General features: G+C 44.4%; 1 protein-coding gene across 1 annotated transcript in view; it reads left to right on the top strand.

The window, feature by feature from the left end:
* Nucleotides 1-494, top strand: part of ALDH8A1 (aldehyde dehydrogenase 8 family member A1) — a 19,766-nt gene extending 19,272 nt beyond the window's left edge. Inside the window, 2 exon segments of the mRNA XM_037045886.1 lie at nucleotides 1-221; nucleotides 223-494. The exon segment at nucleotides 1-221 is cut by the window's left edge and continues 61 nt beyond it. Of these exon segments, the coding sequence (XP_036901781.1) occupies nucleotides 1-221; nucleotides 223-315 (314 nt within the window). The 3' untranslated portion in view covers nucleotides 316-494.
* Nucleotides 495-72,089: the final 71,595 nt, after the last annotated feature.

The raw sequence follows: 72,089 nt of genomic DNA on the forward strand, positions 1-72,089 counted from the left end.
AGTCATGCTGTATGAAGGAAGAGATATTTGGTCCAGTGACGTGTGTTGTCCCCTTTGAGAGCGAAGAGGAAGTGATTGGCAGAGCCACCAGTGTTAAACGTGGGCTGGCAGTGACGGTGTGGTCAAGCAATGTGGGGCGTGTCCATCGGGTGGCTAAGAAGTTGCAGTCAGGCTTGGTCTGGACCGACTGCCGGCTCATCAGAGAGCTGAACCTTCCCTTCGGGGGGGATGAAGAGTTCTGGAATAGGCAGAGAGGGAGCCAAGGACTCTTACGACTTCTTCACTGAAATCAAAACGGTCGCTGTTAAACACTGACCTTGGCCAGTGGAGAATTGTTATGGTCAATGCCTGGCTACAGACAGTCAGTGGCCCAATGCGGCCAATAGATGTACTGGCATCAATTCCAGCCAGGTCTCGCCCCAGCAGGAGCTTCTCTCTACCTTATCCTTAGTAGTTAGCATTTTTACCTGCTGGTGAAGAGTTGTCTGCTTTCAAGGGGAAGGCAAAGAGAGCCCTTCTGTAGAGGAAGACACGAGAAGGAAGCTGAACAACTGTCAGGCTCCTCCTGTGTTGTATCTTCACGGGGATTTAAAAAATCATTCTGATCCGATTCTTGGAAATTCACAGATAATCAGACTTTTTTCATTTGCACATGGATGGTTAAAAAAAAATCTACAAAGCCAGAGAGAAACAAATCACCATAATTTCCCACCTCTGGGGAGATTGCCAAGGGCCTCTGTCCATCAGCCAGCAGCAAGGCTGCGAATTGACCGTCCTTCATTATGCGATCGGACCATGAATGTCAGTGATGAATGCAGCATGGAGTATGTTAGAGAAGGCATGTGTGGTAGCTCCCAATTAATATACCTATAGAAGCACAAGGGAAAATAACATAACTGTTACTTTGGGAAGAAACTTAGAACAACAGGAAGAATCCGACCCATACCTCTTGTGGAGTCTAATCAGTTCCAAATCTTGGTGTGTACCTAATGAGACCTACAACTTACTAATCATATAGAGAGTGGTAAATGCGAAGCAATTTTAGTAACCAGTATGGCATACCCTCTTTTTGAATTGCTCTTTCTTCTTCCTTCTTTTCCTCATCCTGTTACAAGTATGGACTTATACTAAGTAATAAAGGTATTTTTAGTGCTTTTTTTCTCCAGATGCCCTGGTGATCAGGGGAGACAGAGGTTTATAGAGATTAAATAGCATCCTTGAGATCACACGGAAGGCGGGAGGCAGAGGGAGGCCTGAACCCAGGGCTCTGACTCCAAAGCCCTGATCTCTGGTCATCTCACACCTGCCTTGGATTGTGCTCCAGAGCAGCCAGGTAGGTGTGGGGAACACCTGATGTGGGGGCTCCTCCTGCCGTGCCGGTTCCCTCCTCTCTTCCGCTCTGCTCTGCTGGTCCAAGCAACCCAAGGATACCTCTGGCACAGCCCTCTCCACACTGCCTAAGTGGTCTGTTTGCACATCTGACCCCCGACAGGACTGGAATAACTGAAGCCCAAGGCAGGTGTTCATCCATCCTGAAGTCTCAGTTCATAACACGGTGCCTGACGCGTGAAAGATGCTCAAAACAAGTTTCAGAAGTGGAACCAGGTTTTCCTGGAACTCTGGGGTATTTGTTGCCTAATTTATGGGGGAGGTCAGTAGGGGTGACAGACTGACCTTTATAAGTTTGCATAGGGTTTTGGATATGCTGGCTTGTTCGCAAATGCTGACAAATATAAGCCTCCTTGAAGTCAAGTGACTGTGTTGGATCATATCTGCTTCCTAGCTTCTATTTTCCTTTTCCCCTCCTTTCCTTACCGCCCCTCTTCCCCAGCTGAAGCCCCTTGACCTTGATTAATTAAGCCTAAGACCAACTCTGAGTACCAGCAGGAGGAATTTCAGCAGCTTCAGTCTCTAAGAATCTTCATCTTCATTCTTGTAATTGGTCTGTCTGAAGGTCATCCTTGCTTCTCAGACCTAAAAGCCATATCTTGATTCCAAACTCTGTCAGCCGAACCTCTTTGCTCCCTGTGCCCAGATACGCATCTCCTGCCACTCTCGTTTCCTGCCCCGGAGACTCCCCTCAGGGCTGGCGCCAACCTTGCTCTTGCCACTTCCTGCCCGGGCTCTGGGTCCTGCCTCGGGAAGGGCCTGCTTCCTGATGGCAGGCATTCTGGGTGCCTTTGCCCTACTCCTTGTCTCTTCGGACCTGCAGAAGCTCCCCCTGGGCTCACAGGGCAGTCTGAGTAACGCGCATGTGACCAAATGCCACTCTCCCCATGCCGACACTCTCTCAGTCTTCCCACGGTGAGACCAGTGGCCGTTATGTCCTAGCTGCCCAGGTGGACCCTTCCTCGTTTTTTCTAGCCCACACGAGTGGGGGGATGTAGTTCCAAGACCTTACCTGTCCCAGCCATCCTGGACGTCTCAGGCCCCACATCAGCTAAAGGTGCTGGTGAGGTCTGTACTGTACCAGGGCACAGCCCCTCTGGGGGGCACCCTCACGGCTACGGGGCTGCTGGGGCCTCTTCCTTGCTGTGCTCAGAGCTGAAAGGAAGGCAATCCAGGGAGGGCCACAGGACTTTCAGCGACATTTACAAAGTTTTATTTCTAAGCAGGATGATGGGCACATGGGTGTTTACTGTTTCATAAAGAGGAAACACACAATTTGTTTTTGTCAAAAAACGTGAGGGATCAGTCAAGGATCAGCCAATATTTGGTAAAAGAGAAATGCCCAAATGTGTGAAAGAACTACTAACCATGGGAGATGAGATAAAGGAAAGAAAGAAGGCATTAACAATTGAATTAGTCTCCTAGGAGAGACCAGAGAGGAGAGGTGTTCACACAGAAGAACAGACCACTATGCAAAAGGAGCAAGAAAGGAATGGGAAAGAGCCCCTGAAACACTGAACATTGGTTCCCCAAAGGCATTTTGAAAATTAATAGAATTGAGTCATTGGCATGGCTGAAAACTAAATTGGTAATACGGAAGATGAAGTTGAGAAAATAGTTCAGAATGTAGAGGATGAGAGAAAGGAAAACTACTAGAAAGAAGTTGAACTGGAGAATAGATCTAGAAAGCTATTAATATGTAATCCAAGATGATAGAACAAAGATGAATAATGAAATAAGTAATGAAAGATAATTTTCATGCACTATAAAAAAGATTTTCAGATGGAAAATTTTCACCATGTGCCAAGAACTATTCAGTTGAAAGTAAAAAATTCCTATTGTAGCCCTGACTGGTGTGGCTCAGTGTGTAGGGCATTGTCTTGCAAAGCAAAAAGTTGTTGGTTCAATTCCCAGTCAGGGCACATGCCTGGGTTGCAGGCCAGGTCCCCAGTGGGGGACATAGAGAGGCAACCAATCAGTGTTTCTCTCACAAATCAACATTTCTGTCCTTCTCTTTCTTCTTCCCTTCCCCTCTCTCAAAAAGTAAATAAAATGTTTAAAAAAAAAACTTTGAAAATGCCAAGTGTAAAACTTGCAGAGAGAATTAACAGGATACCTGCAAAAAAAAAAATAAAAAGCATAAAATTGTCATCACACTTTGCATCAATAATATTGAGGCTAGAAGACAGTGGAGCAAGTCTTTAGAATTCTCAGGAAAAAAATAATTTTGAACCTAAATTTTATAGCCAGCAACCTGTCACTCAAGAATTAATGCAAAATAATTCATCTGGTGACTCAGAAATTTCTCCTGTTTCCTCTTCCTGGTGTGACTTGGGACGTGATGGAGGAAAAGTAATCCAGCAAATAGAAGAATTGCCTCAGGAAAAAAATGAAAAGAAATTTCAAGTGGTTAGCTGCAAAACAGGCCAACAAAGCAATTGGCATACATTAAACCAGGGAAGATAGGAGGCAGTGATTAGAGGACCCTGATTTTTAAAAATATGTTCAGTTATCTGAAAGATCTTAGATATGTAAAAAGGAACATATACATCTATTCTATCCATTAGAATAAAGGTGAGTTAAAAGTGTTTAGAAGTCATGAAAAGATGAAGCAAAGTGAAATGTGACATAACTTAGAACAATAGAAGGAGTATAAGTAAAGGTAATCCATTTTTCAATATTTTTTTGGATGCCTGTTTTTGGTAACATCAAATCCCATTTCCAAGTCTATGAGCCTTACTTGATTCTGCAATTACTATCTATATAATCCCAATAATATAAATGTGTCTTATTGGTTTTTAATTTTTTAAGTTGCACCATAGACACAGTTCAGAAAACCAACTTAAAATCACAGAACAGAGTTTGAAGGTTATAAGCCTGAGGATGGTATTTGTTAGCTGACAAGCTGAGAAGGGGAAAGCAAGAGGACCCAGGTTATAGGAAGTGAAGTACTTTCCTCATCTTAAGAACAGGGAGCAGGTCAATAATGTTAGAAACTGAAAAATCAAGAAACAAGGGTTTATTCCTATTAAAGTTACACATGTATCCATTAGACACTTTAAAATTGGAGATCATAAAATGTTCATGTGACCCCTAAGAATAGGAAGGTGAAATGCAGAGAGCTGAGATGTAGGGAAGCATACTAAACCCACACTTCTGACAGTGATAAGGCCAGAAACACAGGCACACGCATGTGGGTCAGTTCCGTCGTGTAGAACACCTACAACCAGGGCTATTTAAAAATTGGTTAATTCTGGGAAGCAGAACTAAGGCTGAGAAAGGGGGTGTTTAACATAAAGACACATTTGAATCACTCAGTATGTTTTGAGTTTATCTTTTGAACACATTGCGAACGGCCTTTTATAAATGATGAGATTTGTATTTAAAACTCTTCTGGTGAAGTTCTCCACACCTGTGGGAATTGGGGAAGACGTGCTGCATGCTGTCCGAGGGCACTCCGGGTCTTCATCACTTGGACCCTGGCTGCCTTACGAGATCTGAGACCACCTGAGATCTTGGGAGACCCAGCCTGCCTGGAGAGAACCTGGGGAACATGCCCCGGGTTGGTCAGAGGAGGAAGGTGTCCTCCTGTGCCCCCAGGGCTGCCAGTCTGCTCAGCAGGAGGTCACCACAGGCAACCCAAGAGGCCCCTAACTCCCACCCCACCTACTCTCTCCTGGATCGGCCTCTCTCTGGTGAGAGGCCGGTCCAGGAAAATTCTCATCAGATTGAACGTTCCCCTCAACCTGAGCTCTGACTTTTAAAAGAAAACTCCAAAGACGTGGTCCTTCTTTGCTTTGGACTGGCTTATCTCCTGGGAATTTCCGGTGTCCTGTTCTTGGAGGTGCCTGCAGCTGCCTTGTGACCCCAGCATATCTCAGAGCCCAGCCTTTCACTTCTGGATTCGCAGAGGAGCATTCCAGGGTTAGTTTGGTGAAGACATCTCGTTCCCAGGTGTCTATAGCAAGCCTTCTGGAATGTGTCCCAGTGCCCATCAGCCTACCAGTGCTGAGCATTCACCTTGTCGGTCTCTGTTACCATGCTCGTCAGCACCCCTCACCCCCGTGGTGACTCACCCAGGGCCCGTGCGAACCATCGACATCATTACTCTGAGGCTTCCACCAAACAGGTGGTAGGCAGGTCTTCAGGGAAGAGTCATGTTTCCATGGCTGCTGACCATTCATCCTGCGTCAGAAATTTGCCTAATCTTGTCAGTTGACCAAGGACATACCATCTCAGCACTGATTACACTTTCCCACTCCACCCACACTGCATTCCTAGTCCACATTCCTCAGTCCAGTCTTGTTTCAGGAAATATGATTATACTCCACCCTCATCTTAAAATTGCCATCCCAGTGTGACTCAGCTGTTCCCAACAAAGCACTGAGAACTACTCCTCGGAGCCACGGAACCCTGACAAGTGAGGGTTGCCGAGGACCCTGAGACCACCCTCTGTAGCTCTCTCCTCACTCCCAGAGGTACAACTGAGGCACAGAGAAGTCAACTGCCTTGTCAAAGATCTTACAGAAAATATCGCCTCTAGGTGGTACAAAAACACGTAGATTAGCATCAAAGAGGTAGAGGTATCATGAGGACAATGAACACTAATTGCAAATTCTGGAGTTTCCTCCTACAGAAAGCAAGCAGCTGTCCTGTATCTTCACTGAAGAGAAGATATTGGCAAAGAGGACAGGTTCTTTTTTTAAAAAAATATTTATGTTTTCAAAGAGAGGGGAATGGAGGGAGAGAGAGGGAGAGAAACGATGCATGAGAGGAGAGAAGCATCAATTGGCTGTTTTTTGTACCCACCCAGACCAGGGACCAAACTTGCAACCCTGGCCTGACTGGGTACCAAACCCAGAGCCTTCTGGTTTGTGGGACAAAGTCCAACCAACTGAGCCACACTGCCCAGTGTGAAACAGGTTCTTAATTACAGTTTGAGTTTGTATGAAAACCTAGATGTACAATACTTATTTATTTCTTATTGCCGTAGCAGTATTTCTTGTGTAAGTGACCCTCCTCCCAGAAACCTTTCACTTTTCAAGCTCAGAGAGAGTTGGATGGTGGAAGAAGGTAATAACCTTTTTTCTGGTGGACTCTGAGCAGGATGGTGCCCCTGCTACGGTGGTTGGGCTGCTGGGTGGTGGGGGCCAGGCTCTGGTTGTGATTTTTGTGTCAGCCTGAGCAGGGGGGCCCCTCTCCACAGGGTGCCCATTGCCTGTGCAGGGACAGACTTCTGTGCCCAAATCAAATGCTCTGGCGTCTCAGCAAGCTGTCCACCAGGTCTGCCCCTGAGAAATGAGCAGCAGAGGCTCGAGGAGTCCTAAATCAGAGAGATCTGATTTTCATGCAACTGCCTTGAGAAATCAAAGCATGTGAGTGAGATGGGTTAAAACTTGAAGATCAGCATATTTATCTCTTCTGAGATATTTCAACTGTTTTTCCCATGTTTCAAGTTCAGCAAAAGACATGCTTCCGGAGTCCTTTTTTCACTCACTTTAGGTATCTCTCGGGAAATGCACGCTTCCACTTGGTAGTAACATCACTAGAAGGCAGTTCTGGGGGCCTATTTATAGCTCCCTGGGATCCATGACCATGGGCTGGGACTTGGGCCGCCGCAGCGGTCTGCACTCAGACTGAGTTCTACCGTCCAGAAGGCGACTGCCCTGTGCGGGTGAAGCATCTGCTCTGTGCTGAGCTGACTGAACGCTCCACCCCAGTCCAGGCCCCTCCTCTGATATCCCAGAGAAAGGGAGAGAGTTCACATCTCCTGGATGGCGTTCGCAGAAACTGTGCTGCGGCAGAAACTGTGCTGTGCCTGTTCCTCAGGATGTATTTAGTGCATCCTAATCTTGAGAAAGGCTAACTCCCTGAACTTTAAGGTTAGAAATGATAAGACAAGAAAATCTCTTTTCCTGATTTCTTGTAACTGTCAAAAATGATAAGTAGCAGAAACATTGCTTCAGATCGGACTCCTCACTCTCCCCACACTCAGAAGCTGTGCACCGCAGTGTGTGTGGAGAGACTGTACCATCCTGGGGTTCGGGGAGACGAGCCCCACCTTTCCGCCTTTTGACTGCTTGGCTCTCATAAGCAGAGGGCCAGGCAACTGCAGAAACCTAACTAGCTGCGATTACTCGGGACTGTTCCACACATTCTCCCTCTCATTCACCTCCCCTTCACTGCAGAAAACACTCCTTTGGTCCTGGCAAACCCATTTTGGAAGAATGATTCCAATCTTGGCAGCAATAGATAGCTTTTTATGCTCTATTTTGCTTGCCTTAGAGGTCAATCATACTGAGAGTGACACTTAATTTTCAAGCTCTAGTGGACCTTAAGGTGGCCCAGTCCTGTTTTTCCTTCTTGGTAACTTATATATTTTGAAACACATATAAGAGTCATCTCTGTGCTTCAGAGGCAGTGCTAGAAAAATGTTCCAGAATGCAAGCTCCTTGAAGTCAGGGAACGGCTTTCATATTAGATGCCTGTCAGCATTTCTTTTATCCCTACAGAATGGAGATCAGTGCCTCTGACCGTGTCAAGACTGAACAAAAGTTTGCTGCGGTGAATTTAAGAAAAATACAAATCACTGTGTGCCTTCCTATGAACTGTCTTGTGTCCTAGAGAAATAACACTCTTGTTTGCAATGAAGCTGAAACCAAGCTGTAATAATTACATTAGTCTTTACCGATTTCTGGGCAGGCCCATTCATCCCTGAAACTGGAATATAGAAGCCCAGTGTCCTGGCTTGTCAGACCATGCAAAACCTGGTGCCAGGTGGTTGATTCTTGGTCAAGAGTTGTGGCCCAAGTGGTGGGGAGTGGAGCCAGGGCCTCAGACCACCACTCAAGCAGGTGCCACCCGGCTGAGCCTGTCAGTCAAGAATACCATGTTCAGAATTCAGGAAATGGGCCTCCGGGTCCCGAGACTTCGCTGAGTGACTGGAAGGCCGTGGCTGCCTCACTACTGCCTTATAGCCCTTGAATGAACATTGGCGTTTCCATAATGCTCTCCAACATGTGTGCCTGGGCTCTGAAGCAGGAAAAAAAATCCTTGAAGTTGAAAACTTAGAGAGAGAGTAAGTACGGGTAAATCAACATAGTATGAAAAAAGTCAGATTAAAAGCATAAACTAACATTTTTGTANCGTGTTCAGAATTCAGGAAATGGGCCTCCGGGTCCCGAGACTTCACTGAGTGACTGGAAGGCCGTGGCTGCCTCACTACTGCCTTATAGCCCTTGAATGAACATTGGCGTTTCCATAATGCTCTCCAACATGTGTGCCTGGGCTCTGAAGCAGGAAAAAAAATCCTTGAAGTTGAAAACTTAGAGAGAGAGTAAGTACGGGTAAATCAACATAGTATGAAAAAAGTCAGATTAAAAGCATAAACTAACATTTTTGTAGGACTTTAAAATCAGGAAAGTACCAACTCCAGTATTTCACATTAAGCTCACTAAAGCAATAAATTTATATGTTATAAAATGAAGCCTTCTAGAGGGATGGTCCGGCCACTTAAAGAGGAGGTGACTTCATGGGCCAGAAAAGTCCCTGGAGCCAGAACATGGACATGACATCCACAGTTTCTACTTTTGGCTCTTAAACCCAGAAGCCATTGTTTCCTATTTTCTTTACTTTATCCCTGTGCTCTGTGATCATGGCAAATGTAAAGTTCTGAATTGAATCCATGCCTGAGGAACAAAAATTAGATAAACATATTTTTCATCTTATTTCTGTAGGAGAAGGAGAACTTTTCCTTTACCTTCTTAGGCTCCGGGCCTAGGACACATTCATTAAGCTGACAAAGAACAGATTAGATAAAAGGCACAAGAGAAAAGGCACAACATTTTTATTTTTAATTTTATTTGCACATGAGCGCCACAGAGAAGAAATGAAAGTTCAAAGAAGCAGTTGGACTTGGGGGACTTACATGCCATTTTAACAAAAGGCAATATATTCTGCAGAAGTGACTAGACCAAAGGATGGTAACTTGTGTTAAGTTAAATACATGGGAAACTAACCGTAGATAAGGCTTGCTTCGCAAGGTTTGTTTCTGCAGAATGACTTACGTGCTGCCTTCTTCCTTGGTGATCAGGGTTCTCCTCTCCGTGGGTGGGAGAAGGCAGGGGACTGCCTCACCAGGAGAGTTTAGGCCCTACTTTTAGTAGGAAAGAAGAGAGCAGAGAGCTCTTTTTGTAGCTGTTTTTCCTCAGTTGTTTCCAGTTTGAAACGATCTTTATGCCAAAATGGTGTATTTTGAGGTACCGTATTCTGATCCCCTTCATTTCTTGTTTCCCACTTCATAGAGAAAAATTATCCAGTAGAGCGTCAGTGAAGAAATATGTGGGTGTTATGCCTGGGTGAGTGTGTTCTGGAAGACAACATGCCTGGATGGGGGGCAAGTGATATGGGTGATTGGAGTTTCTAAACCCAGGAGGGTCCCCGAGACCCTCTGTACTCGGAGAGCAGTGCACAGGCAGGATGAAAAGCAAGTGCTAGAACAAATTCTGCACGTCCGGGTTCCAGACTGATGCTGGGCATGGAGACGAAGACGGTGAGTTCCAGTGAGTTCCATCATGTTAAGTTCTGTGGAAAGGGGGTCAAACTAACCCTCGAGGACTCTACCAAGTCAAACTTTAAATAGTTGGCTGTGAGGAAGTGGACAGGAAGTTTGGTTCCTGAGTGTGGACTGGAGGTGGACAGTTTTCATGTTTTTCCCAATATTTCTGTATATGAAAGAAATCCTTGTAGTAATAATTTTTAATGTGTTATACTTTCAACATTCAAGAGGAATATGTACTTTGAATGCCCATAGTCTTCATAGGCTTGTATAATGGAACACAAAGAAACAGCAGGTTCTGAGCCTATCAATTCACAGAGTTCTCCGCGAGGGCTAATGCAGAAGAGATGGCCAATGAATAGAAGCAAAATTAAGTAATAATGACTCCTAACAATAATAAAATATAAAGCAAGGTGGAGATGATCATAAAGTGGTATTTTCCTCAGGGAAAAATGTCAGGGTTTATTTGACTGCTGGGAAAGGGGCAGACTGATATTCTAGAAAAGGAAATGCATTCGTGAGCGTGGAGACAACACCGCATTATTGTGATTATGTTATCCTTGTCCGGAGGGTGATGCTCTTCTTCAGAAGTTGCTGAATTTCCTGGCACTTGTAAAAGAGGATTGTTTCTTCACAGAAGTATCTTTATCTCCTTGCCCGGCCCGAGGTGACTGTGTGCATCGTGTGGGGCATTTTGTTGATGAAAGCCAAGAGCACTGAGGTAGGAGAACTGGAGGAACGCATTCTGGTCCTGGGCGTCCTGTTGAATCCGGGGACACTCACTGTCTTCTCTGGAGCTGTCTGGCTCCTGGTGGAATTGACAGCTTCATTTCTTTTCCTTTCCTCCAGGAATTTTTTGCTCTTTGTTAACCTTTACTTGGCCTACTAGATATTTATTTTATAATGTGGAGTTTCCCCAATTCAGGTCTTTATTTTTTGACCTGATTTTTCACTGACTGTAGCTTTCCTGGGTTACATAATCACATTCCTGAAAGCATATGTTTTGTAAGGAAAATTTTCTTTCTTTTAACAACTTCTCAAGCCCTTTGTAGCCCATGTTTGCAAATGGTCACATTTCTCTAGCAGGGTTTCCCTTCTGAATGTCAGCACGGGATTTGAAAATGTGAACATTTCCATACCCTCCACCCACCCTTTGAGCTATGAAATGCTGCACCTGTCTGGACTGGCCAGATGCAGGGGCACCCCACGCCTGTGAAATCCCATTTGACCTCATCTCATCACCGCAGACAGACCCTCCTGGCTCTCAACACTCTGTCTGCCTTGGAGTGGATGGAAAATACCAACACTACAGGCTGCCTGGAAGTGCCCTGGGCCGGCTCAGAGGGTGTTCAGTTACCAGCCTCTGGCAGCACTCAAGTGACTGGCAAGCAGCTCTAAGCTAATGGGGAAAAAGAATCTGGAGTTGGACCTGGTCTCCCCAACTCCAGATCCTCCTCAGTGGGAATGGCGTCAATGAACTGCTTCTGGCCACTGCACGGGCACCGGGACTGCAGCTACCAACGAGGAGGAGGTGAATGAAGGTGGAGCACTTAGAAAACTCGGCTTGACCTTCTCCCTAGATCCAGACAGAGGACCTGCAGCACGAGTTGCAATGATGCGTGTGTTTTCTGTAGGGGCTGTGGAGGCCTCTCATTTTTTCTCGTTTTGCATTCCTCTCCCTCCTCCTCTTCCTCCTTTTCCTTCTCCTCCTCTTCCTTTTTACTTTTTATATTTGGGAAGGTTTTACATAGTAATTTTATTACTGTGCTCTTCTCTAGATTCAAAAAATTCTATATCTGCGTCACCAGACATTCCCCACCTACTCTGTCTCCCCCACCCTTCGGTATTTCTCAGATACTGTTAGAACAGCCTGTACTCAAAGCTCCAGTCAGCGGCTCTGGCCATCTGCACATGCATCCCTGTCACTGGGTATTGCTAAGTAAGATGAAGTGTTAAGATTATGGGGATTTGTATTAGGTTACAGACGCTGAGACATCCGGTGAAGTGGCGTGACAACTCCTGTTCCCTGGCCCATTTTCCAAGCTTGGCCTTTCTGCCCACTGTGCAGTTTTCAAGGAAATGGCTCAGTGGTTTTTGTTCTGGGCCAGTGGCAGGCCATGAGGACACAGGAGGAGACACTCATCTTATCTTGTCTTTGAATTGTGTCAAAGAGCATGCACAGAGAAAAGGAAAAGTCCAGCCTGGCTTGTTACCCTTAGCACTGACTCAGCAGATGTGGTAACACACACTGAAACAGCCTCGGGGTACAAGGATTGTAAGGTAGCCGGGAAATAGGGGCTCCTTCTGAGCTGGGTGTTTGCTTACACAGGGTGGCTCAGCATTGCAAAGAGCAGATCGATGCCTTGGGAGCCCCGGGGAGGGAGAGCCCCGGCGTGTGGCGGCAGTGGGACCCTGAGAGCTCAGCAGAGAAGCTGCAGCTCTCTGAAGGTAGCCCTTCCCCACAGGAATCCAGGCTGACCTCAAAGGGGAAGTGCATGGGATCCGGTCAGATCTGTGTGCCCAGATCTAATCATTATGGATCCTGGCCGCTTGGTTTTGGCTCATGCTCTCTGTGAATCTGTTGACAGTATGAGCTTCAATGATAGAAAATAACTTCATTACAGATGTTTCTTTAGCAGCTGAGGGAATAACTTAGTGAGGATGACAGTGTTCCTTAAGTAATGAAAGTAAACTCCCTGTCTAATCACCAATTATTTTTTTATAGTTGAATCAGAGTGCACAGATCCTTGTTAACAGCTAGTTTTATCTACTAGGTATAGGGCTTAGATGGAGGGTGATACGCCCTGGACTAGGAAGTCAGAAGAGATTGCTTGGCTGTAGTCTGGCAGGGGTATGGTCTGGCTAGTTGTAGAAAACTAGAAAGAGCCAGGATCCTGCACTGGATATCCCCAAAACAGTGGGGCAGGTGCCGAAGGGCCCAAAGTCCTGCAGAGCTGAGCTAGGAAGCCAGAGCACAACTGGCAATGACCACTGTGGGAGCGGAGGCCACTGCACACAGCTGGAAGCAGAAGGGCACCTGTCTTACCAGGACAGACATTGCAATGGAAAACACCAAGTAAGAGCAGGTCCCAAACTCTGGCAAGCACAGTGTGGCCTCACGGACCGTGGTTGTAGATAGAAGGGCTTTGCCGGAATTCAGGGTGAGGCTCTGGTTTCCTGAAGGAAGATAGGAAAAAGCAAGGCAGAACCCTAAGGCTAAACAGAGAGATAGGAGCTCCAGGAAGGTCACCCGGAGAGGGAGTTGTCACTACGTTTGTGGGTAAAATAGTCTTATTTTAGCAATGAGGTTATGAGAACTGAGAGACAAGGTCAGCCACCACATTGACCTGAGCCCAGGGCTCCTTTAATCCCTTCTTTCTCAGCCCATGAGATGCTCAGCCCAGGCATGCTGACCTTGTCTATGAGGGTCAAGTGAATGCTGTGTGCATGGAAGCAGGAAGGAGGGGAAATGGGCTGCAGAAGCTGGGGCCCAGCCCAAACCTGATATGCTTGGTCTAACCGGGCAGTTGTGAGTTCCATGTTGGATCAGGTAGATGAGAGCATTTTCCAAAAGAAAATTCATTCTATTAGGTAAAATAAGGATGAAGTTCTAAAATTTTATGAGACAGAGAGGCCAGGCCACCTCCAAACATAGCAGTTTGGCTTACGCTGTCTGTTCTTCTGTGGGTACCCTCCCCCCAGAACTCCCTATTCCACGTAGGTAACTCCTACTTATTCCAATTACCTTTTAAAACTCATTTCGGTCACCTTTTCTACGGGAAGCCTTTTCTGCTTCCCTGATCAGGGGACATCCATCCCACTTCGAAGTTGCTCAGAGCACTTAGCTGAGTGAGAATTCCAGAGTTTTGCCTGATTGATTACCTTTGGTCCCTCCCACTGAAAGGTGAGCTTTACAAGGGCAGAGAGGGTCTCTCTGCTGTTCACGGCTGAGCCCCCAGAGCCTAATCCAGTGGCTGGTGTATTTTAGGTGTTCAGTAATTATTTGTTGAATAATTGGATGTTTTGAGAGAAATGAGGCTTTGTTTTGTTGGTGCAAACCAAAGTATGACTGTTGGGATTTGGTGACTCAGAGCACTCGGAAATAGGGCGCCCTGTAAATACATTTCAATGACCCTCGCAAGGAATTTGGAGCCACCAGATCGGAGAGAATGACATAGCCTCTCAATACTGACAATTAAGTCCTTATACATGAGGCTTAGGCTTAACATAAAATAATCCATGGTGAAGATAACTAGGTTTTTAAAGGAAATTCAAGTTCATCCATAGGATAAATAGTTGGCAACAACTTCTATTTTTTTCCTTCTCCCTGCCCCCTACAGTCTGTACCCTGTCCCCACAAATCCGTGTAGGTAAATAATGTAAAAAGCAGCATTGAATGAGTTCTTTAAGGGGAAAAAATCATGCCCATAGCAGAATGGAGGCTGTGGACATGGGCTAGCCTTCGTTTGGTTTTAATGACCGTTATAGTTTCCTGATTTCCAGCCACAGAACCCACTGCTGGCTGCAGGGTAATCAAAGGGAAAGCTTAAGAACTCATCAGAACTGGAACATCTCTATGTGGCCAAAACTACTGCTCCATCTTGCCTAGTTATAGCTGTGTTTTTCTAAAAGCCTATTCCATTTTTATTCTATTTACCATGTTGCTTGGGTTTCAGATTCTAAGAGAGAACAGCTGCTTGGATTGTTCTCAGCCCCGAGCATCTTAATTAATACTTACAACAGTCTTTATTTATGGGAAGAGGTAATTTCTTTAAGGAAAACTGAAGTGCTGTTTCTCAAAGAAGGAGATAAAAGTTCAGGGTGCCAGTCAACAGATGAATGAATAAACAAAATGCAAACTCTACACATGCAAAGCAATATGATTCAGCCTTAGAAGTGATTACCATTCTGATACATGCTATAATATGGATGAAACTTGAAAATATAATCCTCAGTAAAATAAGCCAGGCACAAAAGGGCAAATAGTGTATGATCCCACCTATAGGAGGCACCTAGAGTCACCTTCATAGGGACAGAAGGTAGAATGGGGGTTGCCAGGGGCTTGGGGTGTGGGAGCGGGAGTCATCATTCAATGGGCACAGAGTTTCCATTTGGAGGGAGATGGTGGTGGAGGTTGCACAGTGTGAGTGTATTCAATATGGCTGAACGCTACACTGGAAATGGTTACAATGGTAAAATTTATGTTAGATATATTTTACTGCATTTGGGGGAAAAAGGGGTGCCAGATAGCTAAAGATAGGGAAAAAGGCAATGGGCAAGAGAGGCCACTGTCACGTGGCGTAGTGGACCAGAAACCTGGATCCCAGTTCCAGCTCTTCTGTGGAGCTTTGAACAAATCACCAAACCTCCCTGAACTTCTTCACATTAGTGGATGGTGACCTCGGTCCTTTTACCTATCTTACAGGAACTGGGTTATCCTGGGAAACTATTTCGTAAACTTCTAAAATTCTAGACAGATGAGGGCCTTATGATCAGAGGAAATGAACAAATAAACCCGTCGTGAATCCGTATTTCAGTGACCCGGATGGCAAGTGGAGACCTCCACTTCCTTAGGTCAGTGTTCTGGGGCGGGTCCCCAGGTGGTGGAAAGGGTTAGAGTAGAAATACGAGGCAGCTGCTCACATACATGCTACAAAAACTGAGTGGGCCCGACTTGCCCCCCGTGCTGCTGCTCCTCCACGAAAACTCTGCAACCCTCAGCGGAAGCTCAGATGCCCCCACAGAGGGAAGCAGCCAGTTTTTCCAGCCGAGTGTCTCTTAATGGGCTGCTACCAACGCAGCTGTTGACTCGCATCCACAGAAACCAGTAAGAGGTGGCTGTTGGATGTACATGACTCTGTCTGCAGGTTTTGGCAAACAGAAGAAGGACTGATTCCAAGCAAAATTCCAGAGATTCGGCTTTAGAAACCAATAGCCTTACTTCTCTGCTAAGTGCTTATTTGTTAACACGAAATCCAACACTGAGAACAAAGCAGGCTTCCCCGTAAGATCCCTTCTGCCATCTGCTGAGATGGAAGCCTCCAAAAAGGGCCCATTAGTGGAGTTACGGTTTCATCAGCATCAAAGGTGATCGGAAGAAATGCCAGCAGCTTTACAACTTCCAGGTGGAATTTTCTGGTCACTCCTCAAGAGCGGCACTTGGCTTTTTCAATCCTGGCTTCATGCAGGGCGTCTAGTTCCAACTACCAGCTGAATGGGAACTTGAAGCTTCTACTCTGGAGGTTCCGTTCTGAGGGAAACGTCTTCCCCCAACACACCTGAGGGCTTCAGTGCCTGCTCCTGGCTGTGTTCTTAAAGGTCTTAGTCTCAAGACTTTCTTTCTTTCGAATTTGGCTGTTACATAGAATACATTCATATGTTTATTAGCACATATTTATATGTTTTTATATTTTATCTAGTAGTTCTACTCATTCTAGATGTTGAGAGTGGAGGGGTATTTCCTATACGTGTTCAATTTACCCTCTCCTCTGAGAATGGAGCTAAGACGCACTGTTAGAAAGTTCTGATGGTCCTGATGCGTAGACACGAAGGAACCAAGGCGGTGCTTCTTTTCCGGAGCTTGGCCCGTCCTTCTCAGGCTGACGATTTCGCGGTGGCCAGCCCTTGGCCACTGGAACCCACTGCAACATTTCTGGAGGAAAGGACAGACCTGTTCATTATGATGAGACTAGTCTTTTTGAGGCAGTGAAATGATTGACTTATGCTGATTTGAAGTGACATTATTTCCATGCTTCCAGTAATAGACCAGGGTTGGGGCTGAGCATAGGGGGGAAAATATGAAAAAGATAGAAAGAGAAGAGGGGAAGAAATAGTAAGAACTAAGACAAAGAAAAGGGAAAGGCAGGAAAAATGGGATGATCCAAAAGAGAGGGGAGGAAAGAAGGTGGGAGCGGGAACCAGGGCCCACTGCCTCCCTTGCCCTGCACTCTCTGGAGGAGGAAGCTGGCAGCTTCCGGCAGCAGTGCAGCCTTGGTCTGTGATCACACCTGGAGTTGGCAGCTGGCTGCACCCACAGTCCTACCCACTCTAGTCCCCTCTCTTCACAGGTGAGACACACCCAAGGACAGCTTGGACCCTGGAGCCTGCTTGTGCTCAGTTTAAAGGAAGCTCATTTTCAGTGAACACACCACCTGAGAAAGTGACAAGCTGCTATTTTTTTACAATGTCACGGCACAGACTGTAGGGCCAGGCTGCCACCACCGGGGCGGCTTTCCCTTTGGAGTGGGGTAGGGCCATGGGGGGGGAGGGGATTTTCAGCCAACCTGATTGCCATGTAGCAGAGGACACCAGTGAAAACTCCAGCTGCAGACGTTTGAAATAAAAGGGGTTTTGTCAGTGTTCTTGAATGCTCTTGAAGTTCTGAAGATGCAATCTGTCTGACCAACCTCCTGCAAAGGCTGTGCCCCAATGCACAAAATTAATGCTGGGCCCCTGAATTGTGAGATTGATGAATTCCAGTTAGTTCTTTAAATAGCAATGTTTGGTATTTGGTGCTATTTAGAAACTTCTAGCACCCATTCTATTTATAAATCGCTTTTATAAGCATAGGATTTAAAGGCTGAAAAAGACATCAGAAATGCTGTAATGAAAACAGTACTTTCCAGTGCTAGCTCTGAAACTGATCGTTCATGACCTTGAATAAACCACTTCTCTCTGATTTCCCTTTCCTATAAAACAAAATGCTCGAACTGGCTGGGGTTATTTCAGTTCTCACGTGCCTTTATGTGTTGTCCGCTGCACCCCTGGCTAGGGGCGAGCCCACTCCAGTCCCCACCACCCATTCCTCCTGCACGGTGGTCCACAGATTCTGGGATGCTCCACCACCTGGGTCACACAGGGCCCAAAGAGCCAGAGCAGACCCCTGTCAGCCCTAGAGCCGGCTCAGGATTGGGTGGGGAACACACCTAGTTTCTAGAACTCACCATGTTGGTTCTGGGGGTACAGTCACGGAGAGGCTACTGTCTCCCCCACAGAGTCAAGTCCCTGTCACTGGAGAGAGAATCAAGGGTTTCCAGTCTGAACACAGACATTTTGTAAGTGACTTTAACGTCTCTGAAGACCAATACACTTGTACTTCCAGGCTATTGTTGATCTCAGATTCTCCTAAATGCAAAGCGGACAAACCCAGACAGACAGACTGGACTGTGGGCAGTAATTTAGGGTGTCAGACACTGAGCTCGTGACCCCTGCTGTGCTCTCGTGACCCCGGTCATGCCGAAGCACCTTTGACTCCTCTCACTCTTCTTGATCACTCACACCACCCGGTCTCTGCATTAGCTTCCCACAGCTGCCTTCAAGTCCCACGAACTGCGTGCTCAGGACAGAAGAAATGTATTCGCTCACACATTGGAGGGTAGATGCCCGAACCCCCGATGTCGGCAGTGCTGTGCCCTCTAGGACAGTTTTGGGGAGTCTGCCCCGTGCTTTCTCTTAGTTTCTGGTGATCTGGGCTTTCATGGGTCTGTAGCTGCAACATTCCAATCTCTGTCTCTGTCACCACAGGACATTCCCCACTGCGTCCCTGTCTCTTCTTCCCTTATAAGGACACAAGTCACACTGGATCTGGGACTCACTCTGAGTGTGACCTTATCTTATCTTGATTGCATCTGCAAAGACCTTACAGCCACATGAAGCCACAGTCCTGGGTACTGGGGGTTGACGCTTCAGCATCCCTTTCTGAGGGATGAAAGTCAATCCAAGGCAGCTTCTAGCCCCTGGTGATCCTGCCTACTATCTCTCAAGTCCATCTCCTCCTCTTCCTCACTGCCATTCTCTTAGTGTAAATCTTTCTCTGAGTGCATTCAAAGCCTCCCAACAGCTTTGTCTGTGTTTCCCGACAACCCGAGAAGATGATTATTATTTTTAATGATACAGTCCTGAAAGTAGAATTATTGGGTATAAAAGAAAATGTTCCTAAAATTTTGATAGATACTGCCAATTCTCATCTTAAAAAGATATTCACATCTGTCCTCCTACATGTGATGTCTGAGAATATTGTTTTCCACACAATCTTGCCAACGCAAGATTTTATGTGTCTTTTAAATTGTTACCCACCTGTCAAACACTGGTGCTTCAATATTTACATTTACATTTTCCTAATCATCCGGGGCTCAGGTCACACCAACCCCCGCCCCCACTCTGCAGGTATGGGCAGCCTCGGTGCCTTCTGAAGGTCCAGGTGAAGAGCAGGTTCCAGTCTCCATGTGCTCAGGGACACTCAGCAAGTTCCCTTAGGGAGTCTCACAGCAGGTTGATTCCCGGCTTCTCGGAAGACACGGAAGACAGCTGGTTGTCACATTCTCAAGACTCCTCTTTAACTTTACACACAAGAGTTCATGGCTATTTAAATTTATCTTGTAAAGACTCTATTGCAAGACTGATTCTTAGTTCAACGGGAAGGTACTTACTGATTACATTCTCCCAGACATCTGAGCTCTTCTGTCTCCTCAGAGTGGCACAGAGAACTCTTTGAAGCTTTTCCACTAAATCCCGTGGCCAAGTGTTATCTGTACCCAAGAAATTTGACTGTGCTCAGGAGTTGGTCAGTGTCCGATTGGTGAAGTGATCCAGGGCCACATGGCCTCTCACTGGAAACACAGCCTGACTGGCACTTGGGTCCCAAACTTTAAAAATAAATTCCTTAGCTGACGCCACCTGCTGTGCTAGGTTTTGGTGAAATGGGCTCCAAATGAAGGCATTCGGCCCTCTGCACCCCCTGCCTGAAGCCCAGGTTCTCTAAGCAGTGATCGCTCACTCCACCCTGAGACATGTTTTTTATTTGTTGATTGGCATGATTATTTACTTTTTATAATTGATATTTGTATATTTGAATGCTAAATCTCCACAATGAAAGATCAGGAATGTGTCTTACACTTCTTCCATTCTTTTCTATATATCTCAGTACATAAAACATTCCATGTTTAATAAGAATCAACAAATGCATGATTTTCTCCATGCGGCTGAATTCTAGAACTGGAGGGAGACTGGGAAATCCGAAGGGCTGACTCTTTGATTAATGGTGTCTGGACTAAAGGACACTTTAGGCCTTTGAACCTAGTTATGTACTCAAAATAACAGATTTTTGACTAAGTAGCTTTAACTGGTGCCTATTATTGGGGCTGATTTATGAAGAAAGATGGAAAGCGTGGATGAGCAGTTTGGTGCAAAAATAAATATAAAACATGGCTAAAAATAACCTGTGGAGAAATGTTTTCACAGTCTGGTGGTCATGTCAAAGTTTAAAGGCTCAGTTTCTGATTAAGACTAATGTTCCTGATTCCACATTCAGTGTAGCCAGAGACGGGGCTTTGTCATGATTTATATTTAACACACGCAGCATGGCTATCTTCCAGCAGGTGGCGTTGCCTCACTACATAAAATGTGCGATACCTACTCAGCCTCCCTAATCTCATTGGCATTGATCCTCCAAAGACTGACCCAGAAAAGCATTTTGAACATTTTATCTTAGTACAAATAAGAATTAATTGCATTTCTTATCTATTTGTTGATAGATAAGAGTTTCAGAAAGCTAGGTCTTTAAATTTTTTTAATTTTTTAATTTTTAATGGTTTTATTTTCACATTTCTGACCTTGGGAGACCAGGTTCCACATTATTATCCCTGGGCCCTTCTTCACGCAGGGGTGGGGGGGTGGGGTGGGGGGTGGGGGGGATCTTTCAGATCTTATAATCAGGTGAAACAGACAGATCTGAGTAGGCATCCAGGCCCGCCTCCCTTCCCTTCTTCAGGTGAGGATTGTATGCTCAGGGCCCTGGACAAGGTCATTCATAAAATCAAAGGCAGAGCCAAGAATGCAACCAGATCTCCTGTCAATCACCTTCACTGTCCTGTCCTGTCTTGGCCTTTAGCATGCCACTTAACAGCAGGAACGCTGTGCCACTAACTAATGTGACAAGAGCTAACATCAAGGACGGGAGAAAAGAAGGGAAGAAAGGAAAAGAAAGAAAACACCAGGTGGGAAGGAAAGGGAGGAAGGAGCAGAGGGAGGGGGAGGAAGCCCAGTGACCTTGCAGAGCTCTAAGTCTCAGTGACACCTGGTAGATCCTGAGAAGGTTCGGCCTGGTTTCGAGCACTCTTAGAAATAGGACGCAGAACGCTGTCTGGCCAACTGAATTGTTTTATTAGCTCTCATGGCATCCTATTTTGACTCAGGCAATAAATGAAAAGGTGAATTTGGTGGCTCATGTATCTTGATGAAGATCAAGTGGGCAGTGGTGGGCAGGCATTAAGCAACCTCTTGCATTCCCTCTGCTGACGTCATGGAAATGGCCCATGCACAGGGGCAGGTGGAACTTGGAAGTTTTGGGGAACAAGTCCACATTCACAGTTGGAAAAATTCCAGCAAATGCAGACACATGGTTTTATTAGATTCACATTCTAGAATGAGAATTATTCCTCAAAGTTGAAGCACAGCATAGAGGCTATGGCCTGGGATGGCACATACAGCCGCTCTTATTTCTGACTCAGACATGAACTACTGTTTTTCCTTTTTCATGATGTATCTGATTTTAGAGGGAAAGCCCAAATGTCCCGAGCTTTATTTCTGTCCCTCCATGGAGCAATGCCTTATGCTATAGATCTCACTTGACCTAATCAGCTCTCCAAACTCACCTGTCCTATGTCCCACTTAGAACCTGGCTCACTGAGCGCATAAATCGATCTGACGCACTAATTTTTATCTTGGAGGGCATATTTAATTTTTTAAGTGCACGCCTCCTAGAAACATAATGCTTTTAGCTCAGGAGTTACTTCAACTTCGCCAGTGGGGGTTTCTGGCATTTCATCATGTTTGGGGGAGGTGGGTTTAAATCACTCTGTATTCCATTTGGTTGCCTGCCAGTCATACCACCTGGGCAGCCATATGCTCTTGCAAATGCTCGAAGAGGTTGTATAAGAAAATCACTCATTTAGCAAACATGATTGAGGACCTGCGAGTGTCGGGCACTATGTTGTCAGGGCCTAGTGCAGAACGATAATGTGGATGTAGATCTGTGCCTTTCGGGAAGAGCCAGGCAAAGATTTTGATGATCCTAACACGCAAGTGCCGAGGGCGGGAGGCAGGGAGAGACGGGGATGGCCTTCGGGGTGGAGAGGAGGCAGACGGCAGCAAGCGGTAGGGTGACCGCCCAGCAGCTTCATTCCATGTTCCTGAATTCCAACCAGCCGTGTTCCATCTAAAGGCCCCACGACGCGCCTGCCTCCTTCCCCCAGACCCCTCCACCTTGCACACACTGCTCGTCTCCTCCCTTCCCTCAGGACATCAGGTCCTGGTCAGCATCCAACTGTCTTAAGAACAAAGCTTCAGGTCCGCTGATCGAGGGAACAGAGTTTTGGTCAAGCTAAAGATAACCTCTTGACCTCAGCCGCGTTGCAGCCCCAGGCCTGAGAGCGGATTTTACCAACCATACTCTCACAAAAACCAGACAGAATGCCGCAGTGGCTGACATCAGGACCTGGTCCAACAATCAACCCCTCCCTCTCTTGGCCCTGACCAGCCAGTGGAGCCCATGCCCCCAACTCCCTTCGTCTCTGCGAGTAATGATTTTCCCTACCTAATCTACCCCCTAGAGGCCATCTCAGAGCCAGGTATCAGAGTGCTTCCCACCTGTGTCTCTGGGCTTGGCACTGTTTCCTTAAGTAGACCTTTACTCTCTGTGTTACAAACTCCTGTTTGTGTTTTTTCCATTCTGACGTGCACTGGCAAACAGATCGCTTTGGTGCCGTAACAGTAGCTTGTTCATGTTGATGCAGAGAGAAAGGAAAGAACCCAGGGTGATCTCCAGTTTTATTTTGTAAACCAGGCAGGTTGAACAAAGAGTACTAAGCAGGGGAGTCTTGGGGAAACCATAGTCACACAAAAATGTGTGTGTGGTGTTTACGTGAGTATATGAGAAAATGGGAGTGTGTTGGGAGGCGGGGATGGAATATTTTCAATTCAGGGGGTAAATGACTTTCAGCCAAAAGAAAAGCAATCCTCAGGAGGCCTCACGGTCATCCGTCAGGAATACAGCACACCCCTCAATCTTTATCAGAGGCATAACACTTCAGTTATTAGAAAACCATGCGTGGTTTTCCCCTTATCCTATAGGAGTTCAGATAGGCACCGTTCTTAAATTTTAAGCTCAAGCAACTACAGAAAACCTTACAGATAAGGACCATAGGACAACTGAGCACACGCAGAGCTCAACAAGAAATGACAAATGTGAGGGGGGTGCTACGGGAGCCCCCCTCTGCCAACCACATCACCCAGCACCGGGCCAGCGCTCGCAAACAGATTGCTATGCTGCTCACAGGACCCTCATGCACCTCAGTGGTTAGAGAATAACATTACCTGCTTTTTCATCTACAAACCCAACTTTTCAGCAGGCCCTGGGGCATTGCTGGCCAAACAGTTTCTCAGGGCTGAGGGTCATTTGGGAGGTGAGAGAACTTTGCTTGGAGAGACACTAGAACTTGTTTCTAACCCCACCGGACTTTCTCTGTGCCACGCACCTTGGAGCCACAAACTTAAAAAATTGTCTACTGGTATTATGCCTCAATCTGAAAAAACAAAACAGTGGGCTGGAAAACTGAGCCCTTGGTGAACCCAAATGGCTTTGTAGTTGGCTTTGGGCAGTGGGAATGCACGGGCGGACCTTCTGTCATGCTCTTGGTATGAAGCACATTGAACAGGAGTCAGAGTGATACCAGTCTTATCACTTCATAGGTCTCTCTGGAAACTTGCTCTGGGACTTACTGATGATGATAAAGAAGCCAAAGTAAAATGCTAGGGTCCTGCCCTTATTTTCGGAGAATCTATCTATACCTTTGGTGGGGAGAATTTAATATATTATTTAGAAGAAATTTATAATAATGATGAGTGTAGTTGGATCAGATTTAGGACAAGCCCACGGGTTCAGTGATTTTCTAACTTTGGGACCCCCCCCCCCCAGTATTTTATCCTCCATAGGTTGCATCTCTGACACTTGAAGGCTTCTGAGAATTTCTGCAATAGAGAGCTCCCCCGAGGATATCAGGCCACACAACACCGAAAACACGCCCACTGGTGAGCACTTCAGTGACACGGTCTGAGAGTGCATATCATAGTCCTTCTCTTCTATGTTCCCTATAAAACCTTTAGTAAAAGCACTAAAATACTTTGAGGTGCAGGGGGTGAGTTGATGCTTTGGGGTGAATGTGAAGAGTTACTGGATATGTCGAAAGGAAAGACTGGCTTTGGGGACCAGCTAACTCATGGATGGGTTCCACGCATGAGGCAGAGTGAAGAGTAGTCTAACAGTGATAGGTTTGGTCTCTGACTCCAGCTTAATTCTTTAATAGCTTCTGCTATAGAGATGCTTATTATTGGAGGAATTCTGCTTAAGGCTTGAGTTTTTGGAAGAACAGCCCCTTGCTGAGGCCATCTCTCCTGAAAGGGTGGAGAAATACTCTTGTGTACAAACATAAGGACTGCTTATCAAAGATTTGCAGGTGCCACCAGACTGATCAGCAGGCGTCAACAGACCTGGAACAAAGAGATTTAGAGATCTGTGCTCTGCCTCAGACTGCTGCGGGCACCCAGATGTGGTGTCAGTCATCTCTCGTTGGTCTTTGGGCTGGAGAAGATGGATGTGAGGGACGTCTATTGCCCCCGTCTTCTCGGTTGTGTGTCTCCTGGATCAATAAACATTTCTTTACTCTGAACTTTGACCTCTTGAATATTGGCCTTTTGAAGCATCAGGCACACACACTTTTGGATTAGCAACAATGGGAGTTCAGGGGAGGGCCATGTAATGGAGGTGCGCATAGGTCAAAGAAGGCTTCCTAGGTTGAAGGGTGAATGAGAGCTCTCCAAGTGTTCTAGTCACTGCTGTTAAGGTAACAAATTACCTCAAAGCTCAGAGTCTGAAAACCATTTCACTTTGCTCACAACTGGGAGGGGGGGGGAATTGGGAAGGCCTTGGTGGGCAGGTCACCTTTGGAGTGTCTCAGGTGTTTGCAGCCAAATGGCGAGCGGGCCGCAGTCATCTGAGGGCCAGTGTATTCATGTTCTAGGGCTGCTGTGACCACGCACCACAAACCGGGTGGCACGAAACCACGGAAGTACATTTCTCACGGATCTGGAGACTAGAAGTCCAACATCAAGGTGCCGACAGGATGTTCACACACGCAGACCCAGGGAAACGCCCTGAGACTGAAAACCTGCCGGTGTAAGTGGAAGGCAGGGACAGAGAGAAGAAAGAGGCAGTCCACTCCAGTCGGGCGATGAACAGAAAGTAGGGAAACTTACACTGGAGGCGCGTCTTGGGCGGCTGCAAGACAGTGGATATCATCTGTGCCGCTGGGACAGGCGCCCAGAAGAATTCACTCGAATAGGGCAGGATTGATAGGGGAGCTGGTATGTGACCTACTTCAGGTAGGGGAAAATGCCTGACATGCTTGTCCATGTCAGGACAATGACCTGTTCCAGGAACCAGCGCACTGTGGGTCCCAGGGAAAGATAGTGGTTTGTGTCAGAAGAAAAGCACTGATTATGATCAGACTGTCTCACAAGGGGTCTACGGGAAGCAGTCTCTGTCTGGGCCTGGTCCAGCTCACAGGTTCAGCAGGGGCCACATCATAACACAGCAGCCCGATCTTTGTGAAGAAACAGTGAGGATCATCCCTTGCCTCTTCCTAGCTTCCGGTGGTTACTGACAGTCCTTGGCCTATAGATGGACCCCATCAATCTTTGCCTTTTTAGTTACATGGCATTCTCCCTGTCTCCTTCTCCAGAGGGTCGTATTCTCTTTGTATGTGTCAGTGTGTCCAAATTTCCCACTTTCAAGGACACCGGTCTTTAGATTAGGGACTGCACTGATCCAGTATGATTTCATTCTAACTAAGTCATCTCTGCAAAGACCCTACTTCCAAATTTGTAGTCACAAATTCCGCAGGTTGGGACATGAATATGTTTGGGGGGGATCCCAATCCAATCCACAACAGCTATTTAGGGCTGAATGTCTCAGATGATTCACTCCCACAGTTGGCAGTTGAGGCCGGTTAGGAGCTCAGCGGGGCTGCTGACGGAACACCTAAGGGTGGTGGCGTGAGAGTCGTCGGACTTCTTACATGATGACCGACTAACTCCCTCCACAGCAAACATCCTGAGAACTAGCAGTAAGCCTTGTGGCCCTTCCTGGCCTTGTTCTAGAAACCCTACGGCATCGTTTCTGACATACTCTATGGGTGGCAGCTGTCACAAGCTTGCCCAGAAACAAGGAGAGGGGCATGGGCCGCACCTCCCAATGGAAGGAGTGTCAATGAATTGGCCGAAGTGTTTGACAGTGGCCACACCAAGCAAAAGGGAATGAATGGTGCTGCTGCTGGCACCGGTGAGATACAGAAACGGAGAGCTGTGAAATGCCCAGGTCAAGGGCACTTTTGATTTTTGTGTAGTTGTTTCCAAAATGTTTGCTCAGGGGCTCATTGGCATGAACCTTTAAAGAGAACACACAGAAATGAGATGGGCATGCGATTTAGGGTAGAGGTATAATTAAACTCAGGAAAAATAACTGCCCTCTCCTCCTTTCTCTCCACTGTTCTTTCCTTTTTCGGATGCTTTGGAATTGCCTTACACGTAGTGGAAGCATTAACACTTATATTTCATAATACAGACTCAGGTTTGGCTATTACAGATATGTCTGCCCATAATTCTTACTTGCAAACAGTATCTTAATTCGTGAATTAATAAATTGATATTCCCTAGTATGAATTATAGCACCAAACAATTACATGCATGTTTTAGAGTTAGATCAATCTAATCCTGGGTGAATTAGTTATATTGCTTCAGTTGAATAACAAAGTTATATAGAAAAATCAAAGTATATACCTCAAATATTGAAGGTAATAATCTGAGGCAGATAGCATTCTGGAGTAATTTTTTAAATTTCCTTCTTTATATGTTTCTGTAGTTTTTAAAGTCACCTCAGTAGACACAAAATGTTTAGAAGATAATAAACTATTAAGATGTTAGAACTCTAATTTTGCTCAAATTTTTGTTTAAACATTAGAAACAATATTTATCTTATTTTGCAACAACAAAAAAGTTAGAACTTTTTGAAATACCTTGGTATAACAGAGGTAAATTATTTGATTTCATACAGTACCTGGAAGGTGCTCTGGGGAGCTATTTTACAGCGTCTTTAGGGAGAGTCTCTCAGAAGAAATAACAGTTTTGCTGATTCCTAAAGAAAAAGAAGCCAGTTAATCAGGAGCTGAGCCAGAGCATTCCAGGCAGAGGAAAAAGCTTAAAGTCCTGGGATGCTCGGCTTGTGTGAGGAACAGTCAGATGGGTCCTGCGGCTGAAGCATGTGATGCGCTGGGGAGCATCTGAGATGAGGATGGAAAAGGTCTCAAGGGACCCAGGTTTCCTAAGGCAGCGGTTGACCAGCTTTTTCCGTGAAGGATGAAATCGTTACGACTTTAGGCTCTGCAGGCCATACAATACAAACTACTCAGTTCTGCCATTGTGTGAGAAGCAGCCGTGGACAATATGTAAAAAAATCAGTGTGGCTGTTTCAGTTTACTTTATTTCTCCATCCTGTAATTTGAATTTTATGTCATAGTCATGCATCATTGATAGTGTAGGCAGCTATTTAGTTGTTGACAAAAGAAAAGGGAACAAAACACACAAAATCTAAGCCTGATTAAGTCTGGAAGTCAAATTCCTCTGCTGGAGGCGTGTGCAATAGAAACTAGAGAGTGCTGGGGGAAGGTATGCGCACTCGCGGTAGGGACCAGATGAAGCAGCAAGACTTTGGGGCACACGCAGTAGGAACCAAAATGGTGAAATGAAGGGTGGAGTCTAGCCTTGGAAAACCTGAGATAAAGACTAGGTTGGATAGGAGGAGGGCTGAGCACAAGCCCGGAAGGATTAGGAAGAAGATTGGCTAGTTGAAAAGTTGAAAGAAAGCCTGCTCCCCGCCCCCCCCAGCTTGAGGTAATACAATCAAAGCTGAACAAACACGTGTCAGGGGTTTGTTGGTAGATTCACCCCTTCGTTTGCTCGTGTTCTCTCTTCGGAGCAGCCTTGTGGCCCCAAGAGCAGCCCAGGAGCAGAACCACTCCCAGGAGGGCAGCTGGGAGCCGAGATCACGGGGGACCACCAGAGTCCGGGATGATGGCATTGCGGTTCTGAATCCTGGCCCTCCTGGATGGGCACGGGGCTCACCAGGCCCAGGACTGACCTCAGGGCCAGATGGTCGAGCCACCGGGCACTTCGTTTCTACTCCAGTTAGTCTTCCCCCTCACCTCATCCTCCTATGCAGGGGTCCCCACAGCGCTTTTCTCATGAATCTGTGGAAGAGTCCTATTTCCACCAGCAACATCATGAGACTTCTTTGAGTTTTTTCAGCTATTTAAAAATGAAAAATTCGACTTCCGCCAAGATGGAGGCATAGGTGGAAACACTGTGCCTTCTCCCACAACCAAATTTGGATACAACAAAAGTTTTGGAGAACTAAGACACACCCAGAGACCAGAAAACGGAATTATACGGAAGTCCGACAGCTACGAACCGTTCAATGAGGACGGTAAGAGAGGTGGAGCCAGCAGCGGAGCTGGGTCGGGCAGGACAGACCTAGGAGTGCAGGCAGCCCAGAACTAGTCGGGGTGCGGGGCAGACTGACCAAGGTCGCACATTCGCGCGCAGTGAGACGGATCACGCAGGCCCCAGGGGGCGAACCCAGTGGTGGAGGGCTGACAGCGGTGGCACACTTGCGTGAAGTGGAGCGAGGCACGTGGGACTGGTGACGGTGGTGGCTGCGGTGCTGGTGGGGGTCGCAGCAGCAGGCGGCGGAGGGAAGCCATTGTCCCTCTTTGACCCCGCCCCCACATACAACGTCACAACCCAGCGACTGAGTTGCCCTGCTCTGGTGAAAACCTAGGGCTCCGATCCTGCTACTTAACAGCCACGAACAGCCCAAAAGATGGTGCAAGGAGAACTCAAAGTCCCAGAGCCAATAACTCTAAGCGACCAACAGATTGTCAGCCTCTCAGAAGCCCAATTTAAGACGCTATTTATCAGGATGCTCACAGAACTGGTAGAGTATAGTCACAAATTAGAGGAACATATGAAGGCTAAACTAATTGAAATGAAGGGAGATGTCCAGGAAACCAATAGCAATGGAAAGGAAACTGGGACTCAAATCAATGGAATGGACCAGAAGGAAGAACGAAACATCCCACCAGAAATGAAGAAATGAGAATTCAAAGCAATGAGGAGAGGCTTAGGAACTTCCAGGACATCTTTAAACGTTCCAACATCCGGATTATTGGGGTACCAGAAGGGGGAAAGAAACAGCCACGAGTGGAAAACGGATTTGAAAAAATAATAAAAAAGAACTTCCCCAGTCTGGCAAAGGAAATAGACTTCCAGGAAATCCAGGAAGCTCAGAGAGTGCCAAAGAAGTTGGACCCAAGAAGGAACACACCAAGGCACATCATAATTACATTAGCCAAGACTAAAATGAAGGAGAGAATCCTAGAAGCAGCAAGGGATAAGGGGACAGTCACCTACAAAGGAGTACCCATCAGACTGTCAGCGGATTTCTCAAAAGAGACCTTACAGGCAAGAAGGGGCTGGAAAGAAGTATTCCAAGTCATGAAATCCAAAGACCTACAGCCAAGATTGCTTTATCCAGCAAAACTTTCATTTAGAATGGAAGGACAGATAAAGTGCTTCTCAGATAAGGTCAAGTTCAAGGAGTTCATCATCACCAAGCCCTTATTATATGAAATGCTAAAGGGACTTATATAAGAAAAAGAAGATGAAAAATATGAACAGTGAAAGGACAGCAAACACACAGTTATTAACAACCACACCTAAAACAAAAGCAAACCAAGAGGACAGCTAGATCAGGAGTGGAACCATAGAAATGAAGAACACATGGAGGGTTAGAAACAGGGGGGTGGGAGGGGGAGAAGGGGGGAGAAGGCACAGAAAATAGCATAGATGGTAGGTAGAAAATAGATAGGGGGGAGGGCGAGAATAGTGGGGGAAATATAGAATCTAAGGAAATTGAGACACGTGGTTATAAACTAAGGGGGGAGAATGGTGGGGGAGGGAGTGTGCGGGTGGAGGGGAATGAAGGGGGGGAATAGAACAACTGTAATGGTATAATCAATAAAATATATTAAAAAAATAAGAATGAAAAATTCATCTTTGTGTTACAGGTTGTATAAAAACAGGCAGTAGGCCAGCTCAAAGATCATGACGAGAAACAAAAATGTTTTCTAAGAGCAATAGGAATTTGTCGAAGCATTTTAAGGGGGTGAGGAGAGGTGTCTGCAAAATTAGTTCTTTCATGCTTTCAAAAATTTACTCGGGGGCAAGGGAGAGTGAGTGTAGGGGCCTGGAATGGAAATAGAGAGGCGTTTCAGGAGGCTGGAGCACTGGCCCGGAGGGCGGTGGCGGGCCAGAAGAGAGTGGCTGTAAAATCTATGGGCTCCTGCCCCTGTGCCCGAGAGAACTAATGAGCATTCGGACCCCACTGTGCAGCAGGCCTCGTCCTGGGACCTTCTCTCCATTTCCTCTTTATCTGAAGCCAGGTGCAAATATCCACCCTTCCTCAAACATTCCTATTTCCAGCTTTTAAGATTCCTGAAATTCTTTCCATTCTAGTACCGGTTTTCAATAATAGCATTGTCTCTAGAAGGTTCCTGTTACCTGGGAGATTGATGTGCTTACAAATGGAAAGAATAAACTTGCTTATAATTTCTCATTTGTCAGACAGTTTGCCTCTGATACTTGAAAAGCATCCACTGAAAGATAGGAACCAAAAAGTGATGTGTTTTGAGTCGGTGAAGTAAAGTAGACCAGGGCAAAAATGTCCTTCCTGGAAGCTACGGCATTGGTGGTCAGTGGTTGGGGGTGGGGGCAAGCTGTTATTTGCTGAATTGTGTCGCCCTCCAAATTCTTGTATTGAAGTCCTAACCCTCTCACTACCTCAAAATGTAAGTGTATTTGGAGATAGTTTTTTTTTTAATAGGTAATTAGTCTCAAATTAAGTCATTAGGGTGTGCCCCAATGCAATGACTGTTGTCCTTGTAAGAAGAGATTGGAACTCTGTTAGGACAGAGGGAAGGCCATATGAGGGCACAGGAAAGGGCAGCCACCCACAAGCCAAGGAGAGAGGCCTCAGAGAAAACCCACCCTGCTGACCCCTTAATCTTGGACTTGTAGCCTCCAGACTGTGGGGAAAACATCTCTGGGTTTAACCTGCCCACTGCATGGTGTTTGCAATGGCAGTGGCTGGGAACACACACACTAACCAAAAGCAGGTCTAGAAGTGTTGTGTGTTATGGAGAGATGCTTTGGGCCAGCACTGGTTGCTATTGTAATTTTACTGAGTATGGTTAGGGCTAGGACATTGGGACAACTTTTATGATCTTAAAATGCATTTTGTTTATCTCTGTGATTATAGGAGCAAAGTGGAAGCTGACGTCCCGTTCGCTACGTGCTGTGGAGTGCCGGTCTACAGCAGGTATCTTTAACACGTTCAAGCTCAGTGATTCAGACTCGTCTGGCCTCATCGCTCGTTTGTTCATCTCTGCATAATTGTTGGAATGACATTGCTGTTCTGTGTCAAAAGAAGGTAGTGTCTTAGTTTCACTTCATCTGTTCAAGATGATTCCAGAATATATTTACACCGTCCTTTTATTTTGCACTTTTGGGTGGATTTTACTTAGGAAATCTGTGTGGCTTTCCTAAGTAAAATATGAAGAATGCTTTGCAATTTGAATTCCGTTTGAAGTTGTAGCCACAGGATGCTAACCTCCTCCAAATTCCTTCTTTCCCTTTACATCTCTTACAGTCTCTCTTTCCATCAGAATTTTAAAAATTTTACAAAATTTTTAACAAAATATGTGACTGCATAGCTAAGTATGCAATCCCCTGCTTGTTCTAGGGGCCACATGGAGGTAGAAGAAGGAATGCAGAATGGAGGGAAAGGAGAACCTAGGAGCCTGGATGGGTTATTCTCCTTTGCCTGCTTTGTTCCTCAGCTCTGTCCTCTGCCCCTGTGTGCCCTGCTCTGTGACAGGGAGCCGACCCCAATGGACTGTCCCCTGCGCTCTTGTCCTCTGCTTTTTGGTTGGCCTGTCCAGTGGGCGGCAGTAGTAAGGAGGGAGGAAGGCATGGAACGAGGTCTGGGTATTTATGTCCTCCTGCCCCTGCCTGCCTTGCCACAGTTCCAGCAATTTCTCTGTCTGTGGCTAGAGCTCCTGTTAGTTGCCCTTCCCTTTGCCCTTTTAGGCTTTGGAGTAGTAATGACTTTCCTCTCTTCCATTGCTACTCCCTAGGTACTTCAGTATTCCTTCTTCCTTCAACTTTGCGGATTGTCTTTTTAGTAAACTGTTCCTGGTTGAATCTTTACATATGCAAATGCTGGGACCCTGACTGATAAGCAGACTTATGGCTCAGAGGATGTTTGCTTTCTTATATTAGATCCCTAAAGCAGTACCAGGTACTCTGACAAACTGTGGTATCCTTTCTCCCTCTGCCTACTTTATAGAGAGAGAATATAGGATAGGCCCCCATTATTATCTCTGAGTAAATTCCTATACCTTTTAAATCATTCATGCATATACATTCTTGTGGTTTTCACCAGGCACACATCAGCCAGGTTAGGAAGAAGTGGGGATGAAGTCTCCTGTGTGAAGTAGTAACAGATGTGTGTATGTAGCTCTGGTAAATGCTTAAAAACCAGCTTTCTTGGGGAGGGAGGAGCCCTGATATGAGGCATTTGCCATTTTCTGTGGTGTAAATTTTCCACCATGGCCAGTTGCAAACCACAGTGTGATATCATTGAATGTAAATTGGGAAGAGATGCTACCTAACCATCAGCTCTTGCTCGCTGGTACAAGCTGGTTCTGGCACCCAACTGTTCATATCCAGCTACAGACAGATTGGGAGGAACACTTTTATATTACAGTGGGAATTGAACAGGTTAAAACATTATAGTAGAGTAGTTTTTCGGGAAACTCATTGTGCAACAAAATGGGATATTGCTTAGTAGGCGACTGTCAATAGGAAGCACAGGTGTGTTTGTTTGCTCAGGGCAGGGTACAACTGCTGTTGGGTCATTCCCGGTTTCAAATGCAAGTTGACAGCAGCCTCCTGACTTTAGGATCCTGGTCCATTGTTGCTGCCTCTAAATTATTGAATGTGCTGGTGTATTATTGTAAACAAAGCTTCAGTTATAGCTTGAGGGTTTACTCTTCTCCTTCCAGTTCAGTTTTATATCTAATTAGCAACAAGGGGTGGGGTGGTAAAAATGGTCTAAACATGATAGAATAACCAATGCCGTTTTATTGGATGTCCTGAATGTATTTCTGAAATATGACCAAGGCTATATAACCAAATCTTAGAATCCAGAATCTTAGATTCTTAGGAGAAAGATGCTATGTTTCGCATGTTAAATGTACTGTGTGTATAGTAGGTGCCTATGGTGAGTATGAATGACAGACTGGCATGAATTATGTAAGAACCACTTAATTATACCTGCCTTGCTACTTTTATGTTTTATACAGTCTTTAAAAGAAAGTCACTCATAATAAACATTAAGATCCTGTTTAAAGGGTGCCAGGTATAACAGACTTCAGTGGCACAGGCCAGAAATGATACCCACTCCCAGGAGCTGTGGAGGAAGAGCCCCATGCACACCCGAATTCCCTCTCCCTCTTTCTCTCGCAGGGGCCACCGCAATGTCAGAGGCCGAATGTGCCTGGAAGGTTGTAAACTCAGTGGTACAAAGTCAGAGGCTCATAGAAAAAGAAGCACATGAAAACACCCTTCTAGGCCAACTGCTTAGCAGCACATATGTGTCCATGTGCACACACGTGCACACACACAACCGTATTCTGGTAAGACAGCATCTTTTCCTCCTTTATCGGTGTGGTTACCCAGTGTGAACTCTGCGCATCTGTAATTCTCAAATAAGTAATGTGAGGAGTCAGACCATCTCATCACTGAAATTTCTGATCTAACTTCAATATTGTTTCTGTAAAACATTATACTAGGAGATAGAATTTTCCTTAGAATCCTTTACCAGCAACCAATAAAACAAGAATGTTGCCACTATTGTATTTCAAATTTGCCTACTCAATCTGCTGGTATTTTTTTCAGCTTTTTTAACTTTAAATAACTTTTTAATTTTTCAACAATTGACATGCAATATTCTAGGAGTATTAGTATGTTAGAGTATGAACACGTGATTAGGCATTATATAACTTACTAAGTGATCACCCCGATAAATCTAGTACCCATTGGACACCATACATAGTTATTACAGTAGTATTGATTATATTCTCTGTGCTGTGCTTTACATACCCATGAGTATTCTCTAACTACCAGTTTGTACTTCTCAATCCCTTCACATTTTTCACACAGTCCCCCAACTCCCCTCCCCTTTGACATCCATCAGTCTGATCTCTGTATCTATGAGTCTGTTTCTATTTTGCCTGCTCGATTATTTTGCTTTCTAGATTCCACATAAAAGTGGAAATCATATGGCATTTGTCTTCTTCTGTCTGCCTTATTTCATTCAGTACAATACCTTCTAGGTCCATCCCATGTTGCAGATGACAAGATTTTGTTCTTTTTTATGGCTGAGTCATATTCCATTGTATATATGCACCGCTTCTTTATCCACTCATCTACTGAAGGACACGTAGGTTGCTTCTACATCTTGGCTATTGTAAATAAGACTGCAGTGAACATATGGGTGTTTATATCTTTTCATTGTAGTGTTTTGGGTTTCTTCGGATAAATACACAGAAGTGGAAATTGCTAGGTCCTTCCATGTCTCTTGTTATGTAGCCTTTCTTTCAAAGTATACTTTGTTTGGTATAAGTATTGCTGCCATAGAGTTTCTGTTTGTTGGTTTCCATTTTCATGAAATATCTTTTTCCATCCCTTTCCTTTCAGTCTGTGTGTGTCTTTCAGTCTAAAGTGAGTCTCTTGTCCACAGCATGTGTAACAGTCATTTAAGAGTCTTGTTTTGTTATCCGTTTAGCCTCCCTGTCTTTTGATTGGAGCATTGAATCTACTTGCATTTAAAGTAGTTGTTAGCTATGCATTTATTGCCATTTTATTATTCATATTTTTTAATTTTAATTTTTTTTCTTAAAGAAGACCCTGTACCATTTCTTGTAATACTGGTTTGGTGGTGATGAACTCCTTTAGCTTTTTCTTGTCTGGGAAGCTCTTTACCCATCTTTTGAGTCTCAATAGTTGCTTTGCTGGGGAGAATAATCTGAGTTGTTGTTCCTTGGTTTTCATCACTTTGAGTATTTCTTCTTGCCAATCCTTTCTGGCCTGCAAGGTTTCTGTTGAGAAATCAGCTAGCAGTCTTATGGGAGTTCCCTTGTAGATAAGTAACTGCTTTTCTCTTGCTGCTTTTAAGATTCCCTCTTTGTCTTTAACCTTTGGCATTTTAATTATGATGTATCTTAGTGTGGGTCTCTTTGGGCTCATCTTGTTTGGGACTCTGCACATCCTGGACTTGTATGTCTATTTCCTTCACCCAATTAGGGAAGTTCACCATTTTTTTCTCACATAGATTTTCAATTCCTTGCTCTCTCTCTCTTCTCCTTCCAGCACCCCCATGATGCAAATGTTGATATATTTGAAGTTGTCCCAGAGGCCTCTTATACTATCCTCATTTTTTGGATTCTTTTTCACTTTTGCTATTTTAATTGTTTTTTCTTCATTATCTTTCAAATCTCTGATTTGATCCTCTGCTTCATCTGCTCCACTGTTGATTTCCTATAATGCATTCTTCATTTCAGTTAATGTATTCCTCATTTCTGACATTTTAAAAAATGTTTTCTATCTCTGTTTTTATGTTTCCCATCTTTTTGGTGAAGTTCTCACTACATTCATCTACTATTCTGCTAAGTTTACTGAGCATCCTTATAACCAGTGTTTTGAAATCTGCATCTGGTAGATTGCTTGTCTCCATTTTGGGTTTTTCTGTTCTTTCATTTGGGTTATCTTTCCTTGTTTCCTCATTTTGGCTGCCTCCCTGTGTTTATTTCTGCATATTTGGTAGAACTGTTATGTATCCTGGGCTTAGTAGAGTGGCCTTATGTAGTAGGTGTCCTTTAAGGTCCAGTAGCACAGCCTCTCTAGATCACCTGAGCTGAGCACTCACTGTCCGCCCCTAGTGTAGGCTGTGTACACCCTCCTGTTATATTTGAATCCTGATTGCTGTTTGTACCTTGGTGGTAGGGGTTTACCCCCAGGCTGATTGGCTACAATAACTGGCTTTGACCACTGTGGAGGATAAGCTGTGCAAGGGTTGTCCCCATGGAGCAGATATTACTTCAGTGGGGCTCTAGTGCCAGCTGAGTTTGTCCCTTGAATGTGTCACTTATGGCGGTGGATGGGTGGTGCTTTGATGTGGTCTGAAGCTGTCCACTGGGTGTGTTAGCTCTGGGGCATCCCAGAAAGTGCATGCCAAGATCCGCTGCCACCTGTGTCCTTCCAGGGACCACCTGGCACGAGCTACAAAGTGATCTGTAGATGGCTGCTACTTGTGCTGGGCTTGGGGGTGCCCAGGAGAGGTCAAGCTATGACCCAGAACCAGCTGCCACGAGTGCTAGGCCTGGGGCCACTTAGTGAGAGGTATGGAGCATGCTGAGGTCAGATGCTGCTTGTTTGAGAGAGTTTAGTAAAGTGTGAGGCATGAACCAAGAGACTCCATTTGTATACAAGAGCCACTGGAAGCAGCTTGGGTTAGGCCTGTAAATTGGGTGGGGTGAGGCCTCAGGGAATCACTAGGGCAGGGCAAGCAGTGTTAGCCAGGTTGATGGAGACTCAGATATGGCACCTGCTTGCCTGATCTGTGGGGAGAAGGCTCAGCAAAGAAACAATGTCCTCTGCCAGCACTGCTATCTGATGCCAGGCAATTCAGTTCCTCACCCGCACCCCTGGAGCCTTTCAATCTGGTGCTCCATTGCTGGAGCTCAGAGTGAGTTAGTCTGAGTAAGTCCATGTGCGAGCCCCTAAGAAGAATGCCTGGAACTTCAGGAGCCCTGTCTCACTGAACCACAATCCCCGCTGGTTTTTACAGCCAGAAGTCACGGGAACTTGTCTTCCTGGCACTGGAACTATTTTGGTAGGTGACCTGTAATGACACTGAAGTGAGGGCAGATTCTAATGGAAGCTGTGTCACCATTTCTGTTGGCCTAGTGATCACTGCCATAAATTTCATTCGTCTCTTCCTTTACTGCTTCTTTCCTGTTCCTGGAGTGTTAGCTCTGCGCACCTGTTCTTTTCCCTTAGGCTCTGCGATGGTGAACAAGTTGAAAGAACATTTGTAGCATGTATTGAATGCAGAAGCACGGCCAGCCTTCCACAGTTTGGGTTTATCCTAGTGAGGTTTATAACAAAGCTAAACACTTCACTCCTCAGTGGTATCACCTTTCCCAATATGGTGCTGGCCACATTTATGTTCCCCTGGAGAGACGTGGGACTTGCCTTCCTTCCTTTCTGTAATCTCTTGATTGCCCCAGTTGATAGCTGATGAACTGAGGGCCCAGCAGTCTTCAGTTCCGTGCTGGTGGCAAGGACAAGGAAACCAGACCCCTTGGACTCAGCCATATTGTGATTTCTATCTGCCCCAGAACACCTCATCTGTGAAAGAAAGAAAGGCAAGAGCCGTGGCTGGCTTTGGTATTTGTCAATCTTTCACTGATAAATTAAGATTCTGAGGATTGAAGAAATGGAATTAATAAGACGCATGTGGGCAGAGAACCAAATGGCTATTTCCCCATCACAGTGTTAAGTAGCTTGTGTTCACCTGCAAAGAAATTTAAACGGAACGTTGTTGCTTCTTATAGAGGTGTGGTTGTTTTTCATCCAAATTAACTCTCAGTCTCAGGCGAACCAAACTTGGAAGCCGTCTTTCATTTGTATAAACAAAGCATTTACAACATTAGCCCTGAAAAATTTCTAGAAAACCAACCCATTCTTTTCATTGCAAGCATTAAAAAGAAGAAACTAGCTTTTCTCCACAGCTTGCATTGTCAACACGTACTGAGCATGAGGGGTGACATCTGCTTGGGCAGCTTGGCAGTGAGCCAATTGTGGTGTCTTCCTCTCAGGGTTAAGATGCAGTCACTGACCATGTGCACCCTGAGCATTCACGGGACTGGATGCTGACAATCCGCCAGGATTATAAGCAGCTGCCATTTTACTTTTATTTACTAACTATATTTATTGAGGGATTTTTTTCTTTGTAAAATGCATGTATCTTTTTTTACTTGGGACTTGTTTTTATTTTAGGAGGGCATCTGCTGCTTTAAATCTGGAAATAATTTCCAAAGTTACTTGTCAAAATTTGTCAGCAGCCCTTATTCTCCCTTCTGTTTTTCTGTCGTTCTCGACACTTTGAAAACTGCTGAAGCACTGAACCAGAATCTTCAGGTGGAGGGTTCTGGGTCTTTCAGCTAAATTTCCTGTGCAGAGGTAAATAGACTAAAAAGTGAATGAAGCTTTTAAATTTCAGGGCCTGTCTCTCTTTCCAAGGCAGTGAAAGGTCCCTAAATAATGCATGTATCTGAATGTAGATATTTATGAAAAAATTTCTGATTTTATATTTATTCTCTTACAAAGTACCCCTACTCCGGACCCATGCAGTGATCTGCACTACAAGTCCTACAAAACCTGAGTGTGTCTCCGCCCTTGTGGCCGTGCGAGAGACCCCCAGACCTGTGTGTGTCTTCCCCTCCTGGCCCAGGAAGCAGAAGTAGTCATGCATCTGGTTCTGCCGCTCCTTCCTCAGGAGCTGGGTTAGACCGACAGACCTACCATGCTCAGGTCGGGCCCTGTGACCGTCATTAACGTTCTCCCCCTCAGCGTATTACACTACTCAGGGATTTCCAGAGAAACAGAGCCAGTAGGGTGTATATATTATATACATACGAATTCATGTAATTCATATATAATGTAATATGTATATTATAATATATATATGGATTATATGAATTTGCTCATGCAATTATGGAGGCTGGCAAGTCCAAAACCTGCAGAGTTAATGTTCCATTTTAAAAGCCACCAGACAAAATAATTCTCCCTTACTTCAGAGGAAGGTCAGACTTTAGTTCTATCCTGGCCTTCAACTGATTGGATGAGATTTATCCACGTTCTGGAGGGCAACTTGCTTTACTCATTATATTGATTTAAATATTAATCGCACCCCAACATCCTCAGAGAAACATTCAGAATAATGTCTGGCCAAGTATCTGAGCACCCTGTGGCCTAGTCAGGTTGAAACATAAAGTGAACTAACACACTGTCAGCTGAGTGAGCTGTGATTTACAGTGAGCTGGCCTATTACGATCTGGGTTTGCAGTAACCCACTTTTTAAAAACTATGCATGCAATTCTACTTTAGCAAGCATTATTTGAAAAGTTATTGTACGCCCTATAAATGTAAAGGAGGGAATCAAGGAGAAAAATAGGGTCTTGTCTTTGAGGAACTTGTTGTTTAGGTGTAATCCTACAACCAACCCGCTCGTTGAAACAAGTCAGAGAGATTCAAAGGTGAGGCAGTGACTTAGTTCAGCCCAGTGCAGAGATTCGAAGAGATCTTCAAAGGAGGCCGAGCTCTTTCCGGAGAGAAATTTCAAGAAAGACTTTGACCGATATTTGAAGCTAAATTGAAAACAAATGTTGCAGTTGACTTGCCGTGGACCCGGAAGTGGGAATTCCTGGTAGATCTAAATATCTCTAGAGATGTCCAAAGAACACTGTGATGTCCTGGTTGGTTGAAGAGGTGGAGCCATGTTGGGGCTGGAGAGGCTTCTAAAAAACAGGTTGATGGCTATGGGTTTGCAGAATAGGAATACAGTGTAGTTCCTATGAGGTTTTGAATTGACAGCTGGCTTCTTATAGCAGAGAACTGATAGTGACTTCTACATAGAATAGCAACTTTATACAATAAACAGAATTTTTATCGCAGTTTGCCTGGCTCTGTAACAACTCAAGAGCATGGTTCTTCCTTATAGTTAGCCTATATCTGTCTTTGAAAACTATGACTTTTTTCTGAGGTTGAAAACTTGTCCCATATAAAGATAGTCATTTGACCTTAAAATGCTTATGAACCTTATTTATATTATTATTCCTTGTGCTGTCTGTAATAACTATGAAATTCTCTTCCCTGTGTCAGAGGTTTCAAACTCTGCCTCAAGAATAGTTCCAGGGGGAGAGGAAAAGTCTTGTGTCACAAGCTGGTTTCTGTTTAAAAAGTTGTTGGAAGAAAGAGATTCCCTACTTTTAAGAAAACCACTGCCATGGGTTAAAATTAATAGTTACAGAGAAAATCACACTAGATGAATAAAGCTCAGAAAAGTGTGTGTGTGCATGTGTTCTGAGGGGGGAGAGAAAGGTGATATAAAGAGATCATGTGATTTGCTGGAGCACTTTGATAGTGAATCTTACCTGTGGTACCTCTAACACACAAAACGAAACCCGGTAGAACACAGTGGCAGAGACCCTCAGAAAGTTACAGACCAGCCATCAACTTTATGGGGTTAGAGACTGAAGAAATTGTTTTAATTTTTCTCATTTCTTCCAGCAATATGCTCTAAAACACCTCCAGCAAAAACTGGATCATCTTCATTATTTAGTGTGGAGTTTAGTTTTACTTCTTATTAAGGTGATTATTTAGTCTAGAAAACACTGCGTCTTTAAAAGTCAGTATAACTTGTTTCGTTCTTTCAGATAAGTCAACCGCTCACTCAGGAGCTTGCAAAACAAGACTGTGGTGTGTTAACGGAAGCTCTGGGATCGAAACTCTAGCTTTCTATACAAATCTGTTGTTTTTGTAATTCGGGATGTTATTTGGATTACTAGAAATCCATTTCAGATTCTCTCGCAGACTTAATCTTTGTATGGCCTCGCCTCCCCACCCTTGGATAAAACCCAACCTTTTTCATCCAAATCAGGCGTTGTCAGCCCCGGGGTGATTTTGCCCCCTGGGGCCCCTGGCAGTGTCTGGAGACACTTCTGTGTGTTAGAGCCGGGCAAGTGCTATTGGCCTATAGTGAGCAGCGGCAGAAAAGCTGCTGAATGGTCTACAATACACAGGAGAGTTCTCTTGGACACGGAATTGTTTCATTCCAAACGAGAGTAGTGTCAAGATCGAGAAACCCTGGTCTAAATCGATCAAGGCTTATTTTGTATTAGGAACTTGGTTAGTTGTCCACTTTTAAATGCCTTCTTTGCTTTAAAAAATGAAAGGCAGCATCCGTGATTTCAGCCCAAAAAATACACATGCAAGTATTTAGCTTAGTTTCAAATTATAAATACCACCTCTCTTGCAAGCACTCTTAAAATAAAATCAACTCACTCCAGTACTTGCAAATAACATGAACAGAGGCCGTTTTTTCTGCAGGAGGGAAAATACTGATTAAGGAATTTCTAAGTAGCGAGAATAGCAGAGTCACAAAGATCACATTAAAAGGCAATTTCGGGCTTCACACTTATCCTCTACTGACCTTCACTTTGAAATTGTTGCCAATTTACATCCAAGACCTGGTCAAAAAACAAGATCACCCTGATTCTTTGAAAAACAGGGACCAGTTTACATAAAATCCCACCACCTGCTTCAGTGTAAATGATAACACCTACCCATAAGCCATGTCCTTACAGGATTGAAGGAGAGCGTGGTTTGTCCTCTCAGCAGCCTCCCCACAGATAAAAAATAAAAAACCAGGTGTCAGTGAGTACTCAGTAAATACTGTTAAGAAATCAGCTTCAGATCTGGGGTGAATTTGTTCCCTGACTCCAATTCCTCTTACTAGTTGGCAGTAATCCACATTTCCTCCTAGTCCACCTGGGCTGTTCCAGCAGCTGTAAGTATTACATAAGCAAAGAGAGTGGGATGATCATTTTGAGTATTTGCAGAAAGGGAATGCTTGGAAAATTAAAAATCGTGTTTCTTACAGTGAACAAGGAGGGATGTTCAAAACAGCCCACCGAGAAATATGTATCTTCAAGTTTGCCTGACCTTGTTTTGACATCATATGTACCTTCTTATCTGCCTCACGATGAGAGTTTTTCGTCAGCTCCTGCAAAATATTTTGACTACAGTGTAAGCTGATCTATTTTGTTTTGCTGAAATGGATTGGGAAACAAAACCATGTGAAAATTTTCAGGTTAGAAAAGAAACCTAAATGGATTAGGGTTTGCTTTAAATTCACGAGTTCTATTGAAACAGGGCACTGTGTTTAAACTGCAAATGCAAGCTGCATTGAATTCTCAAGGGTGGTCTCGGCACATGCGAGACTCAGAGACCTGGGCCTGAGTTTTTACTGTGTGCTGTGGAGTCTCGGGCAAGCTGCAGAGTGGCACCCCCCAGCCTGAAGTGCGGGTACAGTGCCCACAGAAGGTCTCTTATCCCTCCCAGACTGGGCNAGGGTTTGCTTTAAATTCACGAGTTCTATTGAAACAGGGCACTGTGTTTAAACTGCAAATGCAAGCTGCATTGAATTCTGAAGGGTGGTCTCGGCACGTGCGAGACTCAGAGACCTGGGCCTGAGTTTTTACTGTGTGCTGTGGAGTCTCGGGCAAGCTGCAGAGTGGCACCCCCCAGCCTGAAGTGCGGGTACAGTGCCCACAGAAGGTCTCTTATCCCTCCCAGACTGGGCCGGAGGGTAATGTGGCCCCGCTGCTGTTGATAGCCTTGGTACCATAAAGGAATGAATGTGCAGAGACCATCACTGGGTCCTTTGATAAAAAGGGCTGATCTAGAAGAAAGAAATCCTAGTCAGCCTGGGGAATCGCGTAATCAGAACCACACAGGCAATGGGACACTTAGCTGTTGGCTCTCAATGCAGAGTCCACTCAGGTGACAAAGCAGCCTTTTCCAGGTCATCCAACGGGGAAGGGCAGTGAGTGACCCATGGCAACGGGGCCCCGCAGTAGGTCCATTATATAATTAGCTCTCTGTTACTCAGGAACGGGTTCCACAGCTCATGTACCATGTTCCTTCCTGCTGCCTGACTGTTAGCCAGCTTGGAGCTTAATGCTGTCAGGAGGATGTTGGCCTTCCTTAACAGGATTTAAAACTCTACCCTGGTGACAATTAAAAAGCGAGGTGAGAGGTGCACCTGTGTTTTTTATTTCCATTGTGATATTAAAACATTACTTTCTAATTGAATGATATCCTCATTTGACCGAAGACTAGTGACGTTCAGGAGTTTTGATTCAATTCTCGAACCCCTTACTGGTCAGCAGGAGCTCAGCAGGCCAGAAATGACCACTTACTTTTCCTTTCTTGGACCAGTCTGAGTATGCAAAAGTGCTTACCCCTGAGAGACTTGAGGTTGGTGCTACTATTAGGTAGGAAAGATAGTAAGCCAAGGCAGGGAGGAGGAGGGAGACCTGTCTCACCTGCTGGCTCAGTAGTCCTGAGCCTGGTCTTATAATATTGCCAGGTGTTACGACATCACAGGAAATACCGTGCTGACACGGGAGGAGGGCCATCCTTGAAAGTCTGTGTGCTGTTTCCACTGTCTGGGAAGAAAGCCTCTGAGTCTGTGCTTCTACCTCAAGGCCTGAAAGGCGGGAGAGGGTCCACGGTGCCTAAAGGAAGAGGCCTGTAAAACAGCTTTGGCTAATTGCCTACTTCTGGTCACTATCTGTTTTACAGGGAGTCCCTAATGCTTACAGGAAGAGCCCATAAATAACTTTGGGTGACTGCCCCAACTTTAATGACCTGCCTCCTGTCACGTACCTGTTTTACAACAAGATGTACAAATGGAGTCTGGTGCAAGAGAGGGATTTGGACTGACAGGCCCCTGCACTTAACTGAGTTTGGGTGGTCATGTCCCCCAAGAAAGCTGGCACGGCCTTTACCCATCAATCAGTATGTAACTTCTTCACCCCAACCCACCAACTGCATAAGTCCTCAGAACAAAGGCCGTGGCGCACTTGCCATCTGGCCTTTGGCTGCCCTTCCTGTCTCCACCCTCACCTTGCTTTGTCTGTGCCTTTCAACCCCTCACCTCGGCTAGGTCCCATTCTCTTCCATGAGAACGGATCACCAATAAATTCTGCTTACACGCTAATAGATTCGCGGATCCGTAATTCTTTACTGCATCAGCGAGAAGAACCAAGTTTCTGGGAATTTCTCCTGTAACACAACCTTCTCACATGAGAGAGTTAGTGAGAGTTAGTGAGAGTTTCTCCTGTAACACTAACACTTCTCACATTAGTTAGTTAGTGGATTCTCAGAGCTGTAGCGGTCTTGGGTTCACCATTGTTCTAACATTTGAAGAATTCCAGGACAAAGAAATAGAAGTTTGCTAAAGATCACAGAATACTGAATATGTTAAGAGGATAAATATCAGGTTCAGTATTCCTGCCACACACAAAAACAAAATAAAAGCACACACAAAGGACCCGAGGAAAGTTTCGGAGGTGCTGGGTATGTTTAGTACCTGGCCTATCGTGATAGTGTTACAAGTGTGTGCATCTCACCAAGCTCATCCAGATGCATACATGAAGTGTGCAATTTTTGGCCTATCAATTACATTTCAATAAAGCTTTTTTCTATTTCTGCAAACAATGGTTTAAATAATCTTTCTTCTAGCTTTATTGAGATGTAATTAGCATTATAACATTGTGTAAGTTTAAGGTGTACAACAATAAAGCTTTTAAAGGAAGAATAAAGAGACAAGCATACACTGAGAGGTTATGTTTATAATAAATATATCTGTCAAAGACTTGTGTCCAGAATATGTAAATAACTCCTGCAATTCCCCAATAAAAAATAAATAATTAAGTAAAATATTCAAAACACAGACACTTCATTTTTTCACAGAGCTCTGTTTCTTTGCCTCATAGCACTTATTTAGATTCGCAATGATATACTCATGTGTGAGATTTTTTCTTAAATTCCATCTCCAACACAAAATGGTAAACTCTAGACGGGCAAGTTCTAGAGTTCACAAAAACATTGCTCACCGTAGAATCTCCACCTCCAAGCACAGTCCTGGCTGCATGTGAACAGTTCGAACAAAGAAAAAAGATGCACCTTAGGTATTTGGGTCTAAGTTTACAGCTCTTTTCACAACACTGTTCTGGAAGAAAAAAACAACCTAGTCCTATAATTAGATAATACAAATGGTTATCATCATAAAACAATAATTAATAATAAGTTATACTGAGGTGTTCAAAAGATTCAGCTATGAAATATAAGTTTAGTTTAGCATGGTTTCTGTGAACATACACATATCTAGGATGGGCTTTTCTAAAATGAGACCCCCTAACTGCTGTGATGAACAGGCCGATAGGTTGCTCCCCGTGGCCCACAGTTCACTGGCCACTTGAAGAGCCCGGAGGTCGATGCTACCTTCTTCTGTGAACTCAGCAGCTGAACGTGTAATCCGCTTCTAGCTACATGGGAGTCTGATCTTCCCCTCCATCCTATGCTGCTCTGTCCACAGTGTTACAAGATTTCAGGAATCTGAGAAACTAATGAAATGTTTCTTCGTTTTCTTCTCAAACTGAGAGTGAGACATTGCTTATTCTGCATTTTTTGTCTCTAAGAGCAATGTTGGAATTTTCTTCCTTGGAATTAAATAGCACCCCCAGGCCAAAACACCCTGTGGCCTCAGTGCACGTTGAAGCAGGAGCCGCTGCAGGGGCATGTCAGCCCACGGGAGTCCTTAGCCTGGGGCTTCTGAGAGAGAGCTCCAGTTTGTCTCCCGATGCTTCTGCCTGGGCTCCTCCTATAGGTCAGGTCTGGAGGAGTGAGTCCTCTGTCAGGGGAGATAATTAGTTGGTAAGGAGACTTAGTCATCAGGAGTACTCTGCTGATCTTTGGAGAGGAGAGGAACGGAGGAGGGTGGAACAACAGGCCTGCTGCTCTGGTCCGTGCTGTGCCATGTGGGATGGAAAAGGAGCTTCAAAGCGCAGAATGTCTCAAAACCGCGGATCAAGCTGAGCCTCCCCCTGGCAGCCCACTGAGAGGCTGTTAGTGCTAGCGACTGCAGCTGACACTTTATTATTGGGCGGTGGGAGGGGTGCTAGGATCCTGTTATTTTGCTTGTGAAGTGTAAAAGCTTCTTTCATGGTGTGTCATCTTCGCAAAAGGCCACCTATTTCAAGATTCCCTTTACGTACATAAAATGTCCCAAATAGGCAAATGCACAGAGACAGAGAGTAGATTTAGTGGGTGTGAGAGGATGGGGGAGGGGGAGTGTGTGGGGGTGACAGCCATTGGGTGGGGTTTCTTTTTAAGTGATGAGAGACATCCTGGGTCGGACGTGGGGATGGTTGTACAGCATAGCGAATATACTACACATGCTGAATTGTATACTTTAAAATGATGAATTGGGGATTATATCAACAACAAAAATCAGTTTGTCATCTTAAGATGAGGACTAGGGAGCAGCAGCTTGGAGGTGACTGGTCCTACAATTCTCCACGTAATAGTAACGGCAGCTCATGCTCGTGTACCAGCCATTGTATGAAAGACCTGATGCGTCCACGCATTTAATTCTCTCAACAGCTCCTGGAGGTGGGTGCTGTCATTGACTTCACTTAACAGATGAGGGAACTGAGGCACAGGGAGATCAGGTGACTTGCCTAAGGCTGCACAGCTGGCACGCGGCAGAGTGATGCTCCCCTCCAGGCAGTCTGGCCCCAGAGTGTGCATCTGGACCCCGGGCTGTCCTACTGTTTGGATTCCAGCGAGACCACTGCAAGCAGGCTGTGGAAAAGGCAGTCCTGAGAGGTTATGTGAGTGCAAGAACTCAGGGTGGCCCCATCGAACGTTGGAGCAAGCTGAGCCTGCGGCAAAGGTTATCTGCACAAACAGACTAGCCTCCCTGGCTGTTGTGCCAACCCTGAAGCTCCTCACCCCATTTGGTACCTATTTGTTCAGAGCTGGGACACACAGACGTCCCTTGCTGCAGATTGGTTTCTGCAGACACACCTCCAGCTCTTCCAGATACCCACAAGGGCGGGACCGAAGCAGCTTGGCACTAGCGTCTGAGGCAGACCTGGCAGCAGTTTTGGTGTCGTGACCTTGAGGGTTAATGTGTGCACACGACACCACTCAGAGTACATCCTTGGGAAGCAATACACATTAGAGCCGTTTTGCATGCTATTTTGTGCTTTTAAAATCAGGCATACTCATGTCTGAATGAAGGAAAAATGAGTCATCTTGGATATTCTAAAATGGTTCTCATTTTAAGTCAATAATACATAGAAATAATGATCTAGCTACTTTCCATTTTGCTGAATATTTTTAAAAGTATAATTTCTAGTGTTCTACTTTATTTTTAGAATTTTTTATTTCCTAGCAAGTGAAACATAGATATGTACTTGGCACCTGGTACTCTAAGTCATGTGGATTAGGTGGCAAGACAGAGCAGAGTAAGAGCCCTCGTCTGGGTGGGAAGCCCTGCCTGGCCACTTGGCAACAGTGTTGCCTTGGACAGGTTTCCTTAGCTTCTCTGTGCTTCTGTTTCTGAGTGTAAAAAGGGTCTGTCGTAACACCTGCTCCACAGAGGTGGTCTGAGGTTTGCATGACCCAATAGGGGCAAAGGTCTTAGGGAAGAACTAGCCCAAGGTGCACAGTATGCTTCTGTTCATACTAAATCTGGATACTTCCAATGTGATGCTTTTTGGAGAGAGAGAGCTCACCGTCAGAAGGCAGATGGCAACACCTTTCCTCCGAGGGATGTACACGTGTTTGCAGAGTTCCCCACATTCTCTTGCCCAGCCCCTCTATTATCAACAGCACGTAGTTATTTAGCATTTGAGTTACTAGGGGTCAGCACAGTCACAGGGCTTCTCACTGTCTATTGAATGGCTTGCTTCCTTATCTGTGTCTCCCACAGACCAGAGTTCTCATCAGTAGAGATTATCTTGTTCACATTTGCAACTATAGCTTTCAGCACTGTGCCCAGCACACAGTGGGTATCCAATAAATGCACTTAAAATTCATCACTGAGTAGACAAGCTCCCGACAAAGAAGCAAGGGAAGCATCTGTGAACATGAAGCCAAGGACGAACCTTATTAAACTTTCCTGGCTTAGAAAGCACAAGTTTGCATGACCTGGCCTCTGTCTTATCTCGAATCACTCTCCTCTTTGCCCTCGTTCATTTCCTCGAACCCGTCAGGTCCCTGTGCCAGGCCGGATACGTGGCATGGCTTGCCTGGCTGTGTGGGCAGTGACGCTCTGCCACAGGGGGCGTCAGTGGGAATGGCATGGGAACCACAAACACGAACCACACGTGTAATTTTAAATGTTCTTCCAGCCACATTAAAAACAAAAGTAAAAAGAACCAAGTGAATTTAATAAAACATTTCATTTAGATCAATATGTCCAAATAGTACCATTTCAACATGTAATCAATATAAGCATAGTTGAAGTATTCTGCATACTTGTTCACATTAACTCTTTGAAATTCGTTGTGTGTTTTACATGTGTGGCACATCTCAACTTTGACTAGCCACATTGTAAGTGCTCAGCACCAGGTGCGGTGAGTTGCTGTAATATTATATGACATAGGGTTGAGCTGTTGACATTCCAGATAATGCAGAATTGTGTGGACAAGTTTTCTGGAAACTGGCAGTAAAAACTCTTGTTCTGTCAGATAAATAAGAATAACAATTGTCCAGTAGAAGAAAAAGGTCTTGAGGAGGAGGAGCCCTTTTGCTAGTTTGCACAGAGATGCTTCTGGCCAGTGGTGGCCTTGCTGTCACTGGGCTGTCGCACATGCCGTTCCCTCCACCTGGAAGTCCGTCCCCTTTGATGGGTCAATATCTGCTCATGTTTCCATTAAAGTGTCATTTCTTCCACGAGGTCTTTGTTCCATTTTCTCAGAGCCCTGTTTCTTTGCCTCATAGCACTTACTTGGATTTGCAATGGTATATTCATGAGTGAGATTTTTTTTTGATTAAATTCTGCCTCCCACACAAAATGGTAAACTCTAGAAGGGCAAGTTCTTGTCTTTGTTTGCTGCTCAGGGAACCCCCAAGTCTGAGCACAGTCCCGACTTGCCTAGACGGGCTCTGAAAGGTGTGCTGGGGACTGGCCTGCTGACTGCACGTGTTGGTGTCAGCCAGCCCCGGAGTTTGAAACACTCGTGTGCCTAGGAGCCCGGAGACAACTTACTCTTTGCCCAGGATCAGGCAGAGACTGGACTGTTGTCTCTCCAGGGGAGGAACTGTCCCCTCTCCGGTGGCTCAGATGTGTTTCCTGTTCAAAAAGGATGAGAATGCATCTGACCAATTTCCCCTGAGCCTGTCCCAGGGTGCAGCTGCCTTAGGTCTTTATGGAGCTGGGCAGCTTCGAGTTTTATCTGGAATTCAATCAGGAGATTTAATCTTTAGTGGCCGCTTTAAAACAAACACATTTTAAAAGTAGGTTAGTTGGTAATGTGGATAGCCAGCAACTCAGGTGATAAAACACTCTCTCTGCATTTTGCAACCTACAGGATCGTGCAAGTTCTTATCTGAAATGCAGGAGTTGGTGGTAAATTGGGGAAATGACTCAATTTGCTTCATATGCTGACTTCTCCTTTCCTATGCCAATAAATAAAATTCACGCATGGGACAGTTATGAATAAAAGCTATAAAATGAGTTATGAGTGCAAGGCAAAATGATTGCTAATCAACGGACATTAATAATATATGTAATATTTTAAAAAATTACTTTATTGTAGTAATGTATATAATGTTAAGTGTAGTGGTTAAGATTTGGAACTCTTATATCATCAAACTACTACCTGGGGTTCAAATCCTGACCTTACCACTTATTAGCTGTGTGACCTTGGGTAAGTTATTAAACTTCTCTGAAGCGCAGTTTCCTTATCTGTAAAATGAAGGATGAAACAAGAGAATCTTCCCCATAAGGGTGTTGTGCCAGGCAGGAGAGCTAGTGACCGGACAGTGTTTGTGTAACATTATCCCAGAAGTTAGTGTTAGTGTTTTGAAGGGGTTTGCCCCTGTGTGACAGTAAAGAGCTGGTTCCGGATGCACTTCAGGGAGTTAGGGGCAGACACAGTCTTCATTTGAGAGGAACGAACAGGGTCCAAAACCCACTACGTTTAGATTGTTCCTTGAGTCTTCTTTGACTAGACTGAAAAAAAAAAAGTGTCAGTGAAGCAAGACCTCCCGTAAACAAAATAAAACTGATGGCTTTAGAGTATTGAGCTAGATCTCCAAGAGGCCTCTGCCCATCTCTGAAATTTTGGGATCTGTATCCTGTGGCAAATAGAACAAATAGTTAAGAGGTGTAAAGGCAATAGAAGTATTTCATAATTGGAAAATGCTAGGGTTCGTATTCGCCAGTTTATTCTAACCAGACTCACTCGACGAACCTGGAGGATAATTTGGCTCAGTCTGGGAGGGAGAGAAACACATCATTAGTTTAGTACTTTCTGCTCATTTTTCACCAGGCCTGGCAAGCTGCATGCAAATTAGTTTCTTACACAGTTAGATTTAAAGGAAACTGCTTAGAGGGTGTGTCTTGCCCAAATCTGATCTTCCAAAGCGACCACGAACCCTGCCATTGGAGATGCATTGTCTCAGGCTGTTGGGTCTCTATCAATGCCATGTTCAAACGAGCATCTCCCCCTTTCCCCTACAGAGACAGAGTGTGTTAAGCCAGTCCCAGCTATAGCCTCCTTCGTTTGTCTTTGACACTTGGCAATGGGGATGGTGGAAAGAAAACAAACTTTTATGTCAGAGATACCTGACCTGGTCCTTTAAAATAACATACTATTGTCTTTACAAATTATTTAAGTGACTGGGTCTTATTTCCTCATGTACAATGAAGTCCAGTACCAATGGGCTACTTCATAGGGTTATTACGGGGATTAAATGATGTGAACACAGTTGACTGTTACAGTTGTCACTCCCTGAGAAGTGGAGAGATCAATGGTGGTAGAAGAAGGCAAATTTCCATACTGGGCTGCTTTCTAGAGTCTGGGTTTGTAACAATTTTGCCTTGAGTTATGTCCATTTCACTTGATTGTAGCACACTTCTTCATCTCTGCAAGATTGCGCAAACCATTGCCCCGGGCGGTTGTGCCCTCCTCCACCCTGTCTTCACGTTCTGCTTTCAGAATCCTCCTCAGACCACCGCAGGAAGCCTGCTGCAGTGAGATGCGCTGCTCCTCCTGCTTGTCTTCACCTTCCATGCTGCCCACCGGTCTTCCACCGTAGGTCCTGCTGCTCCTTACAGCAGCTGTGTGCACACTTCTGATGCCCCCTCTGGGCCGTACAGTTCTTGAGATCAGGGCTATATCTCATTATTTGTGGAACTCCCATGACTGGTGCAGTCCTTAAAACATGGCAGGCACTCAGTAAATGCTGGTTAAATACATGAATGAATAAACAAATGAACAAATCAAGAAGTGTGGGAACAGGTCAGGGCTGACTCACCCATCAGCTTCCTGAAAGTGAGGTGATATAAGAATTCACCTTCTATCTGGTAAGCTCCCTTCCCAGATGTTCCCAGAACATGGGTTCATTCATTCCCTCATTCATTCATCCTGTAAACATGCCTTGAGTGCTATTAAGTCCCAGCATAATTCTGTGGATGCAAAAATGAATAACATTAATTCTTATCATGAGAGCTTACAATGTAGGGAAGTGAAAAAATCAATCCACAGGTGATTGTTATACAATGAAGTTTATACTCTAAAAGAGGTTTTTAATAATGTATAATGTAGCATACAGGAAGGAGTTTCTACTCCATGCAAGGACACGCATGGGGAATTACAAGGGGACATAGAAGATGAATCTTGAAAAAAGTACAGAAGCCAATCGGAAAAGGCAGGAAGGAGAAGGACTTCAGGGCTGTGGCACTGTTTGGAATGAGTGGCATACGAGTGGCATTGGTAAGGGCCTGAGTTGGGACAGCTGCCAGGTGAATGGAGAAGAAGGGATGGAATGAAAGATGCTCCAGAGTAGTCCAAACGGAACTTGGTAATCTGAAGAGAGATGTGGAAGAAGAGAAGTGAGCTCAGTGCCACTCACTGAGCTTGGGGCGCACAGTCCTATCTCTTTAGAAGAAATCCTAATCCTGACACTCTACTAGTACTCATTCCCTTAAACACTTATTTTAACTTTGCATTGGTTGCTTGTAAGATATTTAAATACTTTGCTGTCAAGGATACGTTCTGGTAGAGTTTTTGATCTAGTCATTTTCTCTAAGTTAATGGTTCTTCAATCTACAGGGTCTTAGGGCCCATGAGGCCTCCCCTGGAAAGAAGAGAGGCCTCCGCAGGCAGAGCTCCCGGCCACCTCTCTCCTGCGTTACCAATTGCACCTCCACCATTATCTGCTCTGACACAGTCTGATGTCAAGAATTCCAGAAAGAGTTCTGGAGCCTTCTTATCCCTGAAATCGCTGGTCTAAATCTCAGTAACTCCTGCAAGGTGTTTTCTTAAATGTAAGTGCTTGGCTACAGTTCTGTGTTATACTGTGTCTCTTTGTTTTGTTCTTTTATTTTTGTATATTGTTTTGTTTTTATCTTGGAAAAACGTAGGTTATCGCATGGGACTCATATTCATAAACCTTACTATATTGTGCCCAATTGTTTTTAACTGTGGGCAAGTCTGTTTTAACTGCCACCTATTTCTGTTCCCCAAGAAACGCACACCTCACTCACAACGGGCCGTGTGTCTTTAACGAAGGACTTGGAACAAAGCACCTGGGAGCAGAGCAGGCCTCAGGACCTGTGCTGCTTTTTTTGCCATCAGGCTCGATGAGGTGAAAAGTAGGGGCCAGCCACAAATCAGCTGAGAATGAACACAAGCTGTTGTTTTGGAGTTTTCCAAATATTTTCCAACTCCCATTGTGTGTTTTTGTGTTTAGTGCACAAAGTCCACTGCCAAAACTTCCCCCACTGTCAACCCTTCCTGGGTCCCCGAGTTGTTTGGACAGCAAACCAGACTTCAAATAGGTCATTAATCTCACAGAGATAGGTTTGTTAAATATGAGGAGATGAACACGTATTTTTACCACATTGAGGTTCACAATTTCATTTTTTAAAAATAAGATCTTGTCTAACTAAATTTCTAATCTACTTCTGATTTGTATTTTTAGGACAGTGTTCAGATACTCAAAAATGTATCTGAAATGAGAATCACACCCCTGTGGAATTAGTAGGTACAGATGTTGGAGAGAGAATGGCTAGAACAGGAGGGAATAGAAAGTTAGTGACCGCAAAGAGAAAGTGAGCAAATGAGACGCAGAGCTATTTCTGGGGGGTGGGGGGTGGGTATGTGTGTATCTTTTTGTTTTTTACTGCCTGTGGACAAACTGTGCCTGGGAAAAGTCCTCAACTTACATCTCTTTTGTTGAACACTGTGAATTTTCAGTATGCCTTTCCCTTATGTAACGATTATTAAGTTTCCCAAATAATAGCAAGACGGTTTTCTTTTTTCTTCCTGTGTTTATGGGCACTGTACTAAAGTTAGTTGCAGTCAATCATGTGTGTTAAGTACTCAGCACTAATCTCATTTTTCTTTCTTTCATTCCTGTAGGCAATGGAATGACATAGATACGGGTGCCTTTGGGCCCCAGGAAAACGGAAAACAGAGGTTATCTATCTTTGCCAAGGAGATGGATGTCTTAGTTGATGTCGCTGGGGCACATGGGAAAAGCTGCTTGAGGTGCCAGAAAATAATAGATTCACATTATAGTTCCTCTGCAAATTCGTATCCTTGGAAAATGTTATTGTCATTGACTCAGTTTCCTTGTTTCTTGGGGATAGTGTGTGTTACAGGCATCTCAGGTCCACCTGCCTATCTAGATGCTTTTGATACCTTGAACAGTCAAAACAATAGTGAGATGTTTTCATAATGTCTCTTTCATATTTCATATTGCCTCATTGAATTCCAAACATCTAATAAAAACCACTAAGATCATGATTTAGTATTAGCTCTGTTTTGCAAAAAGCCAGTTTCATCCTGCAGCAGAAAAAAAGGAAGGGGAAAAGTTGTTAGGCTGTTTATTTCTTATTGTTTCAAGTGTGTTCCATTGTTTCTTCGTTGACTTTTAAACCTGAAATCTGTTTTGTGATACAAAGAATATGAAAGGATTTGGAAGGAAAAAGAGGAGGATCTCTGAATACATGACTCCGAATCGTTTAAATCCCTTTGGAATGCACAGATAAAATCTTCTGCAGTTTGTGTGTGGGGTCTTGATTATGTAGCTATGAATTATTTAAATAAAGTTGATGCAACATAAAGGACAATTGTCTAAAATTATGAATAATCATTTTTTTCCTTAGGTGCAGTAAAATCATTGGTGCTGTTGATGTAATGAAGGAATATATTATTCTCTACAAGCCCAGTTTTCTGCCTTACCTTTTCGTTAGCATGAGCTAAGATTGGCAGAGTCAACTACTGCAGTTACCCAAGTTCAACCCCACGTTCAATCCGTTGTTCATGGAAACAGTGTCACATGTGACAAAACAGGGACCCACATTCCACAAACTTCAGGTTGGCCTCCATGACGTTTGTGCTGACTCTTATTTCACCAAATGTCTAAAATTATAGCATCGAATTGATCACTTTTCCACAAGGGAAACAGTATAGGAAAGTAGCCCAGGGCTCTAAAAGCTGTTTGGTTGCCTTTTTTAATATTTTAAGCTTAGCTCTGTGCTGATACTACCTTGTTTTGCTTTCCCTTCTCAAATAACTCATTATGCCTGTGAGCTGATTAACAGGCCATTTGGATTTTTTACTGTCCATAGAAAAGATTTGTGGGGTGAAAAGAACAGAGTAAAATGCCTGTTTCCCTCCATCTCATGGTCTCTCTGCAGGCTGAAGGGGATATCTGTTCACTATCGATAAATATTAAATCACCCACTTGCACTTAAAAGGCTAAATTTAAAAATGTACCAAGTGGGGAGGTGTGAGCTGATGAGAATGTAATATGAAAAAAAGTTGCCTATGGGTTGTGAGTTGGATGTGAGGTCGAGTGTGGGGCGGCCATCCGTCCTGCATGGTGGTCTCAGGGAACACCGGGGGAAGTGGCTTACAGTCGTGCCAGCCATGCCTTTGCATCGTCAGGCCTTCTGACAACTGTCTCAGTTTCCAGCCCCTGCATTTCAAGTGGAATTTGCCAAAGCTTAGAAAGCCCAGTGAAGAATGACCAGGATAATTGGATCTTAAAATAGTGGTACTTGAGTGATGAGTGAGGAGCCAGGAAGGATATGATTCGGCCTGGTGCATAAATTACTCTTTCAAATGTTCAAAAGGTGCTAGGAGAAAGATGGGTTATATGTCTTCCCTGTGGCTTCAGGGAGTTCCGGCCAGCACGCAGAATAAGAGAAAAGTACAGTACACTTCATCTTAAGGAAAGGAAACCATGTGGAAGCACTTGACTCAGTTCTGGGGTTCTGGAACTAGGCTGGCTAAGTTTACTTTTTCTGAGATGATGTACTTAACTTCTCAAGTTCCACATATAGAATGTAGTAGAACACATCTCGTTGGGTTGTAAGGATTAAACAAGGTGATGTATGCAAAGACACGAGACCAGGGCCTGGCACAAGTGAGCCCTCTGTAGTGGTTAGCTGTTACTATCGTTTTATCTCAACTGAATTCAAGTAACCATGTATACATGTTGCGGAGGTCCAGTGAATGAGATTCTATTGGGAAGGCTGGTCTAAGCCAGTCTTCAGCTGTTTGTGACCGAATGCAGAATGCCTCATCAGAGAAGTGTTTGCACCATTAGTGGACAGTGACTTTTCTAACAAAAAATACCGAAATGCATGATACCTTTATTCAATGAATTGTCTTCACATGAGCCAAAAAACCGTGTTTAGTTAACATGTCTAGATCTCATCTAAAATGGTCAAGTTTTCCAATCTCTCCATGGTAGCTAAACTCCCAAAACTAGTAACAAGATTGGGACCCATTCAGGAGATCAGTGTGCAGTGACTCACCTTGAATTTTAACATAAATAAACAAACAAATAAATAAATAATGATTAATGACTTGTTTTAAAGTAAATGAGTTAGACTGTTTGGTGCAAGCAAACATGATCTAGCAGAAGGAGAAAGAGATACTTTGGACCAAGGGAAAAACAATAGCTTGGGTACTAGGTTATTAACTGCACATTTGCCCACTCCCTTAGTAATGTTTAACAAGGCTTGTTGATTATAATAGCCTTGATTTGGAAACAGAAGATTGCATTGTGGGCACCAGACCAATCCCTGTACACAGCATCTGCAAGCCAAAGACTTCATTAATAATTGATTTGCGAGGGATTGTATAATGCCATATGGGCCTGTCTTTTGCCAGCACATCACAATATACAACTTGATTTATGAATAATTGTAGGGTATTAGTTCTGGACGGGACCACAGATTAGAAACTGAAGGGCCTAATCAGGTGCACCGCCAGAGTTAGGTTTTCTGACTCTTTTTGCAGAGCCTTTTACACTAAAAATATGTAGAATCATTCATCAACAGAATCTGAATCTTAAAGGCAGAGGCAAAAATCTGACAGCTCAATAATAAAAACCATTTCTCTGAGCAGTTCAGGAAAGGTGACCTGCAGACATTCTTGGCTGCATCCTTTAGGAAGCTTCCTCATGAGCCTGAATCTCTTTGTCGGAGACCATGAGGATGGGGTTCAGAAATTGTTCAGTGAGACACTCACAGTCCCGGGGAAGTAGGGAAATGGCTCAGCTCAGCTCACAGTCCAGAACTCTATCCAACAACGCATAACAGACTCGCCCGGAAACTATCATTTCACTACATACTAACACCAGGATGTCAGGTGGGATTAGCATACCACGCTTCTCCCAGGTAGCTGGCCTGCTCTGACTGGAGCGGCCTACTCGCTCACCTGTGGAGAGGGCCCAGGATGCTCCAGCTGCCCTGGGGCTCTTCCCACGCTCTGTCCTTTAGCAGCTGGGACGTCCGACTTCTAACCACTTGCCTTGGATATTTAAGGATCATGTTTCTGCCTTGCCCATCTCAGTTGCTATTTCGTGTGGATTGCCTGCTTGGTGTTCGGGTTGCCCTCAGTCATCCTCAGCTCTGTGATTTGTGGGCCAGCTCCAAATCACTCCTGGCCCTTTGTAGCCTTTCCAAAGGCCACATCATGAAAATAAAGAGTGTTTCTTGATCCTTTCCCCCATCCTCTGTAACAACAATTTTCAACCTTTTTCATCCCAGGCACACATGAACTAATTACTAAAATTCTGTAGCACACCAAAAAATATATTTTTGCCAATCTGACAAAAAAAAAGTATAGTTTTGATTCACTCATGCTGGGGAGCTATTGTTTTCTTGGCTATTGTCATTTTTTTAAATATGACAGTCTAAGGAGAGAGGTCAGTGCCCCAGACTCAGTGGACAGGTATTACATGTTTTGAAAATTCTTGCAGCACACCAGTTGAAAATCACTGCTCTGGGGTGTGCTGAGTCCCTGACTCTGTCCTCCCACAGGAGGGTTTTGCTGGCTATGCCTCCAAAACCGTCTGACACCCACAGTGGGGACCCACTGCCATGTTGGGTGCCGCACCTCTGCTAAGTCAGGCTCCCTTTTTCATTGCCTAGCCCTTGGAGGTTCTCCCACTTCACTGGCTCTTGCCTGGATCACACCGCAGCTCTTGCCTCAGGAAGAGCTCTGGTCTACCACACTGAAGTGCTAGACTCACGGAGCACTATCAGTCAAGGTCTGGTCAATTGGCCTGTTTCTGACTTCCTGGTGGGCATGGATCCTCTCCCCTATTGCTTGGGGAAGCCAGTGGTCTGTGGGAAAACTATGTCACAGGGTTCTTGTGGGCTGATTATGCACTTTCTGATCCCTCCAATGACCCAGCCTTCTTGCAAAGAACCATACCCTTACTTTCTTATCAGTCGTCAGTGATGGCTCTGTCTACAGTCAGCTTCCATCCTCACTGAAGCCATCATGCCAGGGATTCCAGTCAAGCATATTAAGCATATGCCTCATAGGAAAGCACTTCCCACTGTAGAGTGAGAAAAGTTGACCTGTAGTCCAGAGTGCTATCGTGAAATCACACTGGCGCCACGGCCTCTTTTTCTGCTAAATGGATATATTTTTCTGAGCCTGACATCAGTGTTCTCTGCAAGGATGTGGGTGCTAGCTTGTAGAGGCTTTTCACCAGACTGTCTAACTCTTATCGTCAACATGGGTTTCTGTAGAGTCGTTGCCCTTGACTGACTGAACCCTGTGTTTGGCATATGAACTACTATTAGTTTGAAGGGCTGTGGTCTACTGAGAACCTCCTCCCAGCATTTCATGAACTTGCTTCACATCATTGCAAGGGTTGGCAAACCTTTTCTATAAAGAGCCAGACAGTAAATATTCAAGGCTTTATGGGCTATACTTTCTCTCTCGCAACCATTCAGTTCTGATGTTGTAAAGCCACAGGAGCCATAGAGGACATATAAAGGGATACACGTGGCTATGTTCCCATAACACTTACAAAATCGGGGTGAGCCATAGTTTGCAAATACCTGCGGTTTTACAATACCCCTTCCAGGCTGCTCCTGAGAAATGAGCTTGTCAGGACTGGGTAGTGTTTGGGGGCCAGAATTTGTGCAGGTAAGCAGGCTGCATGATGGCAGACAGCATGTCAGTTCTGCCGTGTTCAGAGACACCCAGTGATTTCTGGAATTTATCCCTTTGTTTCTGTGCCTTAAGGACCCTGGTTTTCTCTACCCCTCTCTCTTAGTCTCTGTCTAAACGCCGTTTTCTCTGGGAGATCCTTGCTGTCAAACCCTAGATCAGAGTAGCTCTTTTTGCTACATGTCAGTAAGTTCCACAGGAACAGAGTGAGGATCATTGTCTAACATGGTGTCAGGCTCGCAGTATTCATTTATGTGTTGATTTTTTTACAATTATTCAAACTCATTCCCCATGCCTGTTTCCCACAAAAGGTGGCCTATGTGAGAAGCCACATTCACAATGAGTGTGAACTATTGTACCTACCAATGGCACCCCCCCTCCCCCCACTTGTCTCACAGCCACCCCGGGGGTCTGGAGACTCTGCCCTGTGGTATGCTGGCATTTAGGGCCAGGGCTCTCAAAAGACACAGAACTTGACTCAACTCAGTCCCGTCCTCTTTTTTGAATGCTTACAGATTTCTCTTTTAATTTGATAGTCAGTGAAAGGCACAGAGCAGGCGCTTTCTCTCTGAAGGCCAAGTATGGAGCCAGCATAGCCATAGACCAACAGGTGCACAAGCCAGGCTTTTGGGGGCGCTGGGTCTCCACGAGCTCCGGGGTTCTGAGGCCATTGTGAGGAGGACAGAGTGCCGAGGGAGCTGGCTCTATGAGAGTGGGGGGTGGGGGAGGCAGCCTGGCCCTGGGCCATTTCCATGACCTTGTGGTCTGCCCAGCTACCACTTTTCTGGGAGGAGAATTTTGAAATGACACACAGGAAGCTCCGAGTTGATTACTGAGCTGGGTCAAGGGTAAGCTTTGTGAGTCCGGTTATTCTTTGTGGTCTGGCAGCTCAGGAGTGTGACTGTCCATTTTGTTCCCAATCCCACCAGGTGTTCACGATGAATGGGATGTCAGCCTCGACATAAAATACACGGAATACTATGGTAACAGCATAGGCCAATGCACTACATTAGACGGCTGACATTCATTTGGGGAATGATGGCAGCTCAGATACATATCTCATATTATCTACTGCGAAGGCATGGACAATAGAATAGAACTCTGTGAGAGCTGACACTTGAATGAACACAATTAATAAGATAATAGTAGGAGTAGCAGGGTTGTCTTTTGAGTCAAGATTTTAGAAGGTAGATTATCTGTGTGTATGAGCAATGCAGGTGTAGACAACACTGGACCAAGTTACAGACAGAACGTTCTTGAAAAGAATCACTGGCTCCTTGATTACCGACTTAGAACTGGTTGCCAAGGTTGTCTTTTACTGACACCTACAAGGATATTGTCTTTTCCTCTGACAACAGTAGGAGTGCTACCTTCCCAAAGCCAAAGGAAAAAGGCTTTCCTAAAATCTTTACACAGCTGTGCTTTTCTGGTGCTGAAGGTAAGCTTTTTTGCTCTTTATTCTTCAGGAAAGGGATTTATATTGGCCTTATTCTGTTTTATCACACCTTTTAGTCTGAAAAGTTTATGACTATTTCTCTTATGGGTATGGGTGCTTTTAAATAGAATGCCTGCCCTATTATTTTCTCATTCATAAAGCAGGCCCATGAATGAGGATGATGTGGGGTAAAAAACAATTGTGAATATTTAACTGTACTTTCACAAAATTTATATAGTAACAAAATTGAAGGAAAAGCCAGAAAGTTTCTAATTTAAAATTATTTTATTCTTCTAATAAATATTCCATTTCTTGGCTAGCTCTTTATTACAGAGAAATGGACTGGGACCCATCGGGTCTGTGTTCTCGTCCCAATGCTGACAAGTAATTCACGGGCAGGGCTCAGTGTTACCAGCGGTTTAATGAGGATGCCACTTAGAGAAGCTGTGTGAATCTGGTTAATTTTCTTTGTCACTTTAAATGAAGAAAATAGCATCAAAGTGCCTGTAATGAATAAAGTACTTTATTTCCCGAAGACCTCGAAACATGGTCTTTTGGCTGTGATTCATAATATGATGGTATATTATTACATATAAAGGTCAAGTTCTCTAGGATGACATCTAAGCGTTTTTGTGTTCTAATTCCAAATGGCCTTTCCTCATCACTTCCCATTAATTTCCTTGGGCTACCCTTTCCTGAAAATACAGTAGATTTTTGTTTATCATATTCTGTCCTCTCCTGACTCTGGGCCTTTGCTCTTGCTGTTCCCTCCTGCCTGGCATGCCATTCCTGCTCCTCCAGAAAATAAAGGCATAACTACCTTCAAAGCTCAATTCTAAATCGTTACCTTTTGTGTAGCTCTGTCTCAGCTCACAGAATGATTTTTCCTCCTTTGAGTTTACATATAACAGAACATGTGTCACCTAGGACAATTATTTGTTGATGTATCTTATTTTCTACCTTTAAATTTGTGTTTCCCAGACAGGGAATGTGTCTGGCTTCTGGAACATAGGAAGAGACTGGTACATGTTTGAAAACATGAAAGACGAATCATAGGTGTACTTGTCTAAACAAGTTCACACATTGTTCACAGAACTGTCTTGGGCAATACTCAGAATGATTTGAAACACAACAGAAGTGTCCTGATTTGTTGGTAGGAGGAGGAAAGCAACCGTTACATTATCATGACTAAATGAAAAACATAACCTGAATCTTTATAAAAATGGAAGCAATTTCTTTGATTCAGGACATGAATTAGCAAAAGGCCTGAAAGTATGGGTAAGAGTGTTAGTTTGCTGAAAACCTGAATGAAGAAGCATTAAAAAACCAGTAGCACGTGGGTGTGAGCCTTGAGGTGGAGGGCTCCAGAAGCCGTGTAGAAAGTGTGGCAGGAGAAGAGACTGGCAACTGTCAGTGGGGGAAGGAGTCGCTGGAGAGGGTCCCACTGGGAAATACCTGGGGCTTGGAAAACCTAGCGAAAGACGCGCTGTCTTGGGCAATCTGGGGCAGCAGAGATGAAAATGAGGTGTTTTCCATCCCCCTGTGTACGGAATTGAAGCACAGGTCATCTAGAGGATTCATAAATTGCCACTAGGTGACACTGTTTCCTCATTAGGTAAGTGTGACTTGCCAACCAGGAGGCCCCCCTGTCTCAAAGGCGAGAGTGCTGGCCTTGGCCTGGGATCCGGCTCCAGCTCCGCCCCTCACTAAACCAAGGCCAGGAAGGACTAGCCTCTGAGTCTGGGAGACTCCTCACCTGCGAAAGAAAGAAGTCCTGGACTGGCTGATTTCTGCAGCCTTGCCCATTACCTTGAAACGTTTTTTCTATTTTTAGAATTCAAACCTTAGAGATGCCTTTTATGTAAACATAATCTTTTACAAACGTGTCAGTTTTTATTTAACTCAATCTCATTTGGATATTGCAGCTCGGTAAATGATCTGGCAAGAATGAAATGAGCAACAGCACACCTGCTGGTGCTTCCTGGACCTGAGCACCGCTTCTCCTGTTAAGTCTTCTTCACATACTCGAAGAATTGTAAAGCTAGAAAGAATCTTAGAGACTGCACAGTTCTATCCTCTACTTAATTTTTTTTAATTCTATTGATTTTAGGGAGAGAAAGTAAGGAGGGGAGAGAGGGGGCAGAGAGAGAGAGATCGGTTCATTGTTCCACGCATTTGTGTATTCATTGGTTGATTCTTGTGTGTGCCCTGAGGATCAAACTCTCCACCTAGGAGTAATGGGACACCTTTCTAACCAACTGAGCTACTGGGCCAGGGCATATCCTTTACTTTTCATATAATATCTAAGCATAATCTTCTCAAGGGGGATGGGAATCTTATTTTTTTCACTCTACCCCTCCTTTTCAGAGGTTGTAGTTCCAGGCCAATGTACTTGTGCTCCAGCTTAGCTCTGCACTGTGTGTTGTTATGCAGGCTTGTAGCTGTGACACACGAGTTCTGAAACCTGCCTAAAGCCTACAGGATCACTGAGTAAATGAATGACACAGAACACCTACCTATTGATTCAAGCAGCTCTTCTTGCTACCCTTGTAACAGAGGTCTAAAATGCAGTGTTTGCTGTCTGTTTGCTTCTGATGTTTTCATTTAGATGGGAATTGGACTCCAAGGTAAGAATATGGTGGTGGACGAATGCTATAACTGTGTCCATACCTTCTCTCCCCCCAATCCAGGGGAAATATCTAGCTCCCTGTCTTAGGGAACGGAGCCTGGATCATTTTAGCGCACAGAAGGGCTCACTGCTTTTCCTGGCAAGTCCCGAAGGTCATTTGTCTGCTGTTCCTTACAGAAATTGTAACAATAATTTACCCCTTATAAACAAAGTAGCACACCCTTAACCTACATACCACCATTAAAACATTATCCAAGTAGGACAAGCAAGTTGCTGACTGTCAAAGAGAATTGGGAAATAGGGAAAAAAAAACAAGGTGTGAAAACCTAAATGTATGTCTTTATCTTACAAATGCTGTCATATATATTCCTATCTGAAAGAAGATGATGGACTTCAATTTTGTTATGCCTTTTATATGTATCCTAATGAGGACAGTTTTTAGTAAATATCTAAGTTCTTTTTCTTTAAGAGGAAAGACAAGAATGGCAACAATTCCTGATGCACTAATGACCCCTAATGACCTCCTAATGACCCAGCAAGTCCTCTCACTCGATCAGTGCAGCCTGAGTGTTCATGGCTCACAAGTTTTCAGGAGGGCTGAAAAAAAATTTGCCTTTTGCTTCCAAACATGAGTTGAGCTCTCTGATCAGGCCTCAGCAGGGAACAGATTTCCCTTTTTAAAAATCTTGTTGCTTCCCTGGTGTGTAATCTTGCCTTTTGAAATAGTTGCAATCAGAACAAATTACCTAAAGAGTGGGGAATGAAAAGATTTCACAGTCATTGTGGGTGTTTTTTAGTTTTCTTTAACAATTGGTACCTTCCCTTAGTAATCGAAAATGATCCAAGAAATCTGTGTGTACTTGGCAATGAGTTTCTAAGTGTGTGAGCTAGAGGTGAGCCCTTAAGGTGCAGAGATTGTTTCTGCTAGAGCTCAGGAGCTCCTGAAAGCCAGCAACCCGCCTGGCTGCTCAGCCCTGTCCCTCGATGGGGACTGTGTGGAGGGTTCCAGGCGGTGGCTGCTTGGATTGGAAGAGAGTCAGAGCTTAGAGAGGAGAGAGGGTTTTGTGGCTGGTGTTTGGCTCACATTCCAGATGCAGAGTGTCGCTTGGTTAGTGTGTCTGTCACAGTGTTGGGGAGAAGACAAAGAAGGGTGCTACTGGATTTTTTTTGTTGGTGCCCCAGTCCCAGAAGGATGTGGGCCATTGCCGAAAGGGCAGCCTCACCGTGCCTCTGAAATGCTGAGCCATTCACACTGGCGGTTTCATTCATCACATCTTCCGTGAGTATTGGAAAACGTGTTTGCTTCTGGAGGTTCAGGGAGACGAAGACTGTGCCTGAGTCCTCTAGGACAAAGTGGGTGTTTGAGCCCCTGAGAGGAGAGGTTGTAGAGTCGGGTGGGGGGTTATGACGTTCTCCTGGGGGTTACTTAGAGGAAACATCTGCCATTTAGGTTCAATCCTGGAGTTTCATACTTGATAAGTTAGGAAAGGGCAGACATAGGAACAGCTAGCTATTTGAGAGCTTACCTTCTAGAAAAAGCAGTGCTACCCAACCTTTACTCAGAAGGCCCTAAGAAGAAAGCTGGGAGCTAGGCATCAGGAAGAGGTCCATGGGAAAGAGGCCACTATGTCACTAATTGGAAAGTCAGGTGGAGAACAGCTGACATCTAACACCTTGAACTTATTACCATTAATTGAATGAGTAAAGGAGCAGGCATTAGAAATACCCTTATAGGACCTAGGACTTTCTGAGCCTCATGTTATCCAAGATAAAGGTGCATGTGGGGTGGGCCAGAGGTGCAAAATCCGGGGAAGTTCGAGAGGTGACGAATGCTCAGCTGTGTGTAGTAGTAGGGATTTAGACAAGAAGAAACTGTTGACAGCAACTCAGGGAAGTGGATACCAAATCAGCACTTTCAAATGGGTAAATACCTGAGTATCTTAAGCAAAGTGAATATAACAGCCTGAGATCTGGATAAGTCTAAGTGGGAATAAGAGCAGGTCATCTCTGCAGATGTATTTAACCGGGAGGGGACGTTAGAGGTTGGGAGAGTTTGAGGCACAACCCTCCGTCTTCACTGGCTGAGAGTCTGGGTGCCTGCCAGCAAGCTCAGTCATTAGGACACGGAGTACAGGGCACAAGTCCAGCTATTGGTGACTGTGGGCTCCAAGGTCAGGGCAGGACCAATTTTATCAAGATCAAGTCCAAGATAAGGCCCAATGACATTTCTTCTCTCTTAGAGAAGTGCAGAGCATCTTTATACTCTCTGGGTTACTTTAATTTTGAATGATTTAAATATTCATTTCTGTCGTCTTTAGTCAAGCCAGATTTTTTTATGTGCTCTGCCAAACGCTATTGAAAAGTCAGGAAAATAGCCAGGTTCAGAGTCATTTCCAAATTATAAGACAAGTATAAAAATTATGAGACTGTTCCTTGAACATAAAAACAAGTAACATTTCCAACTTAAGTTCAAACCCAGCATCATAAAAAAAGAAGTGTAATTGTCAATTTTAACAGCTGCAACTGAATTACATTTTGTATGGATTCACGAAGCAGCAGCGCACAAAGAGAGATTATGAATCACCAGCACGTCTGTGTCAGACTCTATCAGCACATCAATTTCTACAATGACCTTGACTGTATTCCTGTCAGTCATCTCAGAATGCTCCTGATATAAGTCCTTGCTGTAGAGTAAGATTATTTTGGAGACTCTAACTAGGGGATCCTTTTGAGCAGGTCACTGAGAAATCCTTGTCTACCTCACATAGTGAAAAAAGCAGTTATCCTTTGGTCGGGTCAGAGAAGTTCTGGTGGCAGAGGTGAAGAAGAACAGTGAGGAGATTGTTTCAGGCAATGATGCTGAACAACAACGTGAACTGGACCTGGGTTTTGCCCTCCTAATGTTTTCTCAGAGGAAAGAATAGTGACAGAACATTGACAACTAGTAAAGGTTGGCGGTGGGGATAAGGGGGCCAATTTTAGTTTTGTTTAAAAGTCTCTATAATAAAAATTAAAATATTTCTCCAAAGTTGTTTCTAGGAAATATTTTTTAAATAAAAAATAATTTAAGGAATTCTTGTATTCTTATTTGTTTCTTAATGCAGAAGCAACTGAAAAGATAAAAAGACATATTCAGTTATAGAGGCCTATTATTTTGGTTCTTTCACACATTTATATATGCTTACTATTTATATTTCTGTGTGAAAGAAAGGGAATAAATAGGTGTTTTCCTAAAGGACTATATGTTTTTTCTTACCTCACTAATAGTCTGAAAATTCTTTTAAGATATGGACAGTAGACAACTAGAGTCCACTTTGCACTGTATGGGGCAGGCTTAGGGAATGACTCCTGATTGAATTGACACCCACAGCTGTGTACATTTGCCTCCGTTATGTTGGCCATCTTCAGGTGGGAAAACTCCAGTTAGCAGTGATTCCAGACTCAGGGTACTCCGAAATACTCAGCACAGCAGGATTTCCGGGTAACTCACATTCAAGAGAGAATACCCCTTGATATAGCTACGTATATATCGTCTTCATTTTAATAAGTAAGAATAGCTTATAAGTTACAAGCCATAGTGTGTCTGGCTATCTATTTTAAAGCCCTGTGTGAAAACTCATTGAGATTGGTTTTGTGTGTGTGTGTGTGTGTGTGTGTGTGTGTGTGAGTGTGTATTTGATTATGTTTTGGTGCAGGAAATATAAGGAGAACCAAACTGGTGATATTTTATAGAATTAAGTAAAACTCTAGAACCATTGATTAATTAATTATTAATATTTTAAAAGTTTTTGGAAGATTTTATTTATTTTTATTTTAAAGATTTTATTTATTTTAGAGAGGGGAAAGGAGGGAGAAAGAGAGGGAGAGAAACATCAATATGTGGTTGCCCTTCGTGCAACCCCCACTGGGGGCCCGGCCTGCAACCCAGGCATGTGCCCTGACTTCGAATTGAACCAGGGACCGTTTGGTTTGCAGTCTGGTGCTCAGTCCACTAAGGCACACCAGCCAGGGCTGACTTATTAACTTAATAAATTCATTCAGTGAAGAAATATTTATGAAGTGCTTTTATGAGACAGGCACTGAGTAGGTGCTGCAAATACACTAATGAGCAAAGCCATGTGGCCACCGTCTTCATGGGTCTTCCTGCTGAGAATGGAAGCAAACATTAACCTAACCACACTTGTGACTATGTAATTACAAATGCTACTAAGTGCTGTGAGAAAAGCACAGGGTGCCTTGAAAGCGTGTGAAGTCACCCCCATAGAGCTGGGGGTCAGGGAGCACATCCTCTAGGAGGTGGCATATGAACTCATCTTTGGAGGGTAAGCACCCCAGATGGAAGGAAAGAAGCAAGAGAAGACCTTGATTTCGGACAGAAGCATTAGAAATACTGAGGGGTCGGGGTGGCTGGCGTGTGAAGGGCAAAGGGAGACTGGTGAGCAGTGAAGCTAGACACGTAAGCTTAAATTCCATCCTGCAGGGCCCTATGTGTCATGGAAAGAATTTGCGCTGTAAGAGCAGTTGGAAAGTCTATTAAGGGTCCTAAGCCTAGGGGTAACATGATCTGATTCACACTTTTAAGGAAATCACTCCGGCTGGAGTCTGGGAAATGGACTAGGGTAGGGCAAGAGCGCTCACAGCCTTTGCAGAGGTGGTGGTGATTAGGGCCCACCTCTTCACCACAAATGGGGAATGTGCTGGGGAGTAGGATGTCATCCTGTCTAATTCAAAATCACAAGCCGTGAGATGGCAGACTTGAAAACAGATAATGATGATACAATGTCATGAGCTTCACGTGAATGGTGAGTAAAAGACATGTGAGCACAGCAGAAGAGGCAATTATATTTGACTCGGAGGATCAGGGGAAGCTGTACCAGGAGGTAGCGACTGATCTGGGCTCTGAAGAATGAGTAAGAGCCAAAGAAGAGATTCAAAATTATTTCAACAAGAGGGAATAGCAAGGGCAAATTTAAAGGTAGTTTGAAATGCCCTGAGCTTCTGGGAATGGTAGGCAGCCTGATATGCCTTTCTCTCTGCCAATCACCACACTGCCTCCTGCCCAGATCAGATGCTTCCCGATTGCTGCCTCTAATACCTTCAGTATCTTTGATCACAGCAGTGCTAGGAATCCATCAATGCCCACAGCTTTTCACTGTGCCTCACTCCCCTACAGTCCTCAGTTTCCTAAAACAACTCCCATGTGTCATCATTAGCCTCATTTCTTGGTTACAAACTCTAAATTCTCTTGCTCTTCTCTAACTGTGTCTTAAGCATTCAGTAACCCCCAGCCCTGGTTTGCTGTGATACTGCCTACCTCACCCCACACTTGAACAGCTGCTCTTGGCTGGAAAGAAACAAACCCTCATGCCCATAGGCTCTGGCATCATTTGGGTCCCCTGAACTCAAGGAAGATCTCAGTGTAGCCAGGCTGTCCTACTGTATCTTCCTGATCCAATTCTCTCCTGCACGCTTGTAAAAGATCATTTTATACTTTCTACTTGCTCCTCAAAATAGCATACGTTCATTCTCACTCTCTGCTGGTGACAAGCCTCTTGTTTCAATGGGAAAACAGCAATCAGAGGAGACTCCCACATGCTCCCACATCATCTCTACCTACGAGCCAGTCCTGAGCCCAGAGACTCTTCCTTTCTTCCTGCTGTGGATGAACTGTCAACCCTGCTCCTATCGACAGCCAGCTCCCTGTTCTCTGCACACTTCCTCCCCCATCATTCATTTTCTCCACCTACTGAATCCTCTCCATCAATGTGAAATACATCATAAGGTTTCCCATCCTGAAAAAAAATCAACCCTCTCTTGAGCCTGCATCCCTACAAACTGCCCATTCCTTTGCTCCCCTTTACAACAAAATTTCGCTAAAGTTTTAATCTTTATTTGTCAATTCTAGTTTCTCTTATTTCCACTTTTTCTTAAACCCAACCACTTCCCTGAAATTGCTCTTATCATTACCAACCCAAATCTGCATGTTGCTATGTCCCATATGAAGATTCAGTCTTCATTTTACTTAATTCTCAGCAATAGTTGATATAATTAAATGTCCCTCTTCTGTGAAACACTTTATTTCCTCTGAGACCCAAATTCTCCCTGTGTTTTTCTTTTTTGTGTGTGAGATGCTTTCCCTGCAAACCTCTTCTGTTCCATCTTCTTCCCACCAACCTCCAAGTGATGGAGGTTTCTGGGCCTTTTCTCACATTCATTTCTTAGATGGCTTATCTAGACTCCTGGATTTAAATGCCATAATACACTGATGATCTCCTTTTATTTTTAGTTTCCCCCATCCTGGACCTCTTCACTGAACTCCAAATTAAAAAATCTGTCTACTTGATTTTTTCATTTGGGTCACCAAGAAATACCTGAAACTTAGAACTGTTGTTGCCAGCCTGTCCCTCACTTTTTCCTCACACCTCCTATCTAACCTATTATCAATTCCTCTTAGCTATCTGCTCAATAGATAACAAAGGTTTGACTATTTTTGTCACCTGCACTGTCATGACCCTAGTCTAAGCCACCAGTGTCTCTTATGTGGACTTTTCCAACAACCCCCTAACTCCTTCCACTTTTGCTCTCTCCAGCCCTGCGGAGCATCATTTCAACTCAAACCCCAGAATGATCCTCTCACAACGTAAATAATATCTTCTCCCTCCTCTGCTCGAAATCCCCGAATAACATTCCAGCTCACTTAGATCTTATAACGGCCTTTGGAACCCCCTGAGATTGGATTCCCTGTTTCCTCTCCGATCTCAAGCTCTATCAGCCATCCTACTGTGTGCTCTACTGCAGGCATCCTGGCCCCTTGGTGTCCCTTGGACAGCACAGGTAGGCTCCCTTCTCAGAACCCTTGGGCTCACCTTCTTTCTCCACAGCTTGGGAGAAGCATCACTGTTTTCTGGTCTCTGCTCTTGTCACTTCATTGGTGGTCTGTCTTGACCACTCTGTTTAGGTTAGCAGCTCTTTACCTGCTTCATTCCTCATCCCCCACCCGAGCATTATTTTTCTCCATAGTGCTACGACCACCTGACATACTGTTTAGGGAGGTTGACGATACAACCTGTGAATATTAGTCTCAACGGTTTTGTAGTTTAATGTATTTTAGGTCTATCACACATTTCCTTACAGTTCGGCACTCATGTTCCTGGTTGGTGGGTGGTTTTCCTTCATCTGGGGTTCAGGTACTGAGATCCTTCCATTTGAAGCTCTGCCTTCAGGATCTCAGAGTCTTCTCTATCCAGCAGACAGAGGATGGGGGGAAAATAAATGGGGAAGGCATACCAGGTTCTTTCTGGAAGTGACGAACTTCACTTCTGTTCACATTACTTTGCCAAGAGTCAGTCATGTGGATAAGGCTGAACGTGAGGAAGGCCAGGAGATGTAGTCTCTGTTTGGGCCCCTGCCTGCCAGTGACAACTCATCTCTGGTGGTGTTGGTGGACAGAAGTCCGTCTGTGCCACACACAGTGTGCATGTACTGGTTTTCATTACAAGGTAAGCTCCATGGAAAAGTGATCTTTTTGTTTCTAGCCCATTTGTAACTCCAGGACATAGAATGGTTCCTGATTCCTGGTAAATTCCCAGTGAATATTTATTTTCATTTATTTTTAAAAGGCTATGATAGGAGGAAGGAGAGGGTCATTGTCAGTGCAGGAGTGGAGGCTAAAAAGACAGAGTCAGACCGTGGGAAACCACGGCTGTGTACACCGTAGCCAGCAGGAGGCACGAGCTTCCCTAAATCATGATCTTGCCCAGATCACAGGAAATTGGACTGGAACCAGAGCATTTGGCCCCATTTTTTTCCATAAAACCATTTGGACAGTAGTTACAAACCAGGAATTTCTCTGTTGCCATCCTGTGGCTTTGTAGATAAGCAGTAGTGAATAAGCCTGAGCCCCCCAAAAGTAATTCTGTTTGATTTAACTGCTGTTGTATACACATGGCCTATGTTCCTCCATGGGAACATTTTACTTTGTTCAGTGGACTGTGTGTTAAATCTGTGGCATAATTCCAAATTATTTCTTTGGCCTTTTTTCTTTTCATGTTCTCCTAATTTAGGCTTAGTCTGTTATTACACAGGCACATGTAAAACATGAAAAACCACCAATGCACTTGGGTTGATATTATGGAGGTGACTTCAGACTTTAAGCCAAGGCCTTAGGCTTAAATTCAACACTGAATTGGGTGGACTGTGTTTAAAAATTTTTTAATGTACTGATTTTATAGAGAGAAAAGAAAGAAGAGAGAAACACAGAGAGAGAAAGAGTGAGAGAGAGAGAGATCAATTTGCTGTTCCACTGATTTATGCATTCATTGGTTGATTCTTACATGTGTCCTGTCTTGGGTTCAAACCTTGGTGTATCAGGATGATAGTCTAACCTACTGGTCTACCTGGCCAGGGCTGGGCTGTGCTTTTGATTTAGTAATTCATATTGGGTTTCTTTGACATACAACATGACCATGATATGCCACAGTAAGAGAAAATACACTGTATATTTGGCCAACATGTTGTCAAACATTCAGATGCTTGGAAATATTACATAATTGGTCACATATTAGTTATGTCGACATACTCTCCATATACTTACAGGTGTTTTTAATTTGTCACATGCCTTAACTTTGCATCCTAAAAATCACCCATAAGACGCACCCTCCAAAATAGTCTATGTAATGAGAATGATCAAACTATGCATAAAATACTGATTTTACATCTTTTATTAAATATTGGAAAGTATGCTTATTATTTGCAGAGAAATAAACCCCCAAAACTTGTCAACCCAAACAGTGGGTGTGGGGTTGTGAGGATGCCACACAGCCCTTTCTGAGAGAGGGAGAAAGAGAACTTCGCAAATCCCTGACAAACCCCTCAGTCTTTTGCTGTGGAGCATAATTCGAATTTCCCTTCCTCACTGAATATGGTTTCTGCCGGCATCTATGGAGGATAAAACTATCTACCCCACATTGTTCCAAACAGCTATATATGAGTGTGAGAAGAAATAAAGGATGTTTTAATAATTTGAAAAAACATAATGTACTGTGTCTCCAAGTAGTAGTATGGTTTTTGTCACTGCTGTTATAAGTCAATGGTTTCTTAATTGGTTGATTATGAAAACTGCCTTTGTCTTCGTGAAGATTTCTGGGTGTATCTCCGGAGATTCCGTCTGACTCAGTAGTTCTGCAGTAGGGCCTGGGAACTACCTTAAGTGTTCTTCAGGCAGTTCTGGTGATTAGCCAGGTTTGGAACCAGTGGTCTTGGAAAAATTCTACTTTAGGAATTAGCACTGTTAATAATGCATGTTTAACTTTATTATTCACAAGAAAGGGGAAATATTGATTGTTGGTTCCCACAATGGCACTATCAATTGATTTTAGGGAGGCAGTATATGTTTCGTGGAACAGTCCTAGGTCTGGGTGCTCCTGCATT

Source organism: Sturnira hondurensis, unplaced genomic scaffold (assembly GCF_014824575.4).
Source record: "Sturnira hondurensis isolate 20B ecotype Veracruz unplaced genomic scaffold, ASM1482457v3 Scaffold0004474, whole genome shotgun sequence".
NCBI classification, from domain to species: domain Eukaryota; kingdom Metazoa; phylum Chordata; class Mammalia; order Chiroptera; family Phyllostomidae; genus Sturnira; species Sturnira hondurensis.